This window comes from Canis lupus, chromosome 31 (genome assembly GCF_011100685.1).
Source record: "Canis lupus familiaris isolate Mischka breed German Shepherd chromosome 31, alternate assembly UU_Cfam_GSD_1.0, whole genome shotgun sequence".
Taxonomy (NCBI): Eukaryota; Metazoa; Chordata; class Mammalia; order Carnivora; family Canidae; genus Canis; species Canis lupus.
This window is the reverse complement of record NC_049252.1, coordinates 11,550,068-11,622,156: the sequence shown is the minus strand read 5'-3', so window position 1 is coordinate 11,622,156 and position 72,089 is coordinate 11,550,068. Positions and strand designations below refer to the sequence as shown.

The following is a 72,089-nucleotide window of genomic DNA, read 5'->3' as shown; positions in this document are numbered from 1 at the left end:
CTTACATGAAATTAATTACTGAAAGTTCTGTGTGTTTAGTTGATTGCCAGATATTCACTGTTAAAAATCCTGTGATAAATATTGATGCTAATAGTGAGTATAAAAATAAAAATGATATGAGAATATTATTTCATTAATCTTTATTTGATTTTTAAGATTAGGTGCACTTTGATAATTTAATGAGCCATTTTCATATTTATAAAATATCTTTATATTTTTCTCTTAATATTCAATCAGGTATTTTTCTTCATTTATACTTTATATATATCAATTCCCTTCATACTTTGCATTGAAAATATTTCCCTTGCTTATGTATTCTTGTCTTTTGTGTATAGTATGTATGTATAGAAGTTTGAAATTTGTGTGCTATGAAATCTATCAGTCTCACACTTTATGGTTTCTTTTGTTTTTATGCTAACAAGTCATTCTTCAAACCAAGGTCATGTACATATTAACTGTATTCTTCTAGTTCATATAATTTAAATTTTACATGGAATTTTAAAATAGAACTAGAATCAATTATCCTAGTCATTATTTATTTAAAAATCCATTATCTTTGACTATGAATTGCCATAGTTATCATGGGTAATATAGTTTATTTCTGGGTGTTCCCATTCTATTCCATTTATCTATATATCAATTCTTAATTCAGTTTCAGGGACCTCTTTTAATTGGTGTATAATATAAACATAATTTTAATCATGTCCCTTTCTTTATTTTTAAAATATCATTCATTTTCCTTGAGCATTTATCTCCTCCCTGGAGACATCTCATTGAGACCTTAATTCAGAATCACATTACACATATAAGTTAATATGAATAGAATTGATTTAGTGATAATAACTCTCCCATTCTGGATCGTGGTACATTTCAGTATTTATTTGAATCCTTTCTGTTCCTCTGTAAGGTTTTTAAGGTTTGTAATTTTCTTTTAGGAGTACTGTATATTTCTTTTTTTCCTCTTGGTCTTCTTTTCTCTGTCTCTTCCTCCTTTTCTTCATCCTCTTCTCCTCCTCTTTCTTCTTTTCCTCTTTTCTCTTCCTCTTTTCAAAGGGCTAGTTAACTTGCTAAAGAAATAAGGAATTTATTATCTTGTATAACTGGAAAGTTTTACATTAAACATCAATGGATCCAAATACTGGAAAAAAAGATTGCCCTCTGTAGCATCAGGATGTGTTTCCTTACTGCTTGAAATCTGGAAAGAAGGAGGCCACTTTTTCCTCTCATTGTCTATGTCAACTCCCCCCAAAAGGGTCCTGAATTCTACATGCTTCTGTGGTCTAAACCTGGATGTGGGCTGATTGGGTATTCAGATTGGCCCAGGATGAAAGGAGAGCATGTCTTTTTATGGTTAGCTCTAAAAATACACTTAGTGTTGGGGAGAGGGTTACTTATCAAAAAGAAAAGCTGGAAAACTGAGAAAATAATCTATTTACAGAAATATTATAGTTATATTTTTGTGTGTTTTAGTATTTTTCTTTTATTATATTTTATATTGACTATTGCTAATATGAGCAGCCAAGTCTAATGATTTTTGTATACTGATATGTCTTTACTACAACTTCCCATCGAATTAATTTTTTTCAGTTCCTATTTTCACATATTTAGATAGAATATTATATCACATTAAAGAAGTAATAATGTATGCATCTGAGGATTACATCATATTTATTTTTCTTATATTATTGCTAGGTTAAAATGTGTGACAGCAGATGTTTTTATACTTCCTTAATTTTAATGGAAATGTCACTAGTGTTTAATCATTAATATAATAATTGTTATTGGCATGAAATAGGTAAATTTTATTATTGTAATAAAATATACTATTTTTAATTTATGTAAAATAATATTAATTAAAATTAATCTTTCTTGTCCTGGCCATATGCTGTGGACTGTGTATGTAATGAGTGTATTATTTGGGAATTTTCCTTTTAAATTGTTGAATGAGATGTAATAATATATAGTTCATGTATCTATCTGTGTGCATATTTGTCCTGTGTTATGTTTGAAATTAGAGGTATTCTAGCTTTTAAAAATAATTTATTAAACTTTATATTTTTTTATGCCTTGTAAAAAACTAGACCCTCACTGTAAGTTTTTTTTTTAAACTTAACTTTATTGAGGTATAACATATATGGCAAAATGTACTCATTTAGGAGTATACTTTGATGAATTTCAAAGAATATGTGCACTGCATTTTACCTGGCATGTAATAGTCTTATCAATCAAAATATAAAACATTAACTGCAGGGATAGCTGGGTGGCTCAGTGGTTGAGAGTCTGCCTTCAGCTCAGGGTGTGATCCTGGGGTCTTGGGATGGAGTCCCACATTGGGCTTCCTGCATGGAGCCTTCTTCTACCTCTGCCTGTGTCTCTGCCTCTCTCTTTCTCTCTGTGTCTCTCATAAGTAAATAAATAAAATCTTAAAATAAAAAAATAAAACGACTGCATCCCAAAAGTTAGCTCTTTGCAATTAATCCCCTCTCCACCTCTCGTTCTAAACAAATTTGATCTGCTTTCTGATACTCTAGATTAAATATCCCTTTTCTAGAATTTCTTACAAATGGAATTAAACAATATGTACTCTTTTGTTTCTGGAGTCTTTTGTTCAGCATAATAAACACTTGGAAGTGATTTTTTAGGTCATAAAAGTACATATGTAACATTTTAAGAAACGACCAAACTGTTTTCCAAAGTATTGTACCATTTTGTCCCTGCCTCCAGCAATGAAGGATGCTTCAAGTTGCTTTACATCCTCATCTATACTTGGTTTTGTCAGTCTTTTTAATTTCAGCCATTCTAGTAGGTATGTAGTGATATATTATTTTAGTTTAATTTATATTTTTCTGGTGACTAGTGATATTGAGCATCATTTTGTAAGCTTATTGGCCATTATACCATCTTTTGTTAAGTATCTTCAATTCTTCTGATAATTCTTGAGCAATTGAGGTGTTGTGTTTTACCTATATGTGTATATAAACACACGCGTTCCTCCCCATCCCACATAGTTGGTTTTCAGGTGTGTATATTGCAAGCCTGCATATTCATATTTTTTGACAATGTCTTTTTAGGAACAGATGTGTTTAGTTATGACAATGTCCAATTTATCAGGTTGTTTCCTTTTATGTTTCACACTTACTGTAATCTTGTCTGAGAAATCTTTGCTTACTTCAAAATCGTTATTCTCTCTCCATATTTTAGACACATAGCCTGCTTCCTGCCAAAGAATGAAGCTGAGTCAAAGCAAGCAGACTTGAGAGAATGAGAAGGAGAAAAGAGGACTCTTTTTTTAAAACTAGAGCTAGTTTAGCTCCCTCAAAACTAAATATGACCCTTCTAGGGTCTCTATTGAATGTCCATGATGTTCTTTAAGATCCTTCCTACTCTGGCTAGCCAAAACTTTGTCTCTCAGAGTGCTGTGACCTTTGGAATTAATTGTTCAGCTTCGAGCTCTTCGTGGAATGTTATTCTGTAAATGTGTAGGTTTGTATCTAGCAACCTACTCATGGGGATCCCTCTGCAGATTTCAGAGCTCTGCAGAGGCAGAGCTCCTTCCTTTGCAGCACTCTGATATAAATTCTAGTTGCTTTACCCTCCCTAAACTCCAATCTTTCCCCCCAGTTTACTAATACCACCATGCTTTCCATGGGCCCAACCTTCCTGCATGGCAGGAGACTATCTCCAGGCAGAAAGCTATTAGATTATAGTGTTCAAATAATTTATTTCCTTTCTTTTAGAGATCACAATTCTGAGCCCCTTTGTTGTCTAGTGCATAAACTTTTATATATACATTTTATTCAGTGTTCTAGTTGTTGACAGAAGTAAGAGGAGTCTGGATATCTTTCATGACAGGAGTTGGATTCTATAAATCTAATTTAATTGTGGTAAAACATACAGAAAAATCACCATTTAAATAATTTTTAAGTGTACAGTTCAGTGGCATTAAGTACACTCACATTGGTATACAACCATTGCCCCTACCCATCTCCAGAATTTTGCCATCTTTCCAAACTGAAACTCTACCTATTAAACAGTAATTTCCCATTTTCTTCCCCTTCCCACCCCCTAGCAACCACTATTCTACTTTAGGTCTCTATTTGACAACTTTAGGTACCTTGTGTCAATGGAATCACACAGTATTTATATTTCTGTGACTGGTTTATTTAAGTTACTAAAATGTCTTCAAAGTTCTTCCATGTTGTAGCATGTGTCAGAATTTCCTTTTTAAAGGCTGAATAATATTCCGTTGTATGCATATACCAGATTTTGTTATAAAATTCATCTGTTGATGCTACTTGGATTGCTTCCTCCTTTTGGTTATAGTGAATGATGCTGCTATGAACATGGGTGTATAAGTATCTGTTTGAGTCTCTGCTTTCAGGTCTTTTGGGTATATACCCAGAAGCTGAATTTCTAGATTACATGGTTATTCTATTTTTATTTTTTTAGCAACATACTATTTTTCATCCCTATCAGCAATGGACAGGGTTCCAATTTTTCCATCACATACTTGCCAACAGTTGTTATTTTCTGTTTCTTGATAGTAGCCATACTTTTTTTTTTTTTTTTACTTTCAAATCCTAATAGATTTGAACTGGTATCTCATTATGGTTTTGATTTGCATTTCTCTAATGATTAGTGATATTGAGCATCTTTTCATGTTCTTATTAGCAATTTGCATATCTTTACCTGTATGCGACTCAAATCCTTTGTCAATTTTTTATTTGTTGTTTATTTGTTGTTTTCATTGAATTATGGTTGATAAGGGATATAGATCCCTTATCAAACATTTTTTTCCCACTTCCTGTGGGAACCTTTCCCTGTGTTACCTTTTCACTCTATTGATAATGTCCTTCAATGCACAGAAGTTTTTAATTTTGACGAAGTACAATTCATCCATATTTCTTTTATTGTCCATGCTATTTTTGGTAACGTTCAAAAGTCATTACCAGATCCAAAGTCATGAAGTTTTCTTTTGTTTTCTTCTAAGAGTTTTATGATTTTAGTTCTATCAATGTCCTTCATCTCTTGTAAGAATTTTTAACTTACAGTCTATTTTTCTATGTTGTAAGTATAGACATCCCAATCTATTCTTTCCCTACCCCACAACTTTATTGAGGAATAATAGACAAATATAATTGTGTATATTTAAATTGTACAATGTGATGATTTGATACACATAAAATTGTGGAATAATTGCTAAAATCAAGATAATGAATACATCCATCACCTCTCATAATTAACAGTTTTTTGTATGTGACGAAAATGCTTATGATTTACTCTCAGCAACTTTCAAGTATTGATATTAAATTATTACATGTCAATATACAATATCATATTATTAATGATAGTCACAATGTTGCATATTAGAGTCTCAGAACTTACTCATAACTGAAATTTTGCACATTTTGATCTGTATCTCCCCACCTATCCCTCCCAAACCTCTGGTAACCACCATTCTATTATCTATTTCTATGAAATTGACTTTTTTTTTTTTTTTAGATTCCACATGTGTTACTATTTAGTATTTTTAAAAAAGATTTTATTTATTTATTCATGAGAGACACACACAGAGAGAGAGAGAGAGAGGCAGAGACACAGGCAGAGAGAGAGAGAAGCAGGCTCCATGCAGGAAGACTCCAGTATCACGCCCTGGGCTGAAGGCAGGCACCAAGCCGCTGAGCCACCCCGGGATCCTGATACTATATAGTATTTGTATTTGTTTTTCTCTGCCTGTCTTATTTTACTTATCATAATGCCTCCTAGGTTTATCTGTGGCACATGGCAGGCCTAACTTTTTTATGACTAAATAATATTCCACTATGTATATATACCTCATTTTCTTTATCCGTTCAGTCACTGGACATTTAGGTTGTATCCCTGCTCTCTTTTGGTAACTTTCTGCATTGAATATCTGTTTTCATTCCTAACACTTCAACCTATGAATGTCTGTGTCTCTTATAGATAGCATGTATTTGGATGCTGCTGTTTTTTTAATCCACTCTGTCAATCTATTTTTATTGGGCTTAATCCATTTACATTTAAAGTTATTACATAGGGAAGTAGTTACTTTTGCCACTTTGTTATTTGTTTTTATATGTCTTATACCTTATTTTTATCTTTCATTTCCTTTATTACTGTCTTTGTGTTTAGTTGATTTTTTTGTAGTGACACATTTTGATTCCCTTCTCATTTTCTTTTGTGTAAAATTGTAGGTTATTTTCTTTGTGGTTATCATAGAGATTACATGTAACATCCTAGTTTTGATAATCTATATTAAATTGATAGTTTAACAACTTTAAAAAATAGACTTCAATAACAACTTTTACATAAATAGCTACTCGTTTACACCTCTGCTTTCCTCATTTTCACTTATTGATGACACAAATTTTATCTTTATAATGCATAATATTAACATAGATTTATAATTATATTTATGCATTTATCTTTTAAATTCTGTACAAAATAAAAAGTAGAGTCACAAAGCAAAATTACAAAAATACTGTTTTTTATATTTGTTCATAATTTGCCTTTTCCAGGGCTCTTTATATTTTCGTATGACTTTAAGTTACTGTCTAACACCCTTTCATTTCAGCTCGAGGCTCCTGTTAGCATTTCATGTAGAACAAGTCTATGGTGTTAAACTCCCTCAGCTTTTGTTTGTCTAAGGATATCTTAATTTTGCTCTCATTTTTGAAGGACAGTTTTGCTGGACATAGAATTTAAGGTTGAATATTTTTCTCTTTCTTCACTTTAAATATATGAATATATCATCTGGCTTCAAAGTTTGTGCTGAGAAATCTGACAATCTAATTGGGGATTCTGATAAGTTTTTGATGCCTAGAACTTATTTTTCTACTTCTAACATCTACCAGAATTGAGTCAGTTCAATGTTTTTTTTTTTTTTTTAATTTTTATTTATTTATGATAGTCACACAGAGAGAGAGAGAGAGAGAGAGAGAGAGGCAGAGACACAGGCAGAGGGAGAAGCAGGCTCCATGCACCGGGAGCCCGATGTGGGATTCGATCCTGGGTCGCCAGGATCGCACCCTGGGCCAAAGGCAGGTGCCAAACCACTTCGCCACCCAGGGATCCCCAGTTCAATGTTTTTTAGGAGTTTTAACATATTAATGTTTTTTATCATTTGAAGACCTGTTTTTATTTTCTCTACCTGATTTTAATATTATCAATGTAATTGATTATATGATGTCACAATAAAGCTAAACAAAATGAAACAAAAGAAAAACTCATTCCCTCAGTAGCATTTGACTTAAAGCAGTATTATTCACACTTGTGGAGTCAGGTAGGAATTGGCTAGGCACCACTGCTCTTCTTGATTAGGTTCATTTGCAGGTTTTGCTTTTGACTCGCTGTGAATCTGCTGGGGTGACACAATTGGGAACTTGGCTTTTCTTTGCCTCTCTCTCCTCTTCTAGCTGGCCAGACCAAGGATGTTCTTATGGTGGTGGCAGATATATGAGAGGCCAACACCTCAACATGCAAGTCCATCTCAAGCCTCTGCTTGCATTATATCTACCAGGATCCTATTTTCCATGGCAGGCTGCATGTTTGTCCCCATATCAAGAAAGTGGGGCAATTCATCCATTTACGATGGTAGAAGAATGACTTAAACTTAGAAGGCAAATGGCATAGATTCAAGAATGGGTGATGAATTGGAGCCCCCCCTTGAAATCTAGAACACCAACCAGCTTTCCTTTTATTTTATTTTGTGTAGAATGTACCTCCCCATTTATTTAAAATTTCCTGTGCACTTCTTTTAAATAACTTATAGCTAAGTGTCATTAAAAAAAGAATATTTGAGTTCTAGTTAGTTAACCTACAGTGCAATATTAGTTTCAGGAGTAATTTCAGTGATTAATCACTTACATAACAAAACTCAGTGTTCATTTTTTTTAAGACTTTATTTATTTATTAATGAAACACACACACACACACACACACACACACACACACACAGAGGAGCAGGAGAGGGAGAAGCAGGCTCCATGCAGGGAGCCCGACGTGGGACTTGATCCCGGGTCTCCAGGATCAGGCCCTGGACTGAAGGTGGTGCTAAACTGCTGAGCCACATGGGCTGCCCCGATTCTTTGCTTTTTAATAGGCAATTTTTATACAGTTACATTAACTTTATATTTTTTCTCTGGTGTAATTGTATCATTTTGTTTCTTGTTTTCTACTTTCTATTTTTTTCTCATTTTCTTATCTTTTGTATATATACACTGTTTGCTGTACAATATTCTTATTAAACATTTGAATAAGAATGCCTTTTGATATTGCATTTGTGTTAACTCAGTTTTATGATATATACACTTATATTGATGTCTAACCTACTTCTATGCTCACTTTCCATCTTTTTATACTATCTGTGAGTGTCTGTGGGTCATGTCTTCAATAAATCTAGCATTTATTTAACAGTGATGATATCAGGAACTGTACTATGTCACTTATGAGTGGTGTACTTTAGGGAGGATATAAAGTCATTAGGCTACAAAGTTTTCCACTCATAGCTTTCATTCATTACACTTTTATCTGTCTAATGTATTGTTTTGGAAGACAAATCTGAAGTCATCGTGACTTTATTCCTCTATTTGTAACATGGAAAAAAAATATTTGTAACATGGATTTTCTGCCTTGATGTTTTTAGGATATTTTCCTTTTTCATCAAAACCCAAACTAGTTTCTAAGAAGCTTCTTGGTGAGTCTGATTAACTGATTTTCTCTAGATTGTGATGAGTCTTTTCAGTTTGCACATCCTGGTATGCAATTTTTTCCTTAATAATTGTAACTGCAACCATCTCCCTCTCCAATTCCTTCTCATCCCAGGGGAATAGTCATGATTTTTACCTTGACTCATCATTTCCTGTCCCATATCTATATTCTCTTCAAAATTGAAATTTTTCTTCCTTCATTTCTTGCTGTCAGGTGAGTGTTCCATGTTTTAATGTGTAATGTGAGTTTTTATTCTGCAATTGCATTTTTTCTTTTCTTGAATTGTAGTATCTCATTATTTCACTTTTAATTTTATCCAGTTGTTTTCTGCCTCAATAATTTTTTTCTAAATGTCCTCCTGTTTTTGAGACACGATTTTTCTTGTATTGTAATGAGAATGCTATTGAATTTTCTGCAATTACTTCTACAGCTGGCAATAGATAATAGATATTTTTTTAAATTTTTTTAAATATTTATTTATTTATTTATGATAGTCACAGAGAGAGAGAGAGAGAGAGAGGCAGAGACACAGGCAGAGAGAGAAGCAGGCTCCATGCACCGGGAGCCCGATGTGGGATTCGATCCCGGGTCTCCAGGATCGCGCCCTGGGCCAAAGGCAGGCGCTAAACCGCTGCACCACCCAGGGATCCCTAGATAATAGATATTTCTCTTGATTATTTCAGGTGATTTCTGTTCCTTACTTTATCACAGGGATCCTACTTTTTATTCCTCATTACTCATCTCAGAGCCAGATAAAATCTACCTTGGCTTGGAGTGGACCAGCAGTTTGGATATATTGATTGCATTTGGCCTTCTCAGAGTTTCAGCTGATGGAGACATTTCAGAGGATGGAAAGATGGATGTACACAATTCCCCACATAATTTGTATAGTGTAGTAAGCAGTGATATTGCACTGTGGTTTGATTTATTTCTCTTCTCCACTTCCTCATTCTCTGGTACTTAGGACAAATGAAGTTTGCTTCAAAGTTTTCACTTGTCTAAGTATCTCTCACCTCTTAACCTGGAAATTAATTGTGCTTCTCCTTAACTGCTCTCCTCCTTTATCTTCTGAATAACTATGACAATATCACATATATACTTTCCAAACTAGAAGGTGGATTGTAATTTGTGCACATTATTATGGATTTATCAAATATATATTATATATCTGTAGTTGTAAATATATGTATATAATTTATATTTATTAAATATATATATATATGGTTTACCTAATCACATCATTGTTTCTGGGCATTTAAATTGCTTTTATTTCTCCAGTACTAAAATAATATATTTTAGTTTATTTTTACATGTTTAAATAACTATTTTCTTAGGATAAATTCTTAGATGTAGAATTATTGGCATGAAGTATATTAAAAATTTTGTGAATTTTTGATATAAATTGACAAATTGTTTCCCCAAATCTTTTAATAAGTTAAACTACCAGAAACAGTACAAGTACAAATATGCTTTTGTAAAAAAAATTGGGATTATAAGCTTATTTTGAGAGAAATTATAATCCTGAGAATCTATGAAAAAGAAAATTAAAAAACAGCCATTTTTTCATGCCTGGCTATGACTATTGCTATTGATTTGGCCTAGTTATTTCATTCTGTCCTACATCCTTCTAGGATACACAGATGGATAGACAGATAAGTAGGTAGGTAGGAAGGTAGGTAGAGGAAGGTAGATAAATAGGCAGACACATAGGATGCACACATCGATGAGTATACTATATGGTATAATTAAGGTATTTTAAGTTTTTGTGCAATTATCCATACCCTGTTATTAATGTCTTTACATTTAATACAAATTGTTTATTTCATTAATATAAATACTAAAAAGAAAATAAGGACGAATACCTACTTTTAAGATTATATGTATACCATATAATTTTAATTTCAAAAGGATTTGTATCAACTTATGCTCTCAGCATCCATGTATATGAATATTCGTTACATATACCTTTAGAAGTATTAAGATGATTTTTACTTTTTGTTTAATTTGATGAGAAAAAGTGATACCTTATTGTTTTGATTTGTATTTATTTGATCACTAGATATATTTTCTTGAATGATTATTATCCATATATATATATTCTGCAGAATTTCTGTTAAAGCTCATTATTAACTTTTATTGTTGTGCATATATATTTGAGAGAGAGAGAGAGAGTACAAATGGTGGGGGCAGGGAGGGTGGGCGGAGAAGAAACAGAGGGAGAAGGAGAAGCAGACTCCCCACGGAGAAGGGAGCCTGATGTGGGGCCAGATCTCAGGACCCCGAGAGATCATGACCTGAGTCAAAGGCAGACACTTAATCAACTGAGACACCCAGGCGCCCCTTTACTAACAAAATTAATGATTTTAGTCACACCATTTCTCTTTTGTAGAGATAAAAAGTAATTCTTAATTTTAAAACATTATATTTCTTTCTATATTTTATTTTATTATTATTTTTTCTTTCTATATTTTATTTAAAATTTTTGGATGCTTCTTCAAAGGGTCTTTTTTTTTTAACATAATCAATGCATTAAACATTGTAGTTGCTCCAGAGTATTATGTTGAAACACTAATGAAATAAAATCTTCCCTCTAAATTCAAATCTGTTATTTTTAATAGCAATAAGAATTGTATCAAATACTATTGCAGGAATCATCTTGACTGACTTTTTTTTTTTTTCTTCTCATTTCAGAGAGTAAAAGACAATGCCTTCACTTCTCTCAGCTAAGTCTAATGGATTCCCTCAAAGATTTGTTTATTCCCCAAATGGAGATTGCTTTGATGCTATATACAAGGAACAACCTCAACTGTGCTGAGCCACTGTTTGAGCAGAATGGTTCACTTAATGTTAATTTCAGTACAAACAAGAAAACGGTCTGGCTTATTCATGGATATAGACCAACAGGTTCCACTCCCTCATGGCTTCCGAACTTCCTAAGGATTTTGTTGAATCGAGAGGATATGAATATAATTGTAGTAGACTGGAACCGGGGTGCTACAACTTTTCTTTACAGCAGAGCAGTTAAAAACACCAGAAGAGTTGCTAGAAGTCTGAGTGAGTACATTCGGAATCTTTTGGTAAGAAATTTATGCATTATATATACAATCTTTTATGTAATACCACAAAGTGGTATTAAGATAAATACTTTTTTCCTATACATATTAAGGATTATTGCTTTGATATGCTTTCATTTACAGCCATCTTTTCCTTGTGTGAATGGATAAATTCCATACCTAGATATGAACTGTCTTATTTTTAAAAAATGATCTTAAAGATTTGGTTATTATGTTTTGCCTTAAAATCTTTTAAGATTTTTATTTTTTTTAACTCTACCTATACTGACTTGATATTAAGGTAGTGGACCAAGGGGATAAACTATATAATCGTTAGGTTCTTTAGGTATCTTTTCTAAGATATGGCTAATATATTTATAATTAATCAAATGTGAATTGGTAAAAGTGAGGGAAAAAGATCTTGAAAAGTAGCATACTTCTGCCAGCCTTGAAGACAGGTCTTTGTACCATTCAGATTTGTCTAGCATTTAGGTCCACTGTTGGGATGAGCCATAAATTTGGGCCAGTTTTAAGTCATCTGCAGTTTGAATGATCTATACTTACTACACCAACCCATATGGATATCAGTGTCTGTTCTAGAGAGAAACGTAGTTGTGATGAGCACTTGAGAGAAAGAAGGGTGATTTCTGATTTGGAACATTCTTGGGCTTGAAATCTGCTTTGAATTGTGTTGTGCTGAATTTCCAAAGTGCTCTTGAAATTAAGCAAGCTTAATAGATCCAAGAAGCAGTTACATATAATTGTCAGGAGTCAGACTGGAAATAGACCAAATCTATCCCTTATACTCTGTATGACTTTGAATAATTGCTTAATTTCTCTGCCTCATTTATTTATCTCTATACATTTGAGATAACCAAACTTTATAAGAATATTTTATAGAAGTATTAAATGAAATTAATTCTTTCAGTGTCTGGTATATGATAATCATTGAATGAAATCAAGATCAGTATAATTTTTACCTCCTCAAATTTGGACGAAACCAAACTAGCTCTCTAGAGAGACAGTGGTTAATTGATTCACTCGGTCTTATAGTCTGTACATTGTATAATTGATTGTTGCTTACAGCAGTGGCCTTTTCTCTAATAAACATGTATTTCAAAGTGTGGGAAATATGAATGTTAAAGATAGAAATTTAGGAAAAGGCTTTATATGTAGGAAAAAGGAAGAAAAGCTCAATAACACTAAAGTTGAGAGTGATTCTCCCTCAAGTTTCTGGGCATTGCTCTGAGAAATTTGAAGAAAATTAATACCCTGTGTTTGGAAAGCCTGAGTTTAGTTACTCATTGACAGCAAATATCCCACATCTTTCTACAGGCCTCTAAGAGGTGTTTAAAACTTATGCTTGGAGGAATAGATTTCATGATTCTCCAGCTTGTGATCTGGGAAGCCATGATCATACTTAAAATTCATAAGTTTCATTTTGTCATCTCTGAAATGATGGTGATTCACACTGTTTCAGTCTTCTTGGTGATTTTGACATAATCTGACCAGAAAACAAGTAGGTAGATTATATATTTTGGAGTTAAACAGGCCTGGACTTGAAGTTCATCTTTGTCCCTGACAGTAATAAGTAAATATGGTTTCAGGTAACTCATTATCAAACGATGTTATTCAACATTTAATAGATGCCAGGACTTGTTTTAGGCAATAGGATAAAAATAAATACCTCATTGGACTAATATGAATATTAAATATGAGATTTACAAAGCACTTATTCAAGGTAATACCTAATGGTGCTTTTACTGTTATTATGAAATTCTTTAACTAAATGTATTATTTTGCATATACTATTTTGGATAAAAGATAACAAAGGTTTTTAAAAATGTAATGGCATTACTAAAAATGTATAGAGAAAAATCGGATAACTTATGGAAAATGTTGAACAAAGATATAGTTTTTTTAAATTATAAAATCCCATTTTCTGTCTCCCAGAAATACATTAAATGAGAAAAAAAATGAATTCTAGAATATTGATGCATTTGTGATTTCTAAAATGAAAATCATAACATTGTATTTTCACTTGCAGAAGTATGGAGCATCTCTTGATAATTTTCATTTCATAGGTATGAGCTTAGGGGCTCACATTAGTGGATTTGTTGGAAAGATATTTCAAGGTCAACTTGGAAGAATAACAGGTAAAACATTTTTGAGATGATTTTATCTTCCATTGAATAGATATTCTCAAGTTGTTAAACTTTACCTCCTCCCCACCCTCATTTTTTGACACATGCCAGTAGGTCATGAGCCAAGGATTTCTATTTAAATTTTCAAATGCACCAGCAATAATATCTATATTTCATGGAACTCTTAATGGATTTTCCTTTTCTTGTGTGTATGTGGGGAACTTTTGTGAAAAATGAAGGATAAAATACTAATTTGTTTCATGCCACAGCCCAAATTGTATTTGGCACTTAAAAATCATTTTAGAAAAAAAAATAAAAATCATTTTAGAACTATAGATAGATCTAGGATGAACCAGTAAAGCATGAGGATCAAGACAGGATCAGGATATTATTCATTTTACCTCTTCTCAGGTCTGTAGTAGATATTTGTTATTAACTAAAAAACAACTACAGGTTTACCCCTAAGTACTTCTTAAATAAAAATACTAAAACAAAAAACAAAATAAAACAAAACCCTACAGTATTTTATTTATTTATTTATTTATTTATTTATTTAATTTATAAATTTATTTTTTATTGGCGTTCAATTAACCCTACAGTATTTTGTTGAGGCATCTCTAGGTGTAGCTTAACACTAGATTGTTGATAAACTCTAAACATTGGTAAAAAGTATTGTTCAGTTAATGAAGGTATTTGCTACTCATTCAGTTTAATTTCTCTTAATATTAATTTTTTGCACAAGTTTAAGCTAAAAGTATATTGATGTGCTTATAATATAATAATGCAAATATCTGATCTAATAACCATTGTTGTAGGAATTGACTAATCGACTGACAGTTTCTTTCTTGAATTTCAGGTCTTGATCCTGCTGGGCCAAAATTCTCTGGAAGACCATTTAATGTTAGATTAGATTACACTGATGCTAAATTTGTTGATGTCATCCATTCTGATACCCATGGTAACAATGTAGGATTTATTGTTTAATTATTTGGAAAGGAAAAGATGTAAGACATTGGGGAATAAGAGAACATAAAAGGAGAAAGAGTAGTGGGTAAAGTGATGATGAGTCTGTAATGATAAAATGATTATATTTCCCACAAGGGCTATTTCTTAGTTTGTGATATCCTCTGGAGTCAAATGGCACTTTTGGCTGCAGCTTACCTCCTTCAGGTTTCAAGGGCTGTCATATCATCCTAAACAATTGAAACTTGATAAAAAAATACTTCATCTTGTTCATACTATTGTCAATTTTGATTTGATCACAGTTTCTCCCATGCTTAATGTTTCTACTGTATTTAGCTTTACCATTCTCTCCACTCACGTTCTCCTTGTGATGTGTACCAACTAGAACAGAACACAGCATTTCAGATACAGATAGAGAATACTTTCCCTTAAAAGTAGGGAAATAGTTTCTGTATTGTTTTTAATTATCTTCCTAAAAATATCTAACAGGTTATTGATAGCTTGGGCCAGAGTGCTTTGGACAGACTCTTGTTTTTTTTTTTTTTTTTTTTTTTTTTTGATGATTTTATTTATTTAGTTGAGAGAGAGTCTGAGTAGAGTGAAAGCAAGCACGAGCAGGGGAAGAGGGAGAAGGGCAGAGAGAGAGGGAGAAGCAGGCTCCCCAACTTAAGGCTTGACTGGGGCTCAATCCTAGGACCCTGGAATCATGACCTAAACAGAAGGCAGATGCTTAACCCACTAAGCCACCCAAGTGCCCCAGGACAGATACTTTCAAGGAAGAATTTAGATGTCTCTGAGCCCCTTCCTCATTTGAAATTGATGATATTAATATTTGTTGAGCACTTCCTATACCTTGGGCAGTGTTTTAGATGCTTTATGTGAATTAATTATGAAATTCTCCCAAGTCCCCATGAGATAAGTAATCTGATGGGGAAGCTAGGGACAATGGTCACAAGGTCAGGAAGTGGCAGAGCCAGAATTCAAAATTGTATGATTCCAGAGTCTGTGCTTCATGTGTTTGTTGCTCTGATCAGCTGATAATTTACATGTGTTGTGGTTGCGGGCACAGAGAGGATATGGCACTACCATGGAGAAAGGAGGAAGTGATGCCAAGACTGTTCTAAAGTTTTTTTTTTTTTTAATTTTTATTTATTTATTATAGTCACACAGAGAGAGAGAGAGAGAGGCAGAGACATAGGCAGAGGGAGAAGCAGGCTCCATGCAGGGAGCCCGACATGCGATTCAATCCCAGGTCTCCAGGATCGCACCCTGGGCCAAAGGCAGGCGCTAAACCGCTGTGCCACCCAGGGATCCCGATGCCAAGACTGTTCTGATTTCCCTATTTCCTCATTTCTTTTCTCTTTAGTCCAAGTAATTTATTTGCTCCCATAGTCCTCTGAGTTTACCATGTGGTGATCCCTACCAATGCCTTTGTGAGAGCTATAAATGCCATAAATCCCACAGAGGACAATTTTTCAACCTTTATGTCTGTGAGCCGGGGGCTGAGCCTATACGGGTATCGTTCTGCTCCTTCTTTGGAATCAAACTTCACCTATGTATCACAGGTAGTTAGTGCCTAAAGGTTCATAGTTCTAATGTGATAAATCAGCCTCTCAAGACTTTGTTGCTTTATCCCTTTCTATCAGGTTAGCATTCCCACACACAGTACACCTACTGCCCAGTTGCCCTGTGATTCTTTGTCTGAGCTCTTCCTTCTGAAACCTCTCTCAACTTCAGTTCTGCCTATGGCCTTTGAATTAGCTCTTCATACTTTTTATTGTTCTTGTTTGCATTTTTGGCTTTTCCTAATAACTGTTTTTATTGTTTTTTCACTCTCAACATCTTTTGACAACCTAGACTATCAGATCTAACTTACCACTATAGGGCACATTGTTGGCACCTTTTTTTTTTTTTTTTTTGTTGGCACCTTTGAATGATCTTTTTATGACCATCACAAATGAGAGACACAGAATATTGATGCTGCATGTCCCTTCTCTCAAGGAATTTCTGAATGAGATACTTGGGGTTAGCATATATTTGGCAGACTGTCTTTTCCTTAAATAGTAATCCATGAGGGCGTAGGTTTTTTTTTTTTTTTTTTTTTACCATAGTTGATTGTATATTTAAAAAAAGCTATATGGCCTTTCAAAATTGTGAATTGGATGATTTGGACTAACATTCTTGCTGAGCTAACAGGGAAAAATTACAGTCCAACCTACAGAAGCTAGAAAAATTCCAGAAAAATAAACTGGTAATTTGGAGTCACTTTTCTTATGGCAAGTTTCCTGATACATTGAATAAGGGAAGTATTTCTGAAACCCTTTACATTGGGCTTGTAAAACATTGCATTTTTACCTTCTTTCCATGAAATGAAGGAATATAGAATGCTTAAACTTTATATATCACCCTCCAAATTAATATATTCTTAGGGAGAAAAAAATAGAATAAGGAGAGAAAGCATAATGAATATTAATAATAAAAAAAAGGGCACCTGGGTGGCTCAGTCAGTTAAGCATTTATCTTTGGCTCAGGTCATGATCTCAGGTTCCTGGGATGGAGCCAGAGCCCAGTGTCTGGCTCCCTGCTCAGTGGGGAGCCTACTTCTCCCTCTCCCTCCACCCTTCCCCCACTTGTGCTCTCTCTCTCTCTCAAATAAATAAAATCTTAAAAAATTAAAATAAAAAATATCATTTTACAGATACTACAGGTATTAAATTAATCATATTATGATATAATGAATATCATAAAATAAATATGAAAATATGTGATCTTATTGTATATAAAATAGAAAAACTTTATGAAGAAGCAAAAAACATTTACCAAACTGACAGATTAAGAAAGAAAATTTGAATAGTTCTATAATTATTAATGAAATAGAAACTGTAATTTAAAGACTTCCAAAAAGGAAATCCTAGGCAGATTTTTCTGCCAAACAATTAAGGGAGAAATAAGACCATTTTCACACAAATGGTTTCAGAGAATAATAAAATGTAGGAAACTGTTTATAACCTTTTTAAAAAGCCATCCTAAAAATGTCAAAACTTGAGATAAACATTATAGAAAAGAAAATTTGTGGACATTATTATAACCATGGATGCAAAAATTCTACATAAAAAGTCACATTAGTAAACCAATTCTGCAACATAGAAAAATGGATAATGAATCACACCCAATTTAGATTATTATAAAAAAGCAAGTAAAATAAAAGCATATGCAAAAGTATACATGAAAAACGAGTCAATTTATATATAGTTCCCAAATGGGCAAAAATAAACTATAATGTTTTGGGAGGCATCCTTGGAAGGTAAAGAATAGCAAAAAAAATTATTTTGTTATGTTATTTTTAATGGAAAAGGGAAGCTGGTGATTAGGTAAGAGCATACTAAGAGTTTCTAGGTGCTATTTCTTGACATAGACATGATAGCTAAGTGGCTAAATTTTAAAAGCCATACGGCTTTTTACTCTCCTTACCCTCCTTGAAACCAAGGGAATGAATGACCTAAACAGACCAAACTGCCCGGCCCCTTCCATCTGGTAAAGGGGAAAAGACATGCCTGAATCAAGGGCTGCTTGTAAGTTAATATAAATATGTCTTTTGCTTCTCCCCGATTCTTGAGGAGCCTTCTTGGCTTGATTCTACCTTAGTGGCAAATTGGAGAAAATGATGTTTCCAACCTGGAACCCCTAGTCTTGGAACTCCATGTTGAGTTCAGACATAAGGAAACTGTAAAGATTTCCAAAATTAAAAATATATATATATATATATTGGTCATATTTAGGAGAATGCAAGCAGGTGATGGTATGTAAAGAGAGATTGGCTAGCCTATCCTCACCACTGTCACAATCAAATCAGTCTTGTGCTTCCCTGGATTCTAAGGAGTTCTACTGAAGTCATTTGAATTGTTCTTTGCCTTTCCTTACACGCTGAATCCCCTCCCCCATTATTCACAGGCCCAGTGTTCTCATGCTCTGCCAACACCTCACTAGCAGTTATCTTGTCCTGTTCCATACTAACACTGAATCCTGTGGCTGCATATTAATCCTTACTGTCAGACCTGTCTTTAGTCTTTATCTTTGTTATGTAAATCTATTGCTGGTCTCTTTCAAGAGTTTATTCTGTTGTAGAAAATGTCTTGTGCCCTAAGCCAAAGCATTGCAACTTTACTTGGCAGCAAAATTTCATATCTAATCACATTCCTGAGTATTCTGAGCTTGCTACCTAACCTCTTTCATCCCCATGACTTCCCTGAGTTATAGCCCCCACATTGGGGTTCTGAGGACCACAGATACACAGAAGCCCTTAAATCATAGCTACACATTGATGTTACTCTGGCCGAATTTGTTCCAGCTGATGCAGCATATTTAGGTATTTCCAGTTAGTGAATCTAGTACTAAGTCTTTGGCTGTATCCAGAGTGTGAGCAAATCATCACACTGGCCTAAAAGGTCACAAATGACTTGGCTTCATTTCCCCCAGCGCTTCCTCTTGCATGTTATACTCCAGGTAACTGGATTTCTTTGAATCCTTTAGGTATGCTCACATAATTTTCTGCTTGGCTCACTGTTTCACTCACATCCTTCACATCATTGTGTGACTACCTCCTCAATGGAAAATTGTCTAACCAAACTACTTAAAAGTGCAACCTACCACCCCCACTAGGCACTTACTGTCCTCTTACTTGGTGTTTTCGCTGTGGTACTTATTATTATCTGACATACTATATTTTCACTTGTGTATTATGTCTTCTTCCCAGTAAGATATAGTTTCCACTATCAAAAGGAGTTTTGCTCTGTTTTTCTTTTTTATTTATATATTTGTAGCACAAAGGACTGTGATGGACCCATAGTAAATTGATGATTGGTAAATATGTTAAATTGATGACATATAATTTTCATGAGGAATTAATTTGAGACAATACCAGAAAAATGTATCTTTGTAAAAATAGCATTTATTTTATTTTCAATTCAAATTTTAAGAGTCACTTTCAATGGAATTTATAGGATATTTTATTTTGTAAAAGTGCTGTTGACTCGATTATATTCAGTTTGTGATTCTTGAGTGTTTTTCTTCTTAGGTTTAGGGTTTAAAGAACCCTTGGGACATATAGATTTTTATCCAAATGGAGGAAAAAAGCAACCTGGCTGTCCTAAATCCATTTTTTCAGGTATACCAATAGTATTTTTGAATGAATTATGAATTTCAAATGATGAAAGGAAAACAATTTACTTTTTTCCTTCTTAACTTGTGGGCAAGATTTTGATCATCCTTGCTCATGAGTCAGGGAGTTATTGGTAAAAAATGGCTTAATTGGATTTTTCTCAGTTCATAAAGTTTACCAGTACATATCCCATTTTGTCATGGTGAGACCTATTACATTAGTTTCAATAGCTTCATTTCATCATTTTTTAAATAAGATTTTATTTATTCATTTGGGGACACCTGGGTGGCTCAGTGGTTGAGTGTCTGTCTGCCTTTGGCTCAGGGAGTGATCCCTGAGTTCCAGGATGGAGTCCCACGTCGGGCTCCCTGCGAGGACCTTGCTTCTCCCTCTGTCTCTGTCTCTGCCTCTCTCTCTCTGTCTCTCATGAATAAATAAAATCTTTAAAAAATTTTAAAAAATAAAAATTTATTTATTTATTTGATAGAGAGAAAGAGCAAAGGCACACACAGGTACTCTCAGGAGCAATGGGGGGGGGGGGGCAAGGAAGAAGCAGACTCTCTGCTGAGAAGGGAGCCCAACTCTGGCTCAATCCCAGGACCCTGGGATCATGACCTGAGGTGAAGGCAGACACTTAAGAGACTGAGCCACCCAGGTGCCCCTTTATTTATTTTATTATTATTATTTTTGTGTGTGTGTGTGTGCACCTTTATTTCAGCATTTTAAACATTAGGAGAAGGTCTAAGTCAATGAAGAAGCACATATGGCCAAAGTAGCATGTAACATGAGTTTGGTCTCAGGATTTAATCTTTACCATAACTATAATATTATACAAGCACAGATTCATAATCTCTTGTACTTGATTGTTACAAAATAGCCAAGCAGCTGCTCCAGGTGTGCATTTGGCTCACTTCAGAGTCCTAGGAAGCAGTGTTTTGAGGTCTACAGTGACACCTAGTTAAGTAACACACCACTAAAGACCACAGCAGCTAGAGAAGTTTGGTCAAAGATTATAAGGATGTGAGAAGATTGGGAAAGAAAAGGACACAATAAAAGTTTTATTGTTTCCTGGTTTCATAGTCCTCCCTGACAATGAGTAGAAATGTTGGGGATGTGAGGTTAGAAGGGAAAGATATACACATAGTTATTAAGTATGGTAGCACTGTGTGTGTGGAGGTGATCAAATGATTGAAATTAAACATTTTTTCCTGTGGTAGTTATTACTTCAGAAATTTTTAAAAATAAATGTCACGTAAATGCATATTAAATTTAAATTTTCAATGGTACTACTCATTTAGTTCCTTGAGATAAAATTGTATAGTCAACACTTTAATATCCACAAGTATGTAGTATTGAATAGAACTTAATTTTTCTCTAATTTATTTAAACTTGGTTTAATAAATCTACAGTTTAATACATCTACAGTTCTTTTGCTTGATTTTTAACACTTAAGGAATTGAATTTATTAAATGCAACCACCAGAGAGCAGTTTACTTGTTCATGGCATCTTTGGAAACAAACTGCAATTTTATTTCATTTCCTTGTTCTTCATATGAAGATTTCAAAGCTGGTTTATGTGTAAACTGTGAGAAGTTCAAGAAAAAATCATGTCCTAGGCTAGGTAAGTGAGATTGTTATAATTACTATAAGTTTTTATGGAAAATGAATAAATAATTGTTAGTATTTTGCTGGAAACTTTCATATTTTCTTGAGAACATGTTAGCATTTTATGGACAAATTACCTGTGGAACAACCAGAGAAAATAATTTATTTCCTATGTAGTACTTTTAAGGTTTTTAGTGAAAAGAGTTTAATCAACTGCTCAATGGAATTTAACCAACTATGCTCAATGTAGCGTGCAAATTTGGTGGTCTTATGATGATCCTTGTTCTTGTTTTGTAAAGAGGTCTCACTATCTATCATCCATCTATATTTCTACTTTTCCACCAAAGAAAGAGACTATGCATTTTTTTTTAAGACTTGTACATTCTTAGTGGCACTGAAGATTTTAATTTTTATGGAAAGTCTTAGGAGCAAGTGGAGAGGTGTAAACCATAGTCAGCTTTTCATTTGCTATTAGCAAGTAGACATGAATCATACATGGTTCACACCTTCCAAACTCATAAAGCTTGGCAAAAGCAGCTAAGTATTTCAACTTTCGATAACTACAGCCTGCCTGTGAGAAATTATAGAGAGAGAGAGAGAGAAAAAAAAAGAATCCACATAAAAATAGAACAGTAGAGCTGGAAAGAATCTTAGAGGCTGTTTTTTTGCTTTGGATTTTCTAAAGAGATTACCAGATCCCAAGCATGTCATCCCAGCACTAACATCTTATGAGTGCCACGATCAGGATCTGCTAGAAATGTTTCCAAAGCCAAAGGGGCTCAATGAAATGGGAAGCAATTGCAATGGTTGAATTAAACAGCTTTCTGCAGTTTTCTTCAGCAGGAGGTTTATACTAACATGCAGAGAGAATTGCTAGGAGAGGAGGGCAAAATGCAGATTTTGCCAGACTTAATTTCTCATAGACCCCTTCTGTCCAGAAGATGTCTTGTGGGATTCTTTTTCTTCAGATCTTATGTTGGGAATTGCTTTTCTGGGCTCATTGCTTTTCTGTATAATTGAGAAAATTGTGACCCAGTGTGAATAGAAGGATTAGTGTTCTTCCTACTACATTCAAATTTCAAATTTGGAGGTAGTAATGTAAGAACAGACAAATACATAAAGTAGGAAACATTTTAAATATATGTGTATGTGTTAATATTTCAAATATGCTGATGGGATCCCTGGGTGGCGCAGCGGTTTGGCGCCTGCCTTTGGCCCAGGGCGCGATCCTGGAGACCCGGGATCGAATCCCACATCGGGCTCCTGGTGCATGGAGCCTGCTTCTCCCTCTGCCTGTGTCTCTGCCTCTGTCTCTCTCTCTGTGATTATCATGAATAAATAAAAAATTAAAAAAATATGCTGATAATGTATGTATCTGGAATATATATATTACATATATAATATGTAATGTATATAGATGCTATCTTTATGACACATTTATAATGTATGCACATACATACGCTATCTGTATGCATGTGTATATGTAGGAGAATTGGGAGCTATGCTCATGGAACTAAATTTTGTATTTGTTTTATCTAATCATTTTATTCTACTGAATTTACTAAAAGGAGATGCAAGTACAATTCTGGGGATGTCTGGATGGCTCCGGTTGAGCGGTTGCGCATCGGCCTTTGGCTCAGGGCGTGATCCCTGAGTTCCAGGATGGAATACCACATTGGGCTCCCCGCAGGGAGCCTGCTTCACCTTCTGCCTGTGTCTCTGCCTCTGTGTATCTCTCATGAATAAATAAATAAATCTTTAAAAAAAAGTACAATTTTGAGTTTATGATATAATAGTAAAAATTGCTACAAATGGATTGTAGCCATATGGAGTATGCTCAGCTCTGATAAGATTTCTAGGGAGTGGATTTGTTTATGAATCTTGAATTTGATTTATTATGTAATTAAAATGAATGGAATATAAAATTATTTGACAGATGGTTTTTGAGTTACAGAAATCATAAATTATTATTATTGTAATACATTGTTTATTTGAAAGCTTTGTTTGTTTTATTTGAAAGCTTTGTGTGCTATTTGATGGAAATCTAGTTTCTAATGTTTTCTTTCTCAAATCTTAGGTTATCAAGCTGAGCTATGGAAAGATGCTTTAAAAGAAAGAAAAGAAAAACAATTTCTCAAGACCACTGTGTTTTTGGATACTAGTGGCACAAGTCCATTCTGTAGTAAGTTAACATTTTCAACAAATGAACAAATGATTAGTTTTATATACTAATTTGTATTTTCACTAAAATGTTCTTTCTACCTCATCCAATTCCATCACATAATTTCAAGGAACTCTGAAATTTGTTACGGTCAAATTCAAAGGACCTGATTTTTTAGCTTGTTTAATTGTTCATCTCTTGAAGGACATTAGGGATGTTTTTAGTTTTTGGCTATTATAAATAAAGCTATGAATATTTATATACAAGTTTTTATGTGAATTTAAGTTTTTATTTCTCCTTTTTAAAGGCATAGGAATGCAATTGCTGGGTCATAAGCTAATTAATTAGCCTTATAAGAAATTGATGAAGTGTTTTTCAGTATCCTGTACCATTTTGCAATCTCCCCAGCAAAGTATGAGTGATCCAATTTCTCGGATTTCTTACTAGCAGTTGGTATTGTCATCATTAAAAAAAAAAAAAAATCATTCTAATAGGTGGATAGTGATACCTTATTGTGGTTTTAATCTTTGTTGCCCTGTTGGCTTATAACAATGAATCTCTTTTCTGTATATCTTTGGTGAAACGTGTTCATGTCTTTTGCCCATGTTTCAACTGAATTTTAAGTGTGGAGTTTTGAGGGGTTTTTTTTTTTTTTCATATATTTTTATAGTAGTCCTTATTGGATATTTGGTTTGCAAATATTTTCTCCCAGTCTGTAACATAACTACTTTTTCATCTTTTTACAAGGGCTTTTGCAATGGCAAAAGTGTTTACTTTTGATGAGATCTAATGTATCATTTTCTTTACACAGAACATGTTTTTGGTGTCTGAGAACTCTTTGCTGAGTTCTATAGGTCTTGAAGATTCCTCCTAATTTTTTTTTTCCTAAAAATTCTATAGTTTTATGTGATACATTTAAGTCTGTATTTCATTAGTGGTTTAGTTTTCGTATAGTATGTAGGGTTTAGGTTTCGTATAGTATGTAGGGTTTAGGTTGAGGTTCTTTTTTTTTTTTTTTTTTTTGCCTATAGACATTTATTTGCTCCAACATCATTTGTTGAAGGACTATCTTTGCTTTATTGAAATGCTTTTGTAGCTTTATCAAAAATCAGTTAAGCATATTTGTTTAAGCATATTTCTATTTGGTCTAGATTCCATTCTCTTTCCTGTTTCATTGATTTATCTGCTTATCCCTTTTCCAATTGACACATTATTAATTACTATGGCTAATACTATAGACTTATCAGATAGAATGATTATTTCTTCTTTATTCTTCTTTGTCATGTATATTTAGATATTCTAGAATATTTGCCTTTCAATAAAAATTTAAAATAAGGTTGTCTATGTCTACAAAACTTTGGCTGTGTAGGAATTGCATTAAACCTATAGATCAATTTTGGGGGAACTGACATCTTTACCATGTTGAGTCTTCTGATTCATAAACATGTCTCTACATTTACTTTGATTCTTTGATTTATTTCATCAGTATTTTGTAATTTTCAGCATATAAGCCCTGTGTCTCTTTTGTTACATGTATATCTAAGTTTTTTTTTAATTTTTGAGTGATGATAAATGATATTTTAAAAATTTCATATCCCCATGTCTATTGTTAGTATGTAGAAATAGGATTGAATATTTTGAGCTTTTTTCTTGGGGCCTTGCTGAATTCACTTATTATTCCTTGGATTTTAAAAATAGATTTCTTAAGAGTTTCCTATGTAACAATCATATCATCTACAAATAAAGAGAAACTTTTACTTCTTCCTTTCTAATCTGTACACCATTTATTTTTTTTCTTATTTCATTCAGTGTCTAGAATTTCTAATACTATGTTAAATAAGTATGATGAAGACAGATCTTGCCTTATTCCCAATCTTAGAAGAAAGCATTGTTTGTTACCTGTAGGTTTTTTAACCATGGGTTATTTACAAGCATGTTGTTTAATTCCATGTATTTAGAGATTTTCTTCTTGTCCCTCTATTATGATTTCTATTGTTGATTATACTATTTAGAGTCATATGTTTAGAAAACAAATTATGTATAATTTCAATTCTTTTAAATTTATTGACTAAAAAAAAAAAACAGTCCAGGATATAGTTGATTTGGGTGCATATTTCATAGGCACTTGAAATAAATGTGTATTCTGCTTTTGTTGGGTGGAGTGTTCAATATATGTCAATAAGATTCTGTTGGTCTCCAACACCATCAACTCATTACAACATCAATTCAAAGTAAAAAATCTCATCTAATATTATCAGATAAAAAGTTCCAAATCATATCATTCAATTCCAAATCTAAATCACATTTGGGTAAGTCTCTAGGTAGAATCCATCCATAGGCACAAATACTTCCATTTGTGGGTCTATGAAACTCAAGAATCAAGTTGTCTGTTCCAAAAATACGTTGGTGAGACAGACATAGGATACTAGTCATAGACATTCCTGTTCAAAGGGGGAAAAAAATAGAAAAGGAAATGGAGTCAATGGTCTGAAGTAGTTTTAAAAAAAAATTTCTTTTTTTAAAAAAAGATTTTATTTATTTATTCATGAGAGACAGAGAGAGAAGCAGAGACATAGGCAGAGGGAGAAGCAGGCTCCTTGCGGGGAACCCGATGAGGGATGTGATCCAGGACTTGATCCGGGACTCCAGGATCATGCCCTGAACCAAAGGCAGACGCTCAACCGCTGAGCCACCCAGGCATCCCTGAAGCAGCTTTATAGTCCAATAGGGCAAATTCCATTTGGAATCAAGAGTTGGAAAACATTCCCTGTGGCTTATTCCCCCTGAATTCTGCTCCATGGGTTCACAGCTCTGTGTTCTAGCAACTTAGAGTCATCTTTCTTTCTTTCTTTCTTTTTCTTTCTTTCTTTCTTTCTTTCTTTCTTTCTTTCTTTCTTTCTTTCTTTCTTTTCTTCTTTCTTCTTTCTTTCTTCTTCTTTTTTATTGTTTTGTATAAATGGTAACTTATGTTTACAGATGAATAGTTCTAACAGCCTGTTTCTTGCTGGAAAATTCTGAGGGCCCCACAACATTCTTTCGTTTTGTACTTTGTCTCCTTCAGTCCAAGCTGACAGCATTTATGCTACTACAACATTGTCAAAAACCTTGTAGATGTCCATCTATGTCAGAGATTCATTCCATTAGACAAGAGGAACTTCCAAATATCTTTTGTAGATAATCTTATCTCTATTTTGGGCTTCTACTGAGATGGCAGAGGGAATCTAAGAACCACATACTTAATCTTTCCTAAGAGCCTTTAGTGTTACTGAATACTCTAACTTTTTTACCTTTCTAAGGCAAAAGATTGTCTAGTCACACTCCTAGATTTTTCTCTGGGGCATGATTTCCTGATAGTGAATCTCTTAGTTTTAGTATCTTTTGCAAACTTGATAGGATAAGGATTTTTTAAGTCATTAGATCTGGATTTTTTTTAACACTTTCATCTCAGTTTACATTTTTCCTCTCACATTTCACCATAAAAACCACTAAGAAACAAGGCCATATTTTGAAGCCCTATTAGCATGAAAATCCCCTCAGCTAAATGTCCCATTTCTTTATTTACAACTTTTGCTTTCCATATAATTTCAGGACATAATTCTGTTAAGCTTTCTGTGACTATATAGCAAGTATTCTTTTTCTACCAGTTTTCAATAACACGTCCCTTCCTTCTGAGGCCTCATCAGCAAGTTGTTAACCATCTACATTTCCACTAACAATATGTTCAAGGTAATTATTCACCAAAATACGTATTCATTTTCTGTCATGACCACAACAAATTACCACAAGGTTAGTGGCTTAAAAAAGCTAAAATCTATTATCTTTACAGTTCTGGTCAGAAGACTGACACAAGTGTCACTGAAAAAATTGAGGTGTCAGCAGGCCTGTATTTCTGGAGGCTCTAGGGGAGAATCTGTTTCCTCGACGCTGAACTTCTAGAGGCTGTCTACGTTCCTTGGCCTGCGGCCTCTTCTTTCTCAGTGGTGGGTTGTGTCTTCACTCACTCTCACTGCATCCTTTCAATCCTTTTGCATCACATCTCTTTCTGATTCTCTTCTTTTTCTTCTGCTTTGTAACTACAACCCTTTTAACTGCATTGCTCCCACGTGGATAAATCAGATAATCTTCCTATTTTAAGAGCAGGTGATTAGCAATTTTAATTCCATTTTGCTTTGCCATTGAAGCTTACATATTTACAGGTTCCAGAGATTAGGACATGGACATATTTGAGGAGGTCTACCATAATTACAATAAGCACATATGATTTTTCATAGTCACCTGTTATCAACATTTTATGTGAAGTGTGAGACTTTGATTTGCATTTGGGTTTCTTTACATTCCCCACTTTAAAATATCATTGTCTTGAGTAGCAGATTGCATGATAATTTTTGTCTCAATCATCAAATATATAAAATTCATGAGGAAAAGGATAATCTATTGTATGTATGTAGATGTCTTCCCTTGCTATTTTTCCCTCTTTGTTTTTGATGCTTTAAGATGATTTCAATTCCTTTCTGTTTGAAGAAATTCCTTCTTACAATATTTAAGGAATTGAGTCTGCTAATAAAACTGTGGAGGTTCCTCAAAGAGTTAAAAATAGAACTACCCTATGACCCAGCAATTGCACTGCTGAAGATTTACCCTAAAGATACAGATGAGGTGAAACGGCAGGACACCTGCACCCCAATGTTTATAGCAGCAATGTCCACAATTAGACAAACTGTGGAGGGAGCCTCGGTGTCCATCGAAAGATGAATGGATATAGAAGATGTGGCCTATATACACAATGGGATATTACTTAGCCATTAGAAACGACAAATACCCACCATTTGCTTCAATATGGATGGAACTGGAGGGTATTATGCTGAGTGAAGTAAGTCAATCAGAGAAGGATAAACATTATATGATCTCATTCATTTGGGGAATATAAAAAAATAGTAAAAGGGAATAAAGGGGAAAGGAGAGAAAATGAGTGGGAAATATCAGAGAGGGTGACAGAGCCTGAGAGACTCCTAACTCTGGGAAATGAACAAGGGGTAGAGGAAAGGGAGGTGGGCGGGGGGATGGGGTGACTGGGTGACAGGCACTGAGGGGGGCACTTGATGGGATGAGCACTGGTTGTTATGATATATGTTGGCAAATTGAACTCCAATAAAAACATATACAAAAAAAAAAAAGAAAGAAATTATTTAAGTTTTTCTTTGTCTTAGAGTGCCTTTATTTCTTCTTTATTCTCAAAGGATAGTATTACTGGATATCAGGCTTAGAGTTGAGTCTTTCTTTTGGCCTTTGAAAAATGTGCCACACAGTGTGTGAAAAATCCTGGCCTCCATGGTTTCAGATTAAAAAAATCCATTGTGACTCAAATTTGTATTCTCCTATAGGTAATGCATCATTTGTTTTGGGCTGCTTTCATTTTTTTTTTTTCTTTTTTGAAGTTTAATTATGATGACTTGGTGAGGATTTGTTTGGGTTTATCCTGTTTCAGGTTCACTCAGCTTCTTGAATGTGCATATTGGTTTTCTTTATCAAATTTAGAAAGTCCTTGGCCATCATTTCTTTGAATATTCTTTAACACCAATTTCTTTTCTTTCTTCCTAACATGATAACATACATATGACATCTTTTGCTATGGTCACATAAGTGTCTGAGGCCCTGTTCATATTTTCCCTCTCACTCTTTTTTTTCTCCATTGTTGAGTTTGAGTGGCCAGTTGATCTGTCTTCAAATTCACTGACTTCTATCCTCTATCATTCACTCTACCATCAGGTACATGCAGTGAGTTTTATATATATATTACTGTAGTTTTCATTTATGTAATTTCTACCCTGTTTTCTTTTACAGCTTCTATTTCTTTGCTCAGATCTTTCTATTCATTTTTTCAAGAGGCTCTAACTGGTTTTTTGAAATCCTTGTCAGATAATCCCAGCATCTGATTTATCTCAGTGTTGACATCAATTCATTGTCCTTTCTCACCTTAGTTGTGGTTTCCTTTGTTCTTGGTATAATGGGCAATTTTCTTTCTTTTTTTCTTTCTTTCTTTCTTTCTTTCTTTCTTTCTTTCTTTCTCTTTCTTTCTTTTCTTTCTTTCTTTCTTTCTTTCTTTCTTTCTTTCTTTCTTTCTTTCTTTCTTTCTTTTTTTTTTTAAAGATTTTATTTATTTATTCATGAGAGACAGAGAGAGAGAGAGAGAGAGAGGGAAAGAGACACGGGCAGAGGGAGAAGTAGTCTCCATGCAGAGAGCCTGATGTGGGACCCGAACCTGGGTCTCCAGGATCACGCCCTGGGCTGAAGTTAGCACTAAACTGCTAAGCCACCCGGGCTGCCCTAATGGGCAATTTTCAATCATATCCTGTTCATTTTATGTGTTATGTTGGAAGTTGAGTCCTAATGTAAATCTTTTTTATTTTAAGCAGGTAGCCACATTGTTTAGATTTTAACTTTATGTATTCTGAGTCTCTGCTTTCTTAGATGTATAATGGTTCAGGACTTTTATATTTTCCTGGTAACTTGCTTCTTTTTGCTTTATGCAAAAATTTGCATTTTGCCTCCCAATTTTATCTGATTCTATCATATTTTATCACAACAGTTTGTATCTCATACAGCCTTTGAAACCTGTCTTCTTTTCTGTCTTAAATATTATATTCTGTAATATTTCGTTTCACTTGTTACTTAACAATCAGAATTTATTATGAATGTTACTATTATAACAAATGTTCACTATATTTACCAATTTTAGTTTTCTACCTTTTATCTTGTCCTCTTTCCCTTCTCCAACTTTTGCCTTCTGGGTTTAACTCCTAACTTACTGAAATATATCCTTAATGACTTGTTACTAGTGGTCTCTCTCAGTTTGTTTATTCCTTGAAAATGTCCTTATCTTTTCCTTACTCTGGAATGCAAATTTAATTCAAGATAGAATTCTAGACAGAGTATTTTGACTCAGCACTTTGAAGACATAAATTTTCTTTGCAGATAAATTTATTTTTTCATTTATTGTTGGTGTAATTATTGCCTGCAGATAATCTATAGTTTTCTTCTGGTTGGATCAATTAATTAATTAATCTACTTATTCATGATTTATTGTTATCATTTTCTAGTCTCAAGGGTCATTTTAAGCCTCTTAAAATTAAAGAAAAATATTTGTGCTATTTCAAAATGAAGACTCATGTATTCTTTTAATATAGAAAACTCTCAGTAGTCAGCTCTTCAAAATTCACTCTTTGGAGCACCTGGGTGGTTGAGCTGGTTAAGTGTCTACCTTTGGCTCAGGTCATTATTCCATATCCTGGGATTGAGCCCTGCCTCAGACTCCCTGCTTAGTGGGGAACCTGTTTCTTCCTCTCCCTCTGCAGCTCCCCTGGCTTGTGTTCCCCTCCACTGTCTCCCTCCTTGTTGAATAAATAAAATCTTTAAAAAAGTTAAAAAAAGAGCACAAAATTCTCTCTTCAGAGCAAGTTGGATTTTATTTTTTTCAGAATTTATGTAGCATAATCTTGGAGCATTTTTAATGTAATTTGGAGGGGTAAGGAGGATCTTTACCAAGTGATGAGTGCTAATTTAAATTCCATGTTATCAGGGTGTCTGGGTGCCTCAGTCGGTTAAGCATGGGACTGTTGATTTCCACTCAGGTCATGATCTCAAGCTTTGTGTCCAGCTCCATGCTCAGAGCAGAGCCTGTTCCTCTCGCTCTCAAATAAATAAATAAATAAATAAATAAATAAATAAAATCTTAAAAAGAAATTTCCATGTTACCTGGAGTTTTATTTAGTCTTGGAACATTTTTTTCCCCCATCTAAGACTCATAGACAACCAGTAAGAAGAATTTCCCAGGTCTCCCTTTGAATGACAAAGCAGAAAATTAAGGTCTCCAGCTCTGTGCAGAGACTTTCATTTCCACTCTGTCACTCAGCATCATGTCTCCTGTGTGTGGAAGTTAACACTTCCATAGAGCCTCACTCTCCCCACATTCACTTCTCAATTCCTGCAGGGATTCCAGAGCTTCAGTCCTTCTTAAGCTTTACCTTTACTTTCTCTTCATTTCTGTCTCCTGATATTTTCCCTACCTTTATCTGAGCTTGGTTGTGTATTTAATTTATGGATCGCACACTCATTATTTCCATGTACAATAAGAGGTGGGCTTATTCTGTAACATCTCAATATGTCATACTTCCAGAAGTCATCTGAGAGTCTGAAGGTCTGCTTTTGGGGGTGTAACAAAGTATTTTGTCTGAAGCTGAGCAGCCACTTTATTTATTTATTTATTTTAAAAGATTAAAAAAAATAAACGATTTTATTTATTTATTAATGAGAGACACAGAGAGAGAGAGAGAGAGAGAGGCAGAGACACAGGCAGAGGGAGAAGAAGCAGGCTCCATGCAAGGAGCCCGATGTGGGACTCCAACCCGAGAATCTGGGATCACACCCTGAGCCAAAGGCAGGCGCTCAACTGCTGAGCCACTCAGGTGTCCCTGAGAAGTCACTTTATTTTATTTTATTTTATTTCATTTTATTTTATTTTATTTTATTTTTTTGAGAAGTCACTTTAAAGTAAGAAGTTGTCCTTTACTCTCTTGTGTTAGAAATTGATGGTCTGGCGATATATACATTACCTTATTTGAGGCAGTGATAAGCATCAGGCATAAAACAATAAGTTACCCTTGCCTGTTTAGTAGCAATGTTTAACAGCTAGCATGCACGATTTTAGTATATATATTTCTTATAAGAAGATTTCATACATCCCGTGTTCTGTTTTTATACATTTTCTTCTAAGAGATGGTTCACAGTATAGGGACCAGTGCCTACCTCTTTTATATAAGATATGATGGAGATGGAGGATATATTCTAGTCCATAAGTTATAATATCACAACAGGATTAGGATAGAACTAAAACAATGGGTATCACTTTACACTGGATTGCAGCAAAATGTAGTCTGCTTGGCTGTTGTTGGGACTGGGGATGGGCATCTAAGTAATAATAGCATCATACTTGAAGTATAGGAAGAAAATTGGATATTGATGTTAGATGGTAAATGGGATAGGCTTAGTGAGCACTTAAAAATATCTCTTTGCTGTGAATTTAAATCCTTTGGGTATTTTCCCTCCAGATGCATCAACATCTTCTCATAATAGAAATGAAAGTATCTTAAACTTGCTTTATCAGCTAATCTTCTAGCTCTTGCTTGCAGGTGGGTAGTAGGATCTTGAAGCAGTTATGGGCTGCGATTTTTTGGGTGGTGTTTCTGGCAGGGCTTTGTTCTCTGGCCCTCAGTAATTATTTGAACTACATGTTTCCTAATAGATACTTCTTGTGCTTAAAAAAAACAAAACAAAACTCACGGGGAGTCAGAACTTTCTGTCTAGCTCAGACAATATTAAGTGCAGGGTGAGTTCAGCATCTTTGCCTGTGGATAATTTACTGTATCAATTTCAAGCTGGGCCATTTTGATTAAGAATAATTATGAGCTTGGTATATATAGAAATACTTAATTTTCCAGTCATTCCTAAACAACCAGTGAAATTGGGAATTATATTTGTTAAGCAATTTTACCTAGACTATTCATCAGATAATTAAGGAACCTTATCATATTTACTTTAGTTATGTAACTGAAAAAGAAAAGCTGCTTCATTGACCTAAAATCTGATTTTTTTTTTTTTTTTTTTTAGTTTGCAAACAAGATAGTATTCCCTAATTATTTGGCCAACCCTTTACCCATACCTCTGACTGTCTGGCAGGCTTTTTCTTTCCCCATTTTATTTTATTTTATTTTATTTATTTAATTTTTTTAAAGATTTTGTTTATTTATGAGAGACACAGGGAGAGACAGAGAGGCAGAGACACAGGCAGAGGAAAAGCAAGCTCCATGCAGGGAGCCTGATGTGGGACTCGATTCCGGATCTCCAGGATCACACCCTGGGCTGAAGGCGGCGCTAACGCGCTAAACCGCTGAGCCACCCAGGCTGCCCTCATTCCCCACTTTAAAGTCTAGTTAAATATTGACAAAAAGTTAAATATATTACCTATGTGCCAAATGAGTGCCCCTCAATATTATGTGCATATATAATATGTGCCTAGATTACATACATATATACATACATGTATAATGCATAGGAATCAAAAATAAGGAAAATAATAATAATGTGAATTACATTCTATATTTTTGTTTTATAGCCTATTATTTTGTTCTCAGTATAACTCTTCTAGATAAAACCATGAAGGATGCCTATATTACATTTAAATTATTAAACCAGTTTGGAAATGTTGAAGAACCAAGTCTCTATGAGTAAGTATAATTTAGTATTTCTTTTCTTTCATAAATTAAATGTTTGTTTTCTTGAGCATCTACTTTGAAATATAATACAAATGGTGTAAATTTTCTATCCAGTGAGCCTTAAAATGTTAAATATTAAAAGAATCTCAGGTGTATACTTTAATTCATTCATTCTATGGAAGAAGATGCTGAATACGAAGTCGACTATCTTGTTTATGTCATATACACCTAGGGACTACAAACATTAGGGGAAACTTTTTTTCCCTTCTCACTTTCTCATTCCAGTGTTCTTCTCAAACTACCTTGCCTTCTAATTCTCTCTGATTTTCAGGCAACATTGTGTTCACAGTGATGTGAATAAATATCTGGTAACTTCTGTCAGTAGAGAGAGACCCAATTTCAGTATTTCAGAGAACCACTCCCAGCCACAAATACCACAGATAATAGAAGCAGACTTTTTTTTTTAAGTTTATTTATTCATGAGACACACACACACACAGAGAGAGAGAGAGAGAGAGGCAGAAACATAGGCAGAAGGAGAAACAGGCTTCCAATGGGGAGCCTGATGTGGGACTCCATCCCAGAATCCCAGGATCCGACCTGAGCCAAAGGCAGATGTTCAACCACTGAGCCACCCAGATGCCCCTTTACTTAATCTTCTATTTAACTTTCCTTCATTCTCTGTTAAATAAAAGAATGATATGATGGTGTATGCTACAATTAAAATTGTAGTTTCCAACCTGCTATGCTAGACTTCTAGAAATCTATTAAATAATGTAACTTTTCAAAAGGCTCATGGGTACCATGTCTAGTGATGAAATAAAAGAGGTACTTTTTTTTTTTTTTTATCTTGCCTAGACTTAGAACAATTTGGTTTAAGTTTAGACTAATTACTGATGACATCATTAGAATTTCAGAAGGCACAGTTGGTATATCTAGCATTCACTGTTGTCATAGTCTAGGTCGTTACAGTACCCGAATTGACTAAATCTATTGTGTAATGAGCTTCAGGCTTGCATATACCGCGACGTCCAAACTTACTCAACCATTAAAGCAAACTAAGGAAAAGTCTCTGCATGCTTATATATTTGCACATTAGCATTGCAAACAATGGAAGTGATGTATATAATTTTACAACATTGTTATAAATCTTTGTTTAAAATCTAAAAATGACATTAAAATATAAAAATTAGTCATAACTCATAATAACTGTGGTTTTGGTAGATAAATCTTTAAAACCTTGAAAGCCACAAAGAAAATAACAGTAAATGCAGTATATTATGATAAAATATTGAGAACCTATGTGCTGACGTAATATAAAGACTTCATCATGAAATACTAAGGCCATTTGTGACAATAATATTCTGAGTTCTAAGTGAGGGAAATTTTTAAAATTTTGAGATAAACGTATTTTTAATATTAGATCCTTACAAATTTAATTTTCTTAAAATGATTAAAGGCATTGCCAATAATTTAGTAGCTGGATGGAGCTGGTGATGAGTGAGCATCAATTATTTTCATTTTTTCCCCTTTTCTCAACTCCTCAGTCACTCAAAGAAGAGTATTAAATAAAACAAATTAGGATTTCAAATTCTTCATTTACACAAAGGCTCATCTTTTATTAAGAGAAACTTGTTTTTTCCACTTGATTTTGAGCACTAATTGACAATATTATAAGAATAAATAGTTATTTTATAGTAGTTTATTGCTTTAAATCACTTTAAATAGTGTATGGGAATGCCTGGGTGGCTCAGCGGTTAAGTGTCTGCCTTCGGCTCAGGATGTGATCCTAGAATCCCAAGATAAGTCCCGCATCGGGCTCCCGGAGTGGAGCCTGCTTCTCCCTCTGCCTGTGTCTCTGCCTCTCTCTCTCTCTCTCTCTGTGTGTCTCTAATGAATAAATGGGTAAAATCTTAAAAAAAATAGTGTATGTATGTGCATATATACAACACACATACCTGTATGATCCATTTATTTTTATAAGACGTGCTTTCTTAGCTTTTGAGTTCATTTATTCAACAGTATTACTTAGCACCAATGAGACTTATTCAGGCATTTCACCAAACAATGGGTATTCAAGATAAAATAGCATTATTATTGTTCTCAAGGAAGTTGCAGAATACTGGAGGAGTCTAATGCATATTTACAGCTCTGAGGAATAAGTCCTGTAGAGTCGGATACTTATATACTCGAGTGTACAGAAAGGGAAGCAAGGAAGCATTTGAATTGGAGATATTGCAGACAATGAGTGGGGAGAGAGTGCTTTAAAAAGCATGAAGACAGGAAAGTACCAGAGTTCAGTAACAGCATAAAGACTACAGTCTTAGAGAAGTTGTTTCCAACTTGTTCAGAAGGCAATGAAATTGTAATTCTTGATTTCCTTTATCAACATCATTGTCTATGCAGAACAACACGAAATATTGATGCATCAAGTATTTACATACTTGAGTTAGAGCATTTTTCATGAAGGAATATAAAACATGGCTGATATATTCATGGTAAATCTGTCTATATAAGCCTGGCCAAAGAGTTTATTGTCTGTTAACAATTCTTTGCTAATAGTTATGATCATACTTTGGGATTTGAACTGTTTCAGATACAAGGGACACAGAGACTTTTAAATCAACTTTTGTTTCTCTTTTCAAAATTAAAATGGAATATTTGCTCACTGTAGAAAATGTCTCATATATATGAGAATCATATATAATTATATCATCCAAGGATGTCACATTTACTATTTGGTCTACAACTATGTCTCCTCCTTTTCCTCTGCCTCCTTGTTTCCTTCCTCTTTCTTCTTGTACATACTCCTTTTTACCTAGCAAAATTAGGATCTAACTGCAAATGTGTCTTTTTTTTTATACTGAATACTACAGTATGATAATTTTTTCCCACTAATATTATTCACACATTATAATATGATGCCAAATATATCAATACATCAATATAGGATTTTAAACAGAAGGTACCAATTTTGGACATTCTGGATAAAATGATTCTCCCAGAGGATGAGTAATGGAGAGGTGAGAGTGGTACAAGTCCAGAGAGGTGGCTGCTATAGTAATTTATGTGAAAGATGATGAAGGCCTGAACTAAATCTGTGGAAGTGGTTTTTTTCTTAGGATTTAGAATACATGTGTTTTTATGATTAATTAAATGTCTGAAAGTGAAGGAAGGAAACCAGTTTCAAGATAACTGTTTAAGTTATGGTGCTCTTTACTGAGCTAGAAGGTCATGGAGAGGAGCCAATTTAATCAATCAATCTAATATCTTGAAAGCTCTATAGGCCAATAACTGTACTAGAAATTAGGAATACAATTCTGGGCAAATTAGATTTCTGTCTTTACATAGTTTCTATCTACTGCAGCAGATAGACTTTATAAATACATAATATAAATAAAATGACAATGTTCATCATTCTTCTATTCAAACAATTTTTAATGTGTGCCTACATTGAGCTCATCAGGACTGTGCTAAGTGCTGAGGATACTGTGATGAGAAAAATAGACATAGTCCTACCCTCATTAAAGTTACAGTTTAATGAAGGGTATAACAGTAATCAAAAATAAATACAAATATATAAATAAAATATGAAAAATGTCTTGAGGCAAATTATAGTATGTATGGAAACATAAAATAAGGGGCAGTGAGGTCACTAAATGTGTCTCTAAGGACATTTCATACTAGTTGAGACCGAATGATGAGCAGGAATTCATCTGCTTTGCTATATTCCTGGCAGAAGTTTCAACAAATGCATAGATCCTGAAGCCAAGGGAACATAGCCCATTTCAGGAAATAAGGAACTTTATAATGTCTTAAAATGGAGGCAAGGAAAGCAAGAGAGTTATGAGAGAAGTAGAAAGCCCCTAAATTTTATAAGAATTAGAACTTGTAGGGCATTTCTAGGATTATATTTTACTTACTGAGCAAATGAAAACCACTGAAATATTTTAGTTGGGACAGTCTGGTTGGAGCCAGAATTGGATCTTTATTTTGGAAAAACAATTAGATCACAGCGGGTTCATGAGAGAAAAGCCAGGATGTTGTTGCAAGAATATAGACAAGGAAGGAACAATGGTCTCTTGAGTGCTTGAAGTGGAGATGGAAACTGAGGATGGATTCAAAGCAGATTCAGGATATTTTGTAGGTATAGTCAATAGAAATTTATGAGAGTTTGTAAGTAGGGGTTGAAAGAAGGGATGATATATCAAGGGTGGATCCTTATTTCTGGCTTGGGTAATAGGTGGTGGTGCCATTTAAAATGATAAAGAAATTTATAAGCTGTGAGGGTTTTTTTAAATATTTATATTTATTTTTTGTTGTTTTATGAGAGTTGGTTGTTGGGGAAGATATCATTTCGATTTGAACCTACTGAGCTTTAGACAGCCTTGGGATATCCAAGTGGATGTGGTCAATAATAGTAAGTAGTATGTCTGGATCTCAGCAGATAGAGTTTAGCTAGAGGCAGAGATTTGATGATCATGAGCAAATGACTGGTATTTGAAACCTCTGAAGTGGGTATAAAATTGTAGGGAAAGATAGCATGTTCCCATCTGGATATACTGACTTTGTAGTATCTCTGAGAACTCTATATAAGGTCTTGGAGGGAAATTAGAGGTATGATCAGTGATGTTATATTACATGAAAGAGGAAGTAGTAATAGTGCCTGGAGGAGCAGAGATGGGCTTTGAGGAGTGTGATGACAACCTTTTTTTGGGCTTGTTTTGAAGAATCAAAAGGAGGAAAAAGCAGGGATAAATGTAATATGGCACAAGTGCTGGAAGCACCACTGGTTGCTATTCATCTGTGCTACATGTGATTGTTGCCTTCGCTCAAGCAAATCATTATTACCTTGAAATTAATGCAACAATTTTCTTTTAAGATTTATTTATTTATTTTAGAGAGATTGAAAGAGAGAGAGAGCAAGGGGAGAGGCAGAGGGAGAGGGAGAGATAGAATCTCAGGCAGACTCTGTGCTGAGTCAGAGCCCACACAGGGCTTATTACTACAAATCTGAGAACACAACCTAAGCCAAAATCAAGAGTCAGATGCCTAACCAACTGAACCACTCAGGCATCCCAGTATAACAGATTTTTTTTTTTTTTAATTTTCTTTGTCTCCTCTTCCTTTTTTCTCTCCTCTACAGCTTCTTCCCACTCTCCCCCTCTCCCTCCCTTTCTTTCCTCCTCTTATTACTTATCCTGCCTCTCCTTCACCTTTTCTGTCTTCCCTTGTAGTTTCCCTTATAGTTAAGTAGGTCCATATTGACCTAACTGACTCCAGGCTCCACATTTCTGGCACACAGAGATGAGGATTATGAGTAGAGTGATGAAGAGCATTGATATGACTATGTTTGCATTTCAGCTTTGCATTCACTAGCTTAGGAATGATACTTGTATGCTCTGATATGCAGTTTTCTCATTTGTAAATGACAATACTAATAGTACCTAAAAAAAGGAGTTAAGATACTTGAAGAAGGTCAAGTATGTCAAACTTTATTACACTTCTGGGTGCACCAAAATGCTCAGAAAATTGTACTTATTATATTCTACCTTTATTTTTTCCTTTTGAATCTGGGGCTTTTATAATTAATCCTTTAATTCAGAAATATTTGGTAAAATGGCACAGAACAACAAGGAATTATTATTTGAGTATCCAGTCTATTCAGGAAACTGTGATAGTTGTTCAGGTATCTAAAAAGAGAAGCAAAAAAGAAAAAAAAAAAGAAGCATAAGGGGACTTCTTTAATCTTAAACAAATGTACAAGGTAGATACCAAGTAAGAAAAACAAGATGTCCCCCTTTTTTCTCAAAAAGTAGTATCCCCACATAATTTTGAATGGGGATGCGTATATTATTATTTTATTTTGTTTTAACTTAATTTAAATTATTTCTTAAATTTTATTTTATTTAGATTCAATTAATTAACAATTAGGAGGTAAAGATCAGTGATTCATCAGTTACATGTAACATCCTGTGCTCATTACATCATGTGCCCTCCTTTTTTTTTTTAGATTTTATGTATTTATTCATGAGAGAGAGAGAGAGAGAGAGAGAGGCAGAGACACAGGCAGAAGGAGAAACAAGCTCCATGCAGGGAGCCCGACACGCGACTCGATCCTGGGTCACCAGGATCATGCTCTGGGCTGAAGGCGATGCTTAACTGCTGAGCCACCCGGCCTGACCCCATCATGTGCCCTCCTTAGTGCCTATCACCCAGTTACCCCATTCCCTCACCCATCTCCTCCTACCAGCAACCCTCAGTTTGTTTCCTATAATTAAGAGTCTCTTATGGTTTGTCTCCCTCTCTGATTTCATCTTATTTTATTTTTCCCTCCTTTCCCCTATGATCCTCTGTTTTGTTTTGTTTTGTTTCTTAAATTCCACAAATGAATGAGATCATATGGTAATTGCCTTTCTTGGATTGACTTATTTTGCTTAGCATAATACCCTCCAGTTCCATCCACCTTGCGGCAAAAGGTCAGATTTACTTTTACTTGATGGCTAATAGCCCATTGTATGTATATACACGTATATATACACGTCTATATACATACATATACGTATATATATATCAGTTATATATGTGTAACTGATATATATATATATATATATATATATATATATATATATATTATACCACATCTTCTTTATCCATTCATCTGTCAGTGGACATCTCAGCTCTTTCCACAGTTTGGCAATTGTGGACATTGCTGCTATAAACATTGGGGTGTAAGTGCCCTTTCAGATCACTGTTTATATCCTTTGGGTAAATACCTAGTAGTGCAATTGCTGGGTTATATTTTAAAATATTTTAATAAATACTTTAACAAATATTTTATTGTTTGGCCCCATTTTTCCTATAAGATTATTCTTTCTATCCTGCATTGTTAAGATTACATTGACTTAAGAGTTAAATTATATTTTAAATTACTAATATGCTGAGCATATCAAATTTTCTGTTTAGGAAGAATACATCATTTAATAAGCTCCAAGAAGTCAAGATTCTTGCTCAATTTTTAAATGATATTGTAAGTATTTCAAGGATTGGTTTGACATATTTTCAGAGCTCAAACTGGCAAAGTTTCACATACAAATACAACATTCAGCGTGTCAAGTTGCAATCACTTACATATCCAGCAAGGTAAGAAACTAAATTTTGATTTCTGTGTATTATCTTTTAAACTTAATATTGGGCAGCCTGGATGGTTCAGCGGTTTAGTGCCGTCTTCAGCTCAGGGTGTGATCCTGGAGACCCAGGATCAAGTCCCACGTCAGGCTCCTGCATGGGGCTTGCTTCTCCCTCTGCCTGTGTCTCTGACTCTCTCTCTCTCTCTCTGTGTCTCTCATGAATTAAAAAAAAAAAATCTTAAGAAAAATAAACGAAAATATTGAAACACTAAGAAATATGTTTATTGTGTATTTCAGATTATATTTTACATAAATATTAGAATATCTAAAACGTGGAAAATGTACTTTTTTGAAATTAAAATTAGTTTGAATGAAACTTAGTTTGGAATCACATTACTTAAGCAAAGAAAAAATCATTTCATTGGACACAACAAAAATGAAAAAACATGAGACAAATATCTGCCTTAGAAGTTGATCAATAATTCCTTATATATACATACATATTTACAGAGTGGTTGAGATTCCTTTTCTACAATTCTTTAGATGGGGTGCAATGGCTGAAAAGTCTATAATGAGGCATAAAGTCAAAGAAGAAGTCATCATGAATTTCAGTGATTTTTCTCTTTCTTTTAAATGTATTTTTATTTGGGAAGAGATAAAACATCCATTTTCCTCTATTTTTATGTAAGATTTTACATATCACTGGAAATTCAACCCCAAGAATATATTGACAGAAGTGAAGGTCTAGCATATATACAATAATAGCATGAGGAAAATCTGACTCTATAATTTTACCATCATATGTCTTGGTTTGCCTGTTACATCACAAATATCTCAATTTCACATCATGACTTGACAGTTTTTTTGAAGATGATAGATTCCAGCAGTATTTTTCCTAGTTTATTTAATATGCTTTTCTTAGTTCCATGTTCTCACAACTGAAGAGGTTTTCCTGTTATCCTTGTCCCCACAATATTGATGTACATGTTCACCATTGTAGAATTCATATTTCCACAAAAACACCTCTGTGAAAGCACTAAGAACCACTAAGACCTCTTTAATGAGTGGATCATCTGTCTATTTGGATATGTAACTTGTGATTTGTGATTTGTGATAAGTGTCAACTGAGAGCCAGTAACAATGGATTTGTGGATTGCTAGAAATTTCTCTTAGCTGATGGTAGATCTTTCTTTTTATTTCTCTTTATGTTTCTGTATTTATATATTTGATTCCCTACTTGCCTTTTTATAAGTGTTGCACATTGTAAATAAGAATTTTTGGAGAAAAAAATAATAAATGATAAGAATATGCATTTAGACAAGGTCTATATTTAAAGAGAATTGCAAAGATTCTTTGAACTATAAATTATTTTGTAACTTTCGGCATGAGAATATTTGGTCACTCAAAAGTCAGTAAGTAAGATGTTATACTGGAAAAAAATCTAGGGATAACTTTATCGTTCTTTGTCTTTGAAGTTCCTACAAAAAAATACCAAGATATATGGAAATTTTCAGCTAGGAATATTAGCAACATCATTCCCTGCCAAAGTATACTAGAGAGAGACAGACACACATCAGGGGGGTCATGTTTGAAAGACTAGAGTTGAAGACTTTTAATCTTCATCTGATCTCCATATAATTATATTACCTTTTTAAAGACATTATTAATGCCCCACCTCTGTACTTATTATCTTAAAGATGCAAAACATCTACTAAACATAAGAATAAAACTCTATTTGTAGTCTCCAAAAGCTAAGTTTAAAGGGGCCAAGCTTGTCGCATCATCAAAACTCCCCTTATCTCCCCCATTAATACCTCTCTGAGCATGAAGGAGGTGAGAATGAACAGAGGAGTTTAGAAGTTGTAATTCTATATATTAAATGTAAAGACTTCATATTGTCCCAGAATAAAGTCTTCTGCCTATATATAATTTCTAGAAAGAGAAAAAAAAAGTTTCCTCTTTAGTCTGAAGATGTAAACAAACTACACATTTTATTTTTTTAAGATTTTATTTATTTATTTGAGAGGGAGAGAACAAGCATGAGTTGGGGGCGGGGAGGTGGAGAGAGAGAGAGAAGCAGGCTCCTTGCTGAGTGGGATTCCCAATGAAGAGCTTGATCCCAGGACCCTGGAATCATGACCCGAACCTAAGGTAGACACTTAACTGACTGAGCCACCCAGGTACCCCCAAAATACACCTGCTAATAGCTGTGGGCATTTGCCAATTAAGGAAAAATATTAATTAACCATAACTTTACCTGTTTCACTAAATGACTTATTCATTAAAGAACTTCCCCCTGCTGCTTAGAGGTGAAGCAAGAGGCCAGCTCCCACCACCTTGTCTCCCACCCTTTTGTCTAGTCATCTTTTTTTTTTTTAAATTATTATTGTTGTGTGGTAAGAGCATTTAGCATGTATTTTACTCTCAACAAATTTTAAAGTGTGCAATACAGTATTGTTTACTATAGGCACAATGTTGTACAGCAGAAAAATAAATTCTTGCTACTACAAGACAGAAAATCCAACCACAAATCCCTAAAGATAAAGGGGACTTGTAGCCAGATGAATCTGAAAATCCACTAAGAAGATATGGCTCCTGGGTTAGCTGCATTCAAAGAACCAAGAGCATTTCTGTGCTGTCTCTTGGCTTTGCTGTTCACATTACTTCATCTTCAGTCTTTATAATACCAAATTGGCTGCTGCTTGATTCCAAGTTCATATCCCATGAGGATGGGTGGGGAAAGAGTTTTAAAGTCTCTTTGCATGTCGCTGACTTTGACTGGGCAAGTACATACCTTTGAACCTCACAGTGTGGTCAGAGAAATAGATTCTTCTGATTGGCCAGGGAGATAAGTCCTATAGTTTATGCTTATTCTGCAATAAGATGGAACCAAATCCAGTCAAAGTTATATATTGAGAGTGGGACGAAGACTTTTAAAGGTATTATTACCAGAGAAGATAATATTACCTGAAAGCGGATAGAAAGGTGAAAAAAAAAAGATAACAGGACACTACAGAGACTGAAAATATTTTGATAAATCAGGCAAAACATTAATTAAAAGTAGATTGGCTTATAATGTATCCTACTGAAGTTAAGTATTGATGTAACAACAACAACAAAAAATCCGTAACGTTCTGATTGATTGGCTGAAGTTAGATATTGATGTAACAACAACAACAACAAAAATCAGTATCATTTTTATTGGCTGAATGAGTGAAGGCAATAAATGAATAGCTAAGCTGGATCACTCAAATTCAGATTTTTCAAGATCTGAATACTTCAAACAATTCTGGGGTAAGTTAAGTTTTTTAAGTGGTTGTATTTATTATTCTGGATGGCTATAATGTAGTATTTTGCCTGATAAGGCAATTTGAGATTGAACATTGTAGTAACTCCTCAAATAATTTACTCCAATATATCATGGAGGGCTATGTATAACTTTAGATACTTTGTCCTTTTCCAAATTAATAAAATATTTAAATCTGTAATTTTGCAGCTTTGCCCTGATGGCCTTACTTACTTCCTACTGACTTTACTGATTATTTAATATTGCATTTAGTTGAATAGTTTCAAGATTCTTTTGAAAATATAATACATGAAACTTAGATTTAATAAGAGTATTTGATTAATAAAAGGCAGAATTGTCTAACTTGGAGACTAAACTCAGAAAAAACCATCTACAGTTCAATCACTTGTGCAGAAGTCTTAAACATTCCATTTCTTTTAAACTGCGTGGCTAAATGTGCAACAGTACAATACTTTGGGAGAATGTAAGATTTGGACCTCTGGATCTCTGAAGATTGTCTCAAGGTAGCAATTTTGACAAATTAACTTTACTAACTTTATACTTTTCCAAAGTCTGTTCATCCATCTTGAAACTTTTCCTCCATCTTCACTGTCCACTTTTTCCTAGGTCCCCAAATTATGCTTTCTAGATCAAATTTTGAGAGGTTACAGGTAAGGAATCCCAAATCATGTCAACAGTGTGAATAGCACATCTGTGTTTCTAATGTAAGCTACGCCTCATATAAAAAGAATTAAGTAGTTTTAGGATGATTGGTAGTGAGCTTTCATTTTATATATTATTAGAGTCATTATTGAGCAAAAAGGATATTCTACCTAAATATATTTAGAAATTCAGTATTTTAATCATCATATTAAAGGATAAGATATTCTTATTTATATTCTCCTAAGATTGTTTGTTCTGGATTAAAATTCTGTGTATTTAAAAAATATTTGATAATTAAAATAAGTGGTTCTCGGGGCACCTCGGTGGCTCAGTCAGTTAAGCATTGGACTCTTGGTTTTGGCTCAGGTCATAATCTCATGGATGGCGAGATGTAGCCCTATGTTGGGCTCCAGGCTCAGTGGGGAATTTGCTTCAGAATTCTCTCTCTATGCCCCTCTCCCCCAACTCTCTCTCTCTCTAAAATAAATAAATCTTTTAAAATTTTTGCTTTAATTTGCTTAGAAGTTATGATGACATAATTCTAATTGGTAATTGTATAGCTGGACAATGTAATCAGGGCTTTTCAGGTTGTAATGATAAAAAGTACAGCACATATATTTTCACTATGCTGTTGGTTATGATTATAGTTATGACAGAAATATCGAATAATCAATATAAATCTTAACAACATTCAGTTAAAAATACATTACCTAAGTAAATATGTAAATATTATAGCAAATATAAATGTATTTTTCTGTCAATCCTTCTGGTTATTAAAATAGTTGCTTTTCTTTCTATATTTGTCTTGTAATTTATTCTAAATATTTTCAGGGGCACCATATAAAAATATGTATTTGGCTGATGGTTGATACTCAATTAAAGCAATTCTTTCTTCTCATTTCTCTTCCCTCCTTTTGTTGGTCCCAATTTAACTTTCCTTATACCTCATTTTATCTATAAATACACAGATGAAACAACAGACTGACCAAGCCAATAATTATATGAAATGGATTTGTTTGTTTTGCTAAAGCAATTCATCAATAAAATGCCTCATTCCCAATACTTCTGTGAAACTCTAAATTTCATGTTCTATATAAATACTCTGACCTTCTTGTAAAACTTTTATTCATTACTACTTTGAAACTTATCTAAACTCTGTATTTGCTTTACCACACTACCTACTCTGGTAATGCTGTAATCAGAATCCTTGCCCACTGGAGTTGTTGGGGATATAGAAGACTCTGAGAGAGTTGATTAAGAACTTGAGAAAAGAAAATTTGTATTGACTGTAATTTCATTTCATAAAGTGGAATTTATCATCTGAATTATTTTCCCTAACTCAATTTACCTTCTTTTTTAGGGAACTAGTACATAAGGAAGGGATTTTTTTCTTTTTTTTTCTAAGGTGTGTGTTTTGCCTGATGTTCATGTTTTAAGGGGCAATTCTCATCTACCAAGGGAGGATGACTTTTTTGAAGATGTAGACATGAGGAGGATACCTCTAAGTTTTCGTTTTCTATTAGTAAACTGCTTATAAGACGAATAATAGTGGTTAAGTTTGTTTAGATTTACTACATCACAGACACTACTTTGCAGCCTTTGCAACACCTCTCTGAAATATTTATTTTATTAGTAAGGGAATAGAAACAGGTTTTATATAACATATCTAAGGTTTCTCAGCTGAGAAGTGCCTTTGCAATGATTTGAAGCCAGCCTTTTCTTTGGTTTTTAATGTTGTTTTTTTTGTTTTGTTTTGTTTTAGTTGCTGTTATTTTCATAGGAATAAACCTTTTCCCTAATTAATATAGTGAATTATTCTCATTATGGAGTATTTGGAAAATTTAATTCAAATGTAATGTGACAACTAGGAGATATCACTGTTAGTCAATCACACGTTACAACTGAATCATGAATCTAATTATTTACATTAAATTATAGGCTGACTTTCTGGGTAGAATAATACAGCTTATTCACTGTGGTAACTTCAAGCATCATTGTTTACATAGATCACAGGGTAAACATAATGTATTTGGAGCTGTGCAATACCATGGACTTGATTAGAAGCATTTTTTTTTCTTCCAAAATATAAATTAATGGCTGTCATTATATTTGTGGAATATTCAAATTAGTTTTTCCTTTATTGTTAGACATTTTGGCAGGGTTTTTTTTTTTTTCCCCCACTAATGCTTGCTTACCTATCTAAATACTGACTATCTATGCATGGAAAACTATCTGTACAGTAAACAATTTTCTTGTTTCATATTCATAGAAGGAACATCAAGGAGGAGGTACATTTTCACATCTTCCACCTCAGCATGTAATGTTCACACCTTGATACAGATTGTTGGTGAGCCTACAGGCAGTGGTTGTTTTCTCCAAGTATTTCTCCTTTTTAAGTCATTTATTATAAGGGGAAAGGAAAGGATAAAAGGCAGACGGATATGTTCACTATTATATGTGACTCCCCATCCTAATTATTTTTACATAGATAGATAATGTACACAATTTATTCATTAGTGAACAGTAAAAAATAGGGTAAGGTAATTGGAATATGCTGTAGAGCACAAAGAAGCATGTGTGTAATTTTAAATTTTATGTCATATCTAAACAATGGATAGACAATGAAAATTTACTAAATTTATAAAATTTAAATGTAATTGTTTCTACTCAAGGGGGAAAAAACCCTAAAACATATTTTATGGGTGGTTAGCAAAACTCTTAACATTTCCTGCTGGCTGGGGATGCTAACAGATGCTTGAATGAAATGTATCCTTTAAGTTTAATTACCTAGATAATTGCCATAACCGTTTAGTTGTTTTTCCTATTTAGATCTGTCCATACAGATAATATGCAATTAATGAGAATTAGCACTGCCAAATTACTGGGAATGTGAGTTTTAAAAATATGATGCCTTATGGTCCAGATAAACTGTGGATGCATTCAACCAGTAATTATCTCTCTGTAACAAACTCTGATAGACACTACGGCATAGTTCTTCTTCAGGGCATTTCCAGTAGAGTAGGGCATTTGAATTTAGGGACTGAGAGGAATATTCACAGTAGAGGTGACCTCAGATGACTTACTGAGAAAACTTGGATGAAAAATCCTTTTTAAAACTTTACTTAACAATAAAATGAAAACAACAACAACAAAACAGTAAAATGTACTTTTTTTGGTATATGGTGCCATGAATTTTGATACATCCATAGAGTCATGTAACGACCATCACATTCAAGATGCAGAGCATTTCCATCAATGACAAAAACTGCCTTGTCCTACCCCTTTATTTTCAACCCCACTCCTACTCCCTGGCAACCACTGTCTCTAGTTTTGCCTTTTCCAGAACATTATATAAATGGAATCATATAGTATGTAGCCTTTTGCGTATGACTTTTTTCACTTAGCTTCATACATTCAAAATGCATGCATTTTGTTGCTCACACCAATGGAATGTTATTGATGAATAGTATTCCATTGTATGTATATACCACAGTTCATTTATCCACTCACCAGTTTGAAGACATATGGTTTGTTCACAGTTTTTGATATCTATCTATGAATAAAACCAACATAAATATTTGCATGTAGGTTTTTATGTGAACATAAGTTTTCATTTCTCTTGGATAAATACCTAGAAGTGAAATTGCTGGGTCATTCTGTAAGTATGTTTAATTTTATATGAAACTGCCAGACTGTTTTCCAAAGTGACTGTACATTTTGCATTCCCACTGGCACTTAGCAGAGTTTCATTGCTTTCCTGCCTCATCAAATCCTGCACCTTCACCAGTTTTTGGTTGTTTGGTTTTTATTTGTCCCCATACTAATAGGTATGTAGAGACTGTGTTTTTAATTTGGATTTCTCAAATAACAAACGATGTTGATGACTTCTGCCATTTAATTGAGGATATTTACATCATTTGGTTTATTTTATTTTATTTTTTTTATTTTTTATTTTTATTTTTTTTATTTTTTTTTACATCATTTGGTTTAATGTGATTATTGATAGGGTTGCATTTAAATCTATCATCTTACTGTTTTGTTTTTTATTTGTCCCATCTGTTTTTCGTTACCAGTTTTGTCCTTGTCTGCCTCTTTTGGATAAAGAGTCATCTTATGATTACATTTTATTTCCTTATTGTGGTTTTATGATAATTATTATTAACTCTGATTATTTTAGTGGTTTCTTTGGGTTTTATATTATAATCCTTAATTTATCAGAGTCTACTTTCAAGTGAATTTTACCATTTCACATTTAACATGAGAACGTTACAGTAGAATAATTTGATTTCTCCCATCCTACCTCTTGCGTTGTTGTTAGCATACATTTTACTTGTACATATGCTAAAAACTCCATAATACAGTATATTGTTTTTGTTTAAAGAGTCGATCTATTAAAGATATAAAAATAATTAGGCTTTAGGCTAAGGATTAAGGTTTTTTGTTTGTTTGGTTTTTGTTTGGTTTTGTTTGGTTTGGTAGTGTGGGTCTGCTGATGTGAATTCTTTCAACTTCTGTGTATCTAAAAATGTCTTTATAATGCCTTCATTTTGAAAAATTGTTTCTCTGGATATAGACATCTAGTTTGACAGATTTTTTTTTTTTAAGTTCAGTTAGTTAAAAGTTTCTGGACTGTCTTCTACCATGAATTGATCCTAATAAGAATCTAGTACTATTGTTCCTTTGTTCTTGTGAAGATAATAAGACTTTTTTTCTCTGGCTGGTTTTAAGGTTGTCTCCTTACCACCAATTTTAAGTATTTTGGTTTAGATGTGTCTTGTAATTTTCTTCACATCTCTTGTGTTTGATATTTGTTGACCTTCTTGGACCTGTAGGTTTATAGATTTCATCAAATTTCATCTGAAATCATAATTATTTTCTGAAATATATTTTGCATGTCCCTTCTCTCTCCTCTCCTTTTGGGGACTCTAATTTCAAGTTCATTAGTCTGCTTGAGGTTATCCCACAGCTTACTGATGCTCTGTTAATTTTAAAATTTCATTTTCTCTCTGTATTTTATTTTGAATAGTTTCTGTTGCTATGTCTTCAAGTTCACTATTATTCTGCAATGTTTAATCTACTATTAATCCCATCCAAGGTATTTTTCATCTCAGACATTGTAGTTTTTACCTCTGGAAGTTGATTGAGATTCTTTTTATATCTCCCATGCCTCTATTTATCTATTTGGACATAAGGAATAAAGTTACAATAATTCTTTTAATGTCCCCTGCTGAGTCTCACATCTGTGCTGGTTCTGGGTTCATTTCAATTGGTGACCCTCAGAATACATGATATCAAAATCAGAGTCATGACAGAGGAAGTAGAGAGGCTTTTAACAATGTAAAACAAAGAAAATTAATTTTTCTTACAAATTTGGTGAAATTTAACTTTGGAAAGGTGTTGTAAACCTGCCTAAACTGTCTTGTAATGCTTGCAAAAACTTTGTAAAATGTGGAATATTAAATTCAGAAATATGCATTTATTATATTGCTGATTGAACATATTTTAATGGTAGTGGGGTTGTGAGCTTTATGTGTAGAAAAGAAATAACAACACACTTGCCTTGATATTACATTATAAATAAGTGAATAGGATAATTAAGACTGAGGTAATTTACCTATTATTAATAAGTCCAACGACACACTTGTTCTACTATCATAACTGAAAAATGAGGTGGATTGAGGAGATCCAGAATGGTGAAGGCACAGTCAGTGAATAAGGGGCATAGTGGGATAAATAAAGAATTGACATAAGCATATATATATATACACACACACACATTTGTTTAGAAAAGTGGTAAAATCATTCCTATACTTATTTCTTAATAAAGAAGGCAAGTCGATGATCTTTGATAACGTAACAAAAAGCTACTTTTGCTAACACCTAAAACTCTTATAAGATTGAAGTATTACCATTTTACATTTACTTTTATGCCTTTATGGAAGATACTGTAGTATTCTGTACCACTTTTTGTAATTAAAAATGAATGTCTATATTTTATTACTTTTAAACATATTAGCAGGTGTAGAAAATTGATTTATTTAAAAACTGAATAACTTAACCTAAAAATGCTGTTGAATATTTAAAAACTTGCTCAGTGATATCCTAACCAAACTAGAAGGAGCCTGGGAGCAATGTATATCTTGAACTAAAGCAATGCATTTGTCAAGTAAATGTGAGCTGTCAGCACCTGTGCAGTTGAATTGCCCTTTTTCCTTGACTAAGTTACTATTGCTCACACAGGAAATTTCCATTTATTTCAACCATTTTTTTCTTTAGCTCCTTGTCTGAACTTTAACCATTTTTTTTCTTATCCTACTTGATTACCTTATTAAGGTTTTTAAAAAGGTTTTTTAAGATTTTTAAAACTTTAACAGGAAGATAAAAACTAGACAAGATGCTTACTTAATTCATCAGTGACTAGACTTTTTAGAAGTCTTCAAATGATAAATATACAATCTCTCCAAGATACAGGATTCTTTACTCATTATTATTTCTACTTTAGTAGGTAGAAAATAGGATTGATTAAATTATTAGAATATTTGTGTATGCAATTAAGCCCCATTCTTTAATGGTGGCTATCATAGTAGAAAAAATGGCCCAGCCACTAAGCACTGAGTTCAGGCTTCAGCTATTTCACTAACCAAAAATATCTCTCATATAAAGTAAGTATCCCAATGAAGCATCAAGGAGAGAAGGAATTGAAACACAGAGAGTTTTTTCTTTCTTATAAATATTGTGTCTATTTCATCCCTGTGTAGCCAAATGAGATGAAATGGAAACGATGCTATAGGTTTGTCCCTGCATTTGGAAAACTAATTAATTACAGACATTGAATAGCCTAATGTTTATGAGGGAAAAAATAAACTTTGCTGCTTTTTACTAATAGTTATTTCCTTTCTTTTTCTCTTTCGACAGACCACCACTTTGCATATACAATTTTGTACTTAAAGAAAGTGAAGAAGTATTTCTCAATCCAAGCATATGTACATCAAAGGAAGTATAAAATGTCTTCTGCCATCAAATATAAAAACTTGTTTGTGAATTAAAGAATTTGTAAATGGGAACAATGTATTTGTTCAGAATACATTGTTCAATCTGAGGGTTCTATATTACTACTTCCTGCATAAATTTTTAAAATAAAAAATATAGAAAAATATTAAAATGCATATGGTAAAGCATTCTGAGTATATATTTTTCTTTTTTAAAGATTTTTTCTATTTTACTTGAGAGAGAGAGCACAAGCAGGGGGAGGGAGAGGAACAAGCAGACTCCATGCTGAGTGTGGAGCCAGATGTGGGGCTTGATCCCATTACCTGAGATCATGACCTGAACCAAAATTAAGTCAGATGCTCAACCAACTAAACCATCCAGGTGCCTCACATTCTGAATATATTCTAACAGCTGTTTGCTAATTGCTGTTTCCTCACATAGTCTTTCCTCTGTGCATGGTGTCTGCTTCATGTGTCTGGATTTCCTCTTCCTATCAAGACACTGGTCAGATTGAGTAAGCCCCCCCTGCCCCCAATGGACTCATTTTAACTTAATCACTTCTTTAAAGATCCCTATCTCCAAATATAGTCGCATTCTGAAGTACTGGGGGCTAGAGCTTTGGCATACGAATTTGAGAGGGCACAGTTCAGTACATAACATCTGCCATGACTCATTAGTCTAATAAGTCTTTTGAACGTTAACTGGGGCCATTGTGTGAAGACCCTTGATATATTAGTTGTGTGTTCCAGGCAGAAACAAATAGAAGGCTTCTTACTTTTTGTCTAGGGATTTAATCATTGCAGCCTGCACCTCAGCTGTCTGGCAGTCCTTGAAAACAGCTCCATCAGTTTCTGTTTCAGCCCTTCACTCCGTAGGCCTCTGACTCAAGTCTGCAGAGATACCTGTTTTCTCCTCTCCTCTCTGTCAGGTTAGGCATTTGCTCACAGACTTCTCATATATATATTTTTAAGGTTTTATTTATTTATTCATGAGAGATACAGAGAGAAAGAGAGAGAGAGAGGCAGAGACATAGGCAGAGGGAGAAGGAGAAGCAGGCTCCCTGTGAGGAGCCCGATGTGGGACTGGATCCTGGGACTCTAGGATCATGCCCTGAGCCAAAGGCAGACGCTCAGTGGCTGAGCCACCCAGGTGTCCCAGACTGCCTATATTCTTAAACTACAAACCTTCATGTAACTTCATTTTTCTAATCCCCTCCAATTAATTTGCCAGATATCCCCAGCAACTTTTGAGTCTCAGTTTATGATATTAATGACATTTAAAATTAAATAAAATGCACTGTTCCACTGTGCATTTTTCCTGGTTGTTTAGAGTCTCTGGGAAATAGAGGAACTTATTTCATAATATATTAATGGATCCTGCAACCATCATAATAAAACTTCCTTGCCATAAGTGATAGAATCTCTCCAGGATAACTTGAAGATGTAAACTTACAAAATATTTTTAGGTTTCCATATTGCAATAACTTCTCCAGGATCCTAAATACCCCCCCCCACCTTTTTTTTTTAAAGATAAAGGCAGATAAGGGAAGAAGGCTTTGATTCCTCTGATCTCAAGTTCATAGTCTTCAAGCAATATTTTTAATATATATTTTTTTAATTTGTGGAAATAATAGATCAAAAATAAAAGAGGAAAAGAATGCACCTTTTGGAAGATCATAGTGAAGCACAGGTTTCTAAGGCAATTATCTGGGACAACAAAAGGTACAAATAGACATTATGCACAAAATATACTATGCCAGGCTGCTTTGAAGACATGCTGTTCTGGAACAGATAGAAAAGAAAGCAGAGAGATGAAATGTTTAAATTCTTATCTTTTAGAATGCCTACTTGGCATGAATCACAGAATCAGACTCAACTTTGTCTTTCAAAGTCCTCTCAACAACATAGTTTGATTATTTTTAGGTTAATGTTGGATTTATATAATTAAATACTATATTACTATTTTATTGATATGCCTTCTTTGTGTTTCCATGGAATAATAAACTTTATATTAAAAAAATAAATCACCAACAAAGCAACAAAGCATACCTTTGTTCCCACAATGGTTGACTGAAATGACAAGGAAGTATAATCCTAGACCAACTTGATTTTGTTTGTTTTAATAAACTATACATTAAAAAAAAAAAACCAAACTGCATCTTTTATAGGCTGTAATACCATTATGATGTACTGGATAATTATTTAATTTGTATGTATGTGTGGCCAAAATAGATAAAATAGACAAAATAGAATTTTTATATTCATAAAAGTATTGTTATGGATCATAACATTTATGGACTATGTATTAATCTTTTTTGACATTATAATATTAATAACAAATACATAATGCATGCATACTATAATCAGTCTGTGGCTGATTTTTTTTTTTTAATTTTTATTTATTTATGATAGTCACACAGAGAGAGAGAGAGAGAGAGGGGCAGAGACACAGGCAGAGGGAGAAGCAGGCTCCATGCACTGGGATCCCGATGTGGGATTCGATCCTGGGTCTCCAGGATCGTGCCCTGGGCCAAAGGCAGGCTCCAAACCGCTGCGCCACCCAGGGATCCCCAGTCTGTGACTGATTGATTGATTGATTGATTGATTCATAGTAAACTCTACTCTCAGTGTAGGGCTTGAACTCACAATCCAGAGATCAACTCTTCCAACTGAGGCAGCCAGGTGCCCCAACAGTCTGTGTTTTAAGTCTTTGATATGCACTATTTCATTTAGTACTTAACAATGCCCTATAAGTTAGGTACTTTTATTACCTTCAGTGACCAAAGGAAATAAAAGAGGAAAAAAAATCCTTTGAACAATTGACAATACTTGAGAAATATGTTTGTATGTTGCCTATTGAATATATAATAAGCATTAGGTAAATGTTTGTGGATGAATAAGTGGATATTGAATAGGAAGTCAAATCCACTGGAAAAGAAGCATAAGACAAAAAGAAGCCCTGCGATTCAGAAACTGTGATGTGGTTGGTGAGTACCTACTAACTGCCAAGGAGCTTGCTGAATGTAACCATTTAAGCAAATCGCCAGACACATGTACTGGTTTTCTGGCATGTGCCTTTAGGATCTTCGTATAAAGACCCTATTAAAATTACCAAATACCTGAGTCCTGCCCCAAGACAATACAATCTGCTTCTCCAAGTGGCATAAACGACACTGTCAGAGAACATCAGTGGATGACTTTGGGGTTATGAAATGTAGGACTTCATAGCATGAATAACATTTTCATTCATAATTTCTTTTTTTCCCATGAACATGTGGTACATGAAAAAAGAAAGCAATATGGGAGGTGAACAGCTGGTTATGCAGATGGTGTTGAATTGAATTTGGATTTCTGTATCATGGCTTAAGTTTCTGGAATGCTTGGCTCTTGGCTAGGGGTAGAATTATTTCTCACAGGGACATAGAAGAATGTGTTTGCATGTAGGCTAGCAGTCATGATTAAAGTGTTTCAAATGGAACATAATATTGCAGAAAGTGTTTGAAGATTCAAAGCAACAGATCATTCACCCAGATTCTCTAGGACTCAGTTGAATCCTCCTCCAGCTTTTCTGTTTGATACCCATCGGCACCTTCCAGTTTTTAGCTCAGATTTGTCCTCACTTCTCACTTGGTCCTTTTCTTGACCTTTGCCATGGCTTACTTGTTATGTCTCCCCAAATCGCTTCTTCCTGTGCTTTTGCCTTCTCTGTTTCCCAGAGATGCTATCATGTCTCTGGTACAGCATGGGTTATAAACTCTTTGCTTATGTGTCTATATCCATTACAAGGATGTGATCTTCCTGAGTAGGACATTTTGTATTATACATCTTTGTACTTTCAGGGCTTAGACAAATGCCTGGCTTATTTCAGTGGTTCCATAAATATTTGTTGAATGATAAATGCAAAATTAAATGAAGCAATAAGTTTCTTTTTTAGCTTAGTCAGGAAGAGTGGGCAGTGACCATTTGATTGCAGGCTATTTAGAAGAACAAAATGTTACATGTCGTTCAGGTTAGAGATCACAGAGCTCTCATGGTATAGCACATTTAAGATTAACTGTGTTGTGTTTTAAACTCTTTTCTAAAAATGTAGTAAACCCAGATTTTAACTTAAATTATGTTCATCAAAACAGAGTATTTAAGAATACTTTGCATTTAGAACTGAATTTAAAAAAATTCTTCCACATACATCATTAAAGCATTAAAACATTAACACAGAAAAATGATAAAATTCAGGTCTTTTATTATTTTTTTTAAATTTTTATTTATTTATGATAGTCACACACACAGAGAGAGAGAGAGAGAGAGGCAGAGACACAGGCAGAGGGAGAAGCAGGCTCCATGCACCGGGAGCCCGACGTGGGACTCGATCCCGGGTCTCCAGGATCGCGCCCTGGGCCAAAGGCAGGCGCTAAACCACTGCGCCACCCAGGGATCCCAAAATTCACGTCTTTTAAAAACTCCCTGGGAAAAGAAACAATTTGAAGGTTAAAAAAAAGACAAAGTCTGCTGCAAGCATAGATTCTGAAATCACTGGACTTTTGTTAGTTGAACTTGCCATAAGTTGTCAAAGGATTTTTTTACTTTCTAATGTGTGCTCATGTTGTGTTACTCTTTAACATTTAGTAGGAGACATGTTTAATTGGGAAAATATCTATGGAAAAAGTTTTCTACATGGGGGTTGTCCAAATAAATGAAGAATAAAGAACTTAGAAAGTGGGCTTACTCTTAGCAGAAGACTATTTAAGTTGGGGGGGTATGAGATAAGAGAGAGAGTGACAAAGAATTAGAATTTATTAAGAATATACTTTATCTTAATGATCAAACTAAATGCATTCTCAGAACCACATGACCTAGGACACCACCCCCAAGATACTCTCATTCTGAAACCCAAGATATAGTTTCTATGAAATAATGAGTTACTGATCATAGGGACTACCTTATTTAAACCATATTTTCCCACAATCTGTATTAAAAAAAACCCCACTTGACCAATATTTATAGATTTGAATCTAGGCATAATTTTAATATATTATAGAATATATTATAAAATATATATATAGAATATATATATTAAAGAAAAATTTGGAAGGCAACTCAAGGTTATGACGATGGCACCAGCATGCTGGATTCATCCTTACCTCCCTTTCATTTGAACAAGTCAGGGAAATACACAGAATCTAGGATTGAAAATATCTTCAATCTAGGAAAAGTACTTATAACCTTCCAAATGTCAGGAGGAATTTATAATAACCAAACACAAATGCAATCTGAGGCAGATAGTGGAGTTGTGCGTGGGGTGGGAGAGAGAGGTTGACCCATTGCACTGTGATTCCATTTCACTTTCCAACCAGAGGTATATGGTAATTTATCAACTAGAACTCAATAACTTTCAGAGAGCAAAAATATTTTCGCTTTCCACATTCTCCTCCACTATTTCACTTTCTAGTCATCAATAGCCCACACATCCAGGAAAATTCGACTTTGGGGAACAAATATAGACAGACTATGGTGGCTTTCCATCTGTGATAGATTGTTTCAGTATATTGCCCAATTTGTTCAAATCTCCCTGTAATCTTTCTTATAAATAATATCCTCAAGCCCTGAATCTGGACTTCAATACGTGTCTTACTTTGGCCACTGGGACAATAGCAAATGTAACTCAAGCTGAGACCTGACAAATACTTGCTGCACTTGGATCCCAGAGACAACATGTTAAAAAGCCCAAGCTAGACTGCTGAAAAGATGAGACAAGGAATGGAAGAGAATTGAGACACCTTAGCCAACAACTGCAAACCAGCACACAAAGATTGGTAAAACTGGCCCAGACCTGAAGAAGCACAGTAGACTCACAAAATCATGAACTAAATAAATTGGTGGTTGTTTAACACACTGTTTTGAGATGGTTTATTATGCAGCAAAAAGTCAAGCAACATGCCTTCTGAAACATGAAATAAGTATAGCATGGATCATGGCGAGAAAAACTATGTGCTGCTTATAGGATGTGTAAATTAGACCTGCCTACAAAGACATGCATTCATTCATTCAAACATGCATTTAATATATGTCATGTGCCTGACATCTTGTTGGAGACAGCCCTGAGTAAAAGATGAGCAGGTTCTTGAACTCAGTAAGTTTCAAGCAAAGAATAAATAAGGTAACGAAAATATAATTTCAGAGAGTGATAAGGTGGTGAGAAAAATAACAGTGAAGAGAGATGGTGATATTAAAGGATTGAGTTAGTTGAAAAGGTCAGGGAAAGTCTCCTGGAGAAGGTAATATGACAGAGGCCTGGGTGCCAAGACAGAACCACCCATGCAAGGATGTAGGGAAGAGCATTTCCAGCAGAGAGTGTAGCAAGCGTTATGACCTGAGGAATGAAAGTGTGTTGGAGGAATAGAAAGAAGGCCAGTGGAACTGGCAGTTTAGCATCTAGAGACATAGTTGCAGGAGTTGGGGGTGATGCCATTGGCAGAAGCCAGATTTTAAACATCTTCTTGGCCACAGTAATAGTTTGGATTTTATCCTGAATATAATACAAAACCATTAATATCATTCAAACAGGAGAGTAACAATGTGTTTCAGTATTGGAAAGCCACTTTTGATAGGCAAGTAAATTTGAAAGCAGAAGAACTGCTAAGAAGGCTGTGTTATCATGGTTGCTAGGTCTATAGTGTTTTTTTTTTTTTTGCTGGTTGTAGTGGTTAGACTTAAGTATTTTGAAGGTAGAACATGTCAACTTATGAAATATGGAAGTTGAGGGAGGAAAGGTCCAGCATGACCTCATCTTAAGTATCTGCAAAAACCTATTTTCAAATAATGTCACATTCTGAGGTTTTGAGTAGTTGTGGATTTGGGGGGTGGGTGGGCACTATTCAACCCAGTACAAAATCCAAAACTCAGCTCAAAAAATAGAAGGGAAAAATAAAACTTCATTAAACTACAGATGTCATTTTTAAGATGATAATATGTGTCTTTAATCAATAGTTTTCACTTAGTTAACAATGTAACAGTCAAGTTGCTCTTGGGGAAATCAGAATCAAGGTAAGGAAAGCTGTTATCACTATTGGTAGTTATTTTTATCTGGAAATTTTGCCCAAATAAAATGTGAAATGGAAACATATGTGTATATAAAATACATATAAATTTGATAGACAACAATGAAACTATATATGATATATAGCTTATACAGGTAAATTATGTAATACACTTTAGTAACCTATTATACATTACTACCATCTACAAATACGATTGCCTTTGAGTCCTCCTTTCTAAAGTTATTAGTAGATGGTAATACAGTATGCCAACAAAACAGAATAGAATCAGCTACCCTTGTAACAAATAAGAATGCTGTAAAGTGGTGGGATATAAAAGAATACAGAAAAATTAAAACCTTCTCTATATTACTAAGTTTGAAAACACTGAAACTACTATTTTAAGAAGGATAATTCACTTCAGCACTATAAGTATACCTAGCATGCTATTTTTATGAAACATGGATTTTTTTCTGTTTATATATACATATCAATTGTAGAGAAATGGAAAAACAAAAAGAGGTGGAATTAAAAAAATCATAATATCCTATTCCTATTAGCATTTCCTCTTAATTTCTGTTTTTCTCTCTCCACTAATTCATTTCAAACTTGTATCTATGTATAAAAATGTACCTTAAAACATTTTTAGATCAATAACTTAGAATAACTTTAGTCAATAATTTAGAAGGGTCTGAGACACTACCCTACTTGCAAGCTAGCAAGTTTTTCTGCCACATTTTTATGGTTGCTGGCTGAAGACATAAGACTTCTGTCTCAGAGGAAAAAAACCCCATTGCTCAGAGCAACAGCATAGCCAGAGTACACAACTTTCACAGGGCAACACAAAGGGGTCAAGCGATGCTTGCCCATGGTACTGTAGAAGTACAGCCACAAGTTTAGGGAACCTCCATCTTTTATTATGAATGTTCATTTGCCAAGACTTTTCCCCAGAGAAAGACATTCTCTAAATTATACTGGACAGTAAACAAGCCTAAACAAGCTTTTCCTTTGCTCCAGAAGGAGACACTAATTCTATATTCCAAGGCTGTTTTCTATACAGACATTGTTGAAAAGGTATTCAAACAAGGCAGCCAGTGCTTGCAAATTGTGCGGAAATCAGACACCCAAGAGCACCCTCCTAATCCAGTTTATTAAATCAGCTCTTTTTCTACAAAATTATACATCTTTAATATGCTCTCATATTCTAAAATGGTATTAAGAATTACTCTAATTTCTGAGTCTAGGAGGATACTATGAATTTAATTTTATTTAGTGCTACTTTAAATACAAATGATAGAAACAACTAAGTTATTATCTTTATATTATGAAAAAAACCCCAAATATTGTGAGATGACATATAAAAATAATGCCAGTCATCATTCCTAGTTGCAGTAGGGTGTGTAGTGTTTATTTTCTGTTTTAAAATTGATAAACTAGGGCAGCCCAGGTGACAGCGGTTTAGCGCTGCCTTCCGCCCAGGGCCTGATCCTGGAGACCAGGAATTGAGTCCCAAGTCGGGCTCCCCACAGGGATCCTGCTTCTCCCTCTGCCTGTGTCTCTGCCTCTTTCTCTGTGTGTGTCTCTCACTAATAAATAAATAAATAAAATCTTAAAAAAATAGATTGATAAACTACAAAAAGAGATTTGAATAAATGAATGATTCATTTTCAAATGTCAGCAGGAATTTTTTTTTAAATAAGTTATTTGTTCATGAGAGACACACACTGAGAGAGGCAGAGACACAGGCAGAGGGAGAAGCAGGCTCCCTGTGGGGATCCCGATGCAAGACTTGATCTTGGAATCCGGGGGATCACACTCTGAGCTGAAGGCATATCTCAACCACTGAGCCACTCAGGCGTTGGAAGTGAAATTGGTTTCTGAGGAAAAAAAAGATCTCAGTAGAAACACCCATGAAGTATCATCCCTTAATGGCAAGAACTTCCTGAACATCAGAACACCTAAAGTAGGTAGACGAACTCTAGAGAAGTGCTGGATGTACCAACTGTTATGGTATGAGGAACAAAGATAGATTCAACATGGAACACCTACATTCAAGGCTACCAACCAAGAAGTAAGGAATGTAGTCCACAAGTGTCCCTAAATCTGACCCAAAAGAGCCTGAGAATGGGATTCTTTTTTGAAGCATTTTATCAGAATTAAAAATACTCTGCCCATTTTCTGTACATTTTACCAGATTATGTCTATTTATAACTGTGCAATGAACATATAAACTATTTAGACATAAAACGTAATGATGAATAAATTTATAAGAGGAAAAATGCCTCTGTTACTGTCACTCTTTCCTTCCTGAAATCTCATTTTACAAAATACGCTACAGAAGGATATTTATTGGTTGTCCTTCAGGACTTCATATCTTAAACACTTCTGAGTTGATTCATAGAACCGGAATGTCTAGGATTCAGACTTTGTGGGAGGATGACTCGACAACAGGTCTGGGGTGACTTGTGGTTTCAAGTCCAAGCCCAGGAGCCAGGCTTCCAGACTTCAATTCTTGGATCTGCCATATACCATCTGGTGCTCTTCATCTGATCACTTAAGTTCTCTGCTTCGGTTTCCTCAGCTGAGAAATGGTAATAGCAATCATGTTTTCTTCATAGGATTGGTGTGAGGATTAAGTAATTATAATGTCTAGCACATAAAAACAGAACACACTATTACCTGCGTGTGGGCTGACTACTACCTTTACATATTGTAAATGCGAGAAGCAAGGCATTGGTCATTGGTCATCGGTGTCAGCTACGTTAGGAGTTACAGAGCAGTCATGCTGTGTGGACACTATATGTCAGGGCAAGGCTGTGCTATGATATCATTAGAACCTGGTCATCTGGCTTGATTGTAAGTCAGATGGTCTCAACTCGGATACTGCCTGAAATATTTTCTTTTACTAAGACTTTATTGTTACTATGATTATCATCATTATTATTTTAGAGTAGTTTAAGCTTCACAGCAAGAGTGAGGAGAAAGTACAGAAATTTTCTATATACCCCCTTGTAGGGATGCTGACAATACTAACTCGTATTCAGACCTCCATCTTGTTTACATCTTCGCAATGACCTTCCTTGGGGCTACACATTCTAGATCCCAAAGTTATTGTGTGTCTATCCTGACTGGAATGCAGGAAGACTTATTCTGATCTTCTCTAAAGTTTTTAGATAACTAGTAGAGATAACACAGTTCTTCCCCTCCCTCTCCTCTGGGACACAGATGGCATCACTTTAGATAACGAGTATCCCCACCCTCTATGAAATGCAGACTGCAGAGAATAGCTCTCTAGCGCCTGGATCACCTGCCTCCCAGATCCTCTCTCTGTCAGTAAGTTACCTTGAATAAAATTGTCTAAAGGGTATGGAGTGGCTTGCTTTGCTTTTTGTTCTCCAAGTGCTTCCTTAGTGTGGAATACACTTTACTAGCCCTCCTTCACCTTCCAACACCTCTGCTCACATTACTTGCAGGGCCTCTCTCATTATCAACATACCCTACCAGAGTGATACATTTGGTACAACTGATGAATCCACAATGATACCTCATAATCGCCCAATATCCATAGTTTACATCATGGTTTAGATAGATAACATTCTTGGCGTTGTATATTCTAAGGGTTTGGACGAATATAACATGATATATATTCACCACTATGATACCATACCAAGTATTTTCACTGCCTTAAAAATCCTCTGTGCTTTACTTACCAGTCTTAGCTTCTCTCCCACCCATGGCAAACACTTGTTTTTTGACTGTTTCCATAGTTTTGATTTTTATTGTTTCCATAGTTTTACTGTTTCCCTAGTTTTGCTTTTGCTTTGTTTTTTATTTTTTATTTTTTGGTATGGAATCACAGTGGATAGCCCTTTCAGATTAGATTCTTTCACTTAAAAATATGTATTTAAGATTCCTCTGTGTCTTTTCATGGCTTGATAGCTCTTTTCTTTTTAGCACTGAATAGTATTTGATCGTACAGATATACTACAGCGTATTTATCCACTCAACCTACTGGAGGACATTTTGGTTACTTCCAAATTTTAACAATTATGAATCAAGCTGTTATAAATACCCATGTGTAGGTTTCTGTGTGGACATAGTCTTCAATTCCTTTGGATAAATACTAAGGAACACAATTGCTGGATCATATGGTAAGAGTATGTTTAGTTTTATAAGAAATTGGTAAACTGTCTTCCAAAATGGCTATGCCGTTTTGTATTGCCACTAGCAGTAAATGAGAATTCCTCTTGCTATACCTCCTCACAAGCATTTGGTGTTGTCAGTGTTCTGGATTTTGGCCATTCTAATGGATAGGTAGTGGAATCTCACTGTCATTTTAATTTGCATTTCCCTAATGACATACGATGTTGAGCGTATTTTCACATGCTTACTTGGCATCCATATATCTTCTTTGTGAGGTATCTATTATGGACTTTTGTACATTTTTCAATTGGGTTGTTCATTTTCTTATTGTTGAGTTTTAAGACTGTGTGTTTTGGATAAGTTCTCTATCAGATATGTCTCATAAATATTTTCTACCAGTCTGTGGCTTGGCCTTCTCATTCTCTTGGCATTGTCTTTTAAAGGCACAGGTTTAGGGAAGCCTGGGTGGCTCAGCAGTTGAGCCTTTGCCTCGGGGCGTAGTCCCTCAGTCCTGGGATTGAGTCCTGCATCATCGGGCTCCCTGTTAGGAGCCTGCTTCTCTGTCTGTCTCTGTCTCTCTCTCTCTGTGTGTCTCTTGTGAATAAATAAATAAAATCTTTAAAATAAATAAAGAGCACGGGTTTTTAATTATAAAGAAATACAGCTTATCAATTATTATTTTCATGCATCATGTCTTTGGTGTTGTATCTAAAAAGTCATGGTCATGCCAAAGTTGTCTAGGTTTTTTCCCTATGTTATTTTCTGGGAGTTTAATAGCTTTTCGTTTTACATTTAGATCTATGATCCATTTTGAGTTGATTTTTGTGAAGGGTAAGATGATTGTCTACATACACTTCTTTTTTTTTGCATGTGGATGTCCAATTGTTCCATCATTCAACCACTGTTGTAAAGATAATCTTTGCTTTGCTTCATTCTATTGCCTTTGCTGGTATACCTGAGATCACTTGACTGTATTTATGTGAGTCTATTTCTGTGTTCTCTATTCTGTTCCACTGATCTATTTGTCAGTTCTTTTGCCAATACCACACTGTCTTGTCTACTTATTGTAGCTTTATAGTAAGTCTCAAAGTCAGGTAATGTCATTCCTTCAACTTTGTTAATCTCATTCAATATCATGCTAGTTGTTTCTTGAGATGTTTTTTAGAGAGTGTATCTCTGAAGACTTGGTTTTGCAGGTTTAAAATATTTTGCAAACACTCAAGTGTTCCTCATGCATCTCCTTGAAAGGAGTGGGGTTACTGTGTACTCAGTCATCTCAAACAATCTCATCAATAAGCCTTCCTGAAGTAGGATAGGTATACAGAATACAAAAATGGAAAAGTCTGAATTCTTAACCTCAAGGCATTTATATTGTATTAGGAAAGCTACTTATACAAACATGTTGCAATACCATGTGATAACTGCAGAAATAATGATTACTGCAAGGTGTGGTGTGGTGAAAGGCTAAGTATCATTTTCAGTGGAGGAGGTTAGGGAAGGCTTGACTAATTATAGAAAAGATTAAATTGGTTTTGATGAAGGAGCTGAGGACTGGCGGTTGAGGAGGGAGTAGTGGTGGTGGTGGCGGCTCTGGAGGCCCAAGTCCAGTTCTGGCTTTCTCCCGGTCCCACTGTGGTAATGCTCACTCAGCTGATGGTACTTCTGGGTGCCCTTCTGGCCCCAAACAGGCTACTTCACCAGGATTGATGCACATGGAGAGGAGTGTTTCTTGGAGCGGGTCACCTCAGGCGCCAAGATGGGCCTCATCTTCGAAGTGGTGGAAGGTGGCTTCCTGGACATCAGTGTGGAAATTACAGGGTCTGATAGTAAAAGAATTTATAAAGGAGCCCAAGAGTCCAGGGGGAAATACACATTCGCTGCTCACATTGATGGAACCTAGTAAGTTTTGTTTTAGCAATGGTATGTCTACCATGACTCCAAAGATAGTGATGTTCACCATTGATGTTGGGGAAGCTCCCATAGGACAAGATATAAAAATAAAAACTCCCCAGAACAAGCTAGAAGAAATGATTAATGAGCTGGCAGTGGCAATGGCAGCTGTAAAACATGAACAGGAGTCCATGGAAATTCAAGAGAGAATACACAGAGTCATCAACAACAACACAAACAGCAGAGTGGTCCTTTGGTCCTTCTTTAAAGCTTTCATTTTAGTTGCCATGACATTGGGACAGATATACTACCTGAAGAAATTTTTTGAAGTCTGGAGGGTTGTTTAAAAAGCTTTCTTTGGATGATCTCAAAATCATAATTTACTTTCTACCAAACATCTTGGTCATAATAATGTCATTAGTGTCTACATTTTTTTCAGAACTGTACTTATATACAGTTATGTACTCACAGTGCATGTTTCTTTGTGATTAATAGATATTGGAGGAAATACCTTTTTAAAGAATGTTACAGTGAAAATTTGACACTCGATTGGCACGGTTTTTTATTTGAATTCTACCTCCATTTTAAAGGCCTGTCAGAACTCAAGCACTGTAAATGAAATACGGGCATATCGTCCCGATTATACCTTCATTTCCTTTTGTTTTCACAATAAAATGCAGTCTGTTCAGAATAGTACTTTACTGATAGTACTTTAAAATGACTGCACTCTTTGGATCCCTTATCCTACAGTTCAAGTCATTAAAGATTCATTTTATTGAGTCCTCATGAGAAACAACAGTCTGAATTTTGACATCTTCTACCCAGCCTATGGACAGAGCTCTGACTGGCATATGTTACAAGGCTGGTACTTTCATACTTGTCTATCTTCTTTTAGCATTAAAGATAAGACTTAACCCAACAACATTTGCCAACCCCCTAAATTTGTATTTTGAAACTTAGGACTCAATTACCTCCGAATTAAATCGATGACACAAGCAGTTAATAACCATTTCATGGTTTCTGCCTAATCTTGTAAGAAGTCTCTACTAAAGCCAGTTTTCTGGGTGTTGTGGGGAACAATAGCTTTTTTCTTTCTATGCTGGTGGCACATCTACTTAATCCCCTCCCATCACGTAGGAAGTGTGCATTCATGCAATCGAAAAAAAACTGGATGCCAAGGGTTTAAACCTCTTGGATTTCATTGCCATGATACACAGCCACTATTTTATTTTTGATCAATGGCATTTTGGCCACCATTTAATTAAGATACTAAACATCACCGTTAGTACTAGGATTTTGTCTTTGTTTTCCTTGGGACTTTTTTTAGCATTTTATTTTAGTATTTTATTTTGTGTAAAATACAATGACTTTTTCTGGTCTTTGATGATGAGTTTAAAATTAAAGAAGCATCTGGTTGTGGTGTATAATCCAGAATTATATTGTGACTGATGTAGATTATTTATTTGTACATTTGTTTCAGATCTTTGCAAGGGGAAAACTATAAGTAACAAGTTTTATATATCTAATTTAAATATGTTACAGGTTTTCATGTTCAGGATAAACAATTTTTCAACCTTGGTTGAAAATACTTGCAACAGTTTAAGGTGATTGTATTTTGCCTTAAGACAACTGTTGCAATGCCTTTTTGGGTTTTGTGTTTTGTTTTGGGGTTTTTTGGTGTGTTTGAAAATACTGCAAAATTGAGTTAAAAGATGCAAACTTAGAATTGGTTGTTATCTAATCTTTCCCAGTTCAGTGAAGAAATAATTCTTTTTAAAAACAAAATTGGATCTTCATGGATAGTTAGGGATTAGTACATGGAAAGAGAGAGGGATAGAAGAGAATGTAGCATGGTATAGTTGTAGACAGACAATGGGTTAGCCAAGATTACATGAAGTATTGTGTATCACAGAAAGGGATTTACTCTAAACAGGAGCTATTTAAGATTCTCAGGTGAGAAAAAGGCATGTGCATACTTGCGTTTTCAATAAGATGTATCTCTCATATGCTTTACTGAATGGGTTGTCTCCAATCCCAGTGCTGGGACCCTAGGCATATGAAGTAGGATAATAAAAGATGTGGGGGTAAGCAAGGTGAGCATCTCTAAGAAGATGGAGAAATTCATCATAGCGATGCACTGGCATTTTGCCACAACAGCCTGGCAGGAGTGAAAGAAAAACTTCTGTGTTGTATAGATGTGGCCTTCTAATATGGCATAATTTTTTTCATCCTTTCTTCTAAAACATGTTGAGACCCCCTTTCTAGCTCCATCAAAGCCAAAATCTAGTGGAAATCCTGAAGGCAGGCTCAAAAGGAGTGAGGGGAAAAGAGAAACAAGGATTACTGTGTATCATCCAGTTAACAATCATATGGGTTTTATTTTAAAAGTCAAAATAGACTTTCTTTCTGGCAGTAACAAGGGATGTGAGGGAAATGGCAGGATGGGTTGACCTGCATAGTAGAGGTAAGTCTGGACAGTACCTGCTCTTTGAGGGTCTACTAGTAGAAGTGGTTTGCAGATCCATGCCTACCAAACATGCATATCCTAAATGAGTTAGATCCATCCTCTCTAGGCCTGAACTGCATTGTATTTCTGTCATTTGTTCTCCAGAATAAGGATATTTTTTGTTTGCTCTGCTTTTTTTTTTTTTTTAAATAGAGATTGTGATAAGAGATCTTCAAAGTCAATTTTATTTTCTCTTTTTTCCTAGGAAAAATCATTGACTCACAACTATATATATCTGCTTACATCTCTGTGTGGGGGAGGAGAGAGTGGGTTAGAAATCTCAGTTTTCTCATTAAGAAAATTCAGGTTTTTATGTGAGCACAATTGAGTATATAAATTGAATAGGTAAGTTAGGCTGTGAATAAAAATAAAATATCTACTTATAATATTTATTTATTTATTTATTTATTTATTTATTTATTTATTTATAGATTTTATTTATTTATTCATGAGAGAGAGAGAGAGAGAGAGAGAGGCAGAGACACAGACAGAGGGAGAAGCAGGCTCCATGCAGGGAGCCTGATATGGGACTCGATCCCAGGACTCCAAGATCATGCCCTGGGCCGGAGGCAGGCACTAAACCGCTGAGCCATGCAGGTATCCCCTACTTATAATATTTATTAATCATACATACTATGTAAGAAATTACATTTCTTAAACATTTTTAGAAGTTCTTACACTTAGAAATTCTCACATTTTATGAAATAATTTAATCAAACTCTTCACATGCATTTTTTTTAATATCAATGTCTTTTTACCAATTAAATCCCCTTTATACCAAAGGTTTAAATCTCTTGGATTTCATTGCCATGATATACAGCCACTAACGTTATCTAACAGGCTTTTCTAGGCCATAAAAAGTATCTCAGTTACAGAACTTTTGAAATCTATATATAATGTTGTCACAAGGAATTTCCTATTCTTTGTTTATCCCACTGGAATTAATACTTTCATTTAAGTAATCATTAAGGTTGTGTTTAATCACAATTTGGATGTCACACCATTAGAAATAATTATTGTCCTAAATTAACACCCACCCCCCCACCTTTTGTTTGTAGCTTGACTATGATAGGTCTTAAACTGTCCTAAATTGGTGTAAAGGAGCCAGAACTTTATGTAACTACATTGACCAGCCTTTGGATATGGTCTCTTAGAAGTTTATGAACTTGGATGAGATATTCATATTCAGCTGTGACATTACTGCAAGGAGTCAGCTGTCAGCAGCCCTAGAAGCTGGGAGAATGCTGCTTTAGTCCTGATGAAGGCCTCTGGGTGGTAGAGCACAGCCTTGGTAAGCAGAGCCAGAGTGTGGGAGATGGATGGTAGTTAGGTCTTTAGCTGACCACCTGTCCACACAAGCCATTGTTGGTCTCTCCTTTGTCCATTCCCACATGGCTCAATGAGGCCCACAAGCCCACTGTTGGTTCTTTCTCATATTTGGAGCATAAAAATCCTCTCATGAGTCTCTTGATGGCCGCTTCTGCCTAAACACCATTGTAGTTTTTTAATTTTTTTTCTGGGACATTTAGATCTCATGGGATATTTCTAGGAAATTGCTTTCTAGGTCTCCACTGCTGATCAAGGAACCTTCTGTTTTCCCCTCCTCTCAACCACAGAGATGGAATGTAGAGGTGTGGAGAGTAGATTTTTTCCTAATCTGGGGAAAATGTGCCATTTATTTATTTATTTATTTATTTATTTATTTATTTATTTATGAGAGTGTGTGAGCAGACAGAGAGCACAAACAGGGAGAAGAGATAGAGGGAGAGGGATAAGTAAGCTCCCTACTGAGCAGAGACAACGACCTGGGGCTTGATCCCAGGACCCTGAGATCATGACCTGAGCTGAAGGCAGCCGCTTAACTAACTGAGCCACCCAGGTACCCTCTTTTCAGTGTTTCTCCTTCATCATAATACTTTTTTTCCACCAGTTCCATGATTCTTTTAAATTCTCCCTAAGCCTTAAGTTTTTAGAAGTCAAAAGTCAGAAAAAATCATAGGTTACTATTCCTTTCCATGAAATGTTTTCTTTTCATTCCTCAAAATCAGTGAACCCGAATCACTTTGCTCCTGCAACTGGACAAGAAGACCTAGAAAAATACTAGGGGGTGGGGAAAGCCCCAGAATTAACATCATAAAAACACCGTAATCACTATATTTGTAGTATTCAGTGATAATGAAATGAAAAGAAGGGGAATTTCAAAAGATAAAAAGGAGAGAAAATCCACAGAACATTATAAACCCCCATCACATTGTATTCAAAGTGTTTACAGTATGGTTTTCCCATTACAACTCAATTCCTTAAAAGTAGGGATTAACTATTTTCATTAATCTGTCTCCAATATCCAGGAGGTACTTAGCATATAACAAAATCCCGTGTGTCTTATTCAAATTTCAAATGTCTCCAATGTTAGCTGTTTCTAGCCTGTTTCCCTGGTTCTCTAAATAAAAACTAAATATTTCTCTTCTATACTTCCAGGTATAGTATGTACACCTGTTCTATAGCACTCATGATTTTTCTTTGCAATTGTTCACATCACCTATCTCCTGTATTAGACCAAGAGCCCTTCGAAGTCAGAAGTTATAAACTATTCATCTTTCCATTAGTGATGTTTACTGATTAACTGACTCTTCAATCTGGGAGTGACATTCACAGTTCCAGTAGTATAGATGAATTATTAAGTTCTATGATGTGCACCACATATACCTCAATTTGTAGTGAAACCTAACTTTTTTAAAAGCAGAGAAGTGGGTTGTATATATTGGAAATTTATATATTAAGTTAGTTAAATAGTGAGATGGGTTTACATTCCAGCTCCCTGGAACACCTATCTAATCAGAACAATTCATTATCTAAAATTGCCATATAAGCAAGATTTTTTTTTAAAAGAAATCACAAATGACATTGAGGTTTTATATCTTTTTAATCCTATCGTGAATTGGATTTTAGTGGGGGTATAAGGTCAAGTTTTACTAGTAAAACATACAACACATTGTCACAAGAGGGCAGCCTTTTAACATGAATTGTTCTTCAACCTGTAGGCATTACTTGAAATTTTAAGACAGTTACTCAATGTCTTTTACTAAATGATAAAACAATACAAAATATTCAAGCAGATATTTTAATTTATGCATGTTGGTTTTCTTCATTACTTCTAACAAAAATATTTTAAATCTATAAAGAAAACAAGAGCTGAATTGTCTTATGTAGAAAGATGGGTTTACATGTATTATACTTTTTAAACATCAAGTCAGTAGTAGGTCAATGGCTGAGTTGAGTGCACCAAAGTTTTGTATGACTAAATGTGTCTAACCAAGCAAAGGCAAGCTGGAGGCATCCAGACTGATATTTTAGCCAAGGCAAATTAACATAATTGAATTGCTTGTTCTAATTTTTAAACTTTAATGTCTAGAGACACAATGCTGTTGGATATATTGATAAAGAGTTAGTTGCAAAATGTCTTGGTGTATGGCTGAGCTTGGTCTGTAACACAGCGGGATAGAGTCACTTCTACCAAAGTCATGAGATGTTTCCAGGAGTAGCACATGGTGTTATTACTACCTGACCCCACTTTGCCCCACCTTGCTCCAAGTTGGGTTTCTCTTCTTACTGAACTGGAAACTCTCCCAGCCAGTTGTGGCTTCACAGGCCCTTCAGGTGATTCTAATTGAGGACTATTAGCAACTAGCAGAGAGTAACAAAGGATGAAATCTCCCATATGGTTTAGAGACTGCATCTAGTTTTTCAGCCTTAACACCTCTCATTCACAGCCTGGCCCTTTACCAGCCCTCCCCTCTCCCTTTCCTGCTCCTAACACACCAATATCCATAGGCTACACTATGTGTCTAGGGCTAATCCTGACCTATGGCAGAAGGGATTGAAAGACCTCATTTTTTGAAGTTGTATTCATGCATCACCTCTGATAGTTGTAGAGTATTCCTGTAATAATTATGAGACAGAGGAGTCTTTCTGTGACACCCCCCCACACACACCCAATCCTGGACACTGCTGTCAAAAAATAGTGAGGCGCTTAGTCAAGTTAATGCATGTCACACAGTGGGTGGAGTGACAGGGGAGTTTTGTAATGATCTCGTGGACCTGAGATAAGAAATATGTGTTCTATAGACCTGGCAGATCTAAAGAGGGTTTGTGTTTGTGCTTGGGACAAAGTGGACACAGCACTGATCTTCAGGGACTAATGACGGAGACCGAAAGGGTAAATCTATCTCGGTGGTTAACATTTGGTGCTACTTCCAATCCACTGTGAAATCTTAACAATATAGAAAACCCCTGCCTGGTCCCTAGAATCTAGATGCAATTCTGGGAAGAGGATGGAGAATCTGAATTGATAATTACATTTTGCCACCTA

The 72,089-nt window shown here is 34.7% G+C and overlaps 1 protein-coding gene and 1 pseudogene across 2 annotated transcripts; both read left to right on the top strand.

Moving 5' to 3' along the window:
- The first annotated feature begins 11,430 nt into the window (after window positions 1-11,430).
- On the top strand, window positions 11,431-52,278 carry LIPI (lipase I). 2 transcript variants are annotated; one of them, XM_038581116.1, is made up of 9 exons: window positions 11,431-11,807; window positions 13,831-13,939; window positions 14,784-14,885; window positions 19,965-20,054; window positions 21,502-21,669; window positions 23,731-23,835; window positions 33,983-34,094; window positions 41,049-41,225; window positions 52,077-52,278. In XM_038581116.1, the coding sequence occupies exons 1-9, from the start codon at window positions 11,463-11,465 to the stop codon at window positions 52,162-52,164; spliced, it is 1,296 nt and encodes a 431-aa protein (XP_038437044.1). In that variant the 5' UTR covers window positions 11,431-11,462; the 3' UTR covers window positions 52,165-52,278. The 2 variants fall into 2 exon arrangements, with proteins under 2 accessions (XP_038437044.1, XP_038437045.1); XM_038581117.1 differs by lacking the exons at window positions 33,983-34,094; window positions 41,049-41,225.
- Window positions 52,279-61,589: 9,311 nt separating this feature from the next.
- On the top strand, window positions 61,590-65,561 carry LOC119867102 (annotated as a pseudogene).
- Window positions 65,562-72,089: the final 6,528 nt, after the last annotated feature.

What these genes read in the sequence shown, in the direction of transcription:
- LIPI (XM_038581116.1), top strand. Translation starts at nt 11,463, where the DNA reads ATGGATTCCCTCAAAGATTTGTTTATTCCCCAAATGGAGATTGCTTTG. An exon ending in TCCTAAATCCATTTTTTCAG is followed by an intron (nt 20,055 to 21,501) that starts GTATACCAATAG and finishes TTAACACTTAAG; the next exon opens with GAATTGAATTTATTAAATGC. An exon ending in TGGCACAAGTCCATTCTGTA is followed by an intron (nt 23,836 to 33,982) that starts GTAAGTTAACAT and finishes TTTGTTTTATAG; the next exon opens with CCTATTATTTTGTTCTCAGT.